The sequence below is a fragment of the Callorhinchus milii genome, unplaced genomic scaffold, assembly GCF_018977255.1.
Source record: "Callorhinchus milii isolate IMCB2004 unplaced genomic scaffold, IMCB_Cmil_1.0 Scaffold3, whole genome shotgun sequence".
Classification (NCBI taxonomy): Eukaryota; Metazoa; Chordata; class Chondrichthyes; order Chimaeriformes; family Callorhinchidae; genus Callorhinchus; species Callorhinchus milii.
In genome coordinates this window covers 89566808-89624012 of record NW_024704744.1, presented here as the reverse complement: position 1 = coordinate 89624012, position 57205 = coordinate 89566808, and the positions used below count along the sequence as shown (strand labels likewise).

The 57205-nt window shown below is 41.9% G+C and overlaps 1 protein-coding gene across 3 annotated transcripts; it reads right to left on the bottom strand.

The window, feature by feature from the left end:
• Nucleotides 1–22478: 22478 nt before the first annotated feature.
• Nucleotides 22479–56989, bottom strand: LOC103187631 (EH domain-containing protein 3). 3 transcript variants are annotated; one of them, XM_007907213.2, is made up of 7 exons: nucleotides 56953–56989; nucleotides 56289–56551; nucleotides 52320–52496; nucleotides 44448–44545; nucleotides 34924–35336; nucleotides 27509–27673; nucleotides 22479–27015 (listed from the first exon to the last, which is right to left on the bottom strand). In XM_007907213.2, exons 2-7 carry the CDS (start codon nucleotides 56513–56515, stop codon nucleotides 26488–26490), a joined length of 1608 nt encoding a protein of 535 aa, XP_007905404.1. In that variant the 5' UTR covers nucleotides 56516–56551; nucleotides 56953–56989; the 3' UTR covers nucleotides 22479–26487. The 3 variants fall into 3 exon arrangements, with proteins under 3 accessions (XP_007905404.1, XP_007905402.1, XP_007905403.1); XM_007907211.2 differs by having other exon boundaries at nucleotides 56754–56958; XM_007907212.2 differs by lacking the exon at nucleotides 56953–56989 and adding an exon at nucleotides 56692–56758.
• Nucleotides 56990–57205: the final 216 nt, after the last annotated feature.

Sequence of the window (57205 nt, the reverse complement as noted above, 5' to 3'; positions counted from 1 at the left end):
TATACGTGGATGACACCCAACTCTACCTCTCTGCCTCCACCCTTGACTCCAGGACCCTGGCAGAATGTCTGTTGGACATCAAGTCCTAGATGAGAGGTAACTTTCTTCAGTTGAACATCAACAAGACCAAGGCTCTCCTGATTGACTCCCGTCAGTGCCTTCTCACCTCAGGCACTGACAGCATCTCCATCCATGGTTAGAAACTCCACCTTGCTAAGCCAGTCCGGAACCTTGGGGCCTTGTTTGACCCTGAACTATCCGTTCTACCCCACATCTGTGCCAGGACCCACTCTGCCTTCCTCCACCACCGCAACATTGCCTGGCTCTGACATCGAGGCTCGACTAAAAAAACTCTCTGTTTATTGGCAGTTCAAGATCCTGGTCCTCAACTTCAAAGCCCTCCGTGGTCTTGCTCCCCCCTACCTCTGTGACCTCCTAACCCCCTACCATCCCATTTGCTCCCTCCGCTCAGCGGCCTATAGCCTGTTTCACGTCCCCCTGCCTCGCTCACCTCACTATTGGTGAGGCCTTTTGCCACTCTGCTCCCACCCTCTGGAACTCCATCCCGCAGTACCTCTGCCTCGCCCCCTCTCTTGCTGCCTTCAAGACCCATCTCAAGACCCTCCTCTTCAACCGTGCTTTCGATCTCCTTGCTTCCCCCCCTACCCTCCACCCTCCCTGAGCCCGAACTCCAGCTCGGGTCTGAAACTCTGTCTTTCCAGCACCTTGGGGCGTCCTCCAGACGTGAAAGGCGGTTTAGAAATATAATGTTATTGTTATTGTGTTATGTAGCAGTGCAGAACAGGGGGTTCTCCAACTGGTCAATCACCAATAGGTGGCAATCTTGTGCGTGATCAAGACAAGAGGAAGGAGGAATAGAACTATGGAGTCATTTAATACAATTGGAAATGAAGCCACAAGCGCAAAGTATTTCATGCGTGTCAAAATATCAATAGAAACTTTATTGTTTAAACTGCGGTAAATATCGCTCCTGTCTCTTATTTTCATATTCATGTGTGTGATGACACCTCACACTGGTTGGAGACCCTTGGTGTAGAAGGACGCTGGCTCTGTATTTAAGCCAGGTACAACAAAGAGGGAGTTCTATTTTGTATCTAACCCCGAGGGACAGTGTAGAAGAAGTGTACAATAACAATGAATCTTTGTGGGAGGACATCGCATAGCATTTATTTTAAAGTGCAGTGACTGTGTACTTTGTAGGTGAATGCAACAGCCAATTTGCCAACAGTAATATCCCATAACCACAGTGTGCAGGGAGTGGGAGTGGAGGAAGAGAGAAATCTTGGGAAAAACAGGGGAACAAGATTTTAGGAGAATTTTATCATCCGATTCGTATTCCAGGTACATGAGTCTTTGTAAAGGCTGATTCAATTCTGTCTGCTCACTCACCTGCAAACCTCTTCTTAAATAGCAATATCTCCTCATGGCTAACTATAATTTACAGAGTGTGAAGGGTGGTGAAGGCATCCAGCTCTGAAATATAGTAATGCATTATTCTGTACTGGCGTAATGGAGAGCTATACGTAATGTGTGTATGAATATATATGTGTGATATGCATGTATATGTGTCTATGTACAATAATAATAATCCTTGCAATTGATATAGCACCTTATCAAGTCTTTGAGACATCTCAAAGCACTTCACAGAATATATTATAAAATGAATTTATTGTGTATTTTGTGGGCGAAATGCGGCAGCCAATTGTGCACAGCAGTGTCCCATAAACAGCCATGACGAAATTACTATTATTTTTTAAAAAATTTTGAAAGAATTATTACCCCCGGAAAAGCAATCTGCCAATCGACTAACAATCAGGTTAACAGAGGAGGTGTGGAGTAAGGAAACTTGCCCAATGTTTCGCCCTGCCTGGGAATCAAACCCAGGTCCTCTCGCTTGTGAGGTGAATGCTCTAACCACTGAGCTACAGGACTGCACTATACAATGAGGTTCAAAAAGCATTCCAATAAGAACACTGCAGACAAACTGTCAGCTCAAGCTGGCAAAAGGGCCTCAGGATGTAACATGCAGTGTCAAACACCTGCAGTAAAAGATGTTATATTAATGTTTACCCAATTACACATGAAACAAAAACAGAAGTAGCTGGGAACAGCCAGCAGGTCAGGCAACATCTATGGAGAAATGAAAGTGAGTCAACGTTTTGGGTCCTCAACCCTTCATCAGACCTTTGACCAAATGAAAATCCAATATAGATTTATCAGAGGTTGGATTCCTTGGCCACAAGTGATCTTAGTGGAGTCCGGTAGCTCAGTGGTTAGAAAATTCACCTCTCAAACAAGAGGACCTGGGTTTGATTCCCGGCAGCGCAAAACATTAGGCAAGTTTCCTTACTCCACATGCCTCTGTTTACCTGGTAGTAAGTAGGAACCTGGTTGCTAGTCGATTGATGGATTGGTTTCTGGGGGTAACACTCCTTTAAAAAAAATAATAATAATTTGGTCACTCAATCCACAACTGTTTGTGGGACACTGCTGTGCACAATTGGCTGCTATATTCCGCCCAAAAAATACACAGTCAATTCACTTTATAGTATATTCTGTGAAGCACTTTGAGACGTCTTGAAGACATGATAAGGTGCTATATCATATGCAAGGATTATTATGTGGATGACACACAAATGTACTTTGCCTCCTCCAGTACCAAGTCTGATGTTCTATCAGCTTGTCTGGCAGACATCAGGGCCTGGATAAGTGCAAACTTCCTGCAACTGAATGTGGACCAGACAGAAGCTCTACTCCTTGGCTCCCTTCAATGTCTTCACTCCTACAGATCTGAACTCCTCAATCTCCCTGGGCATACATTTCTATAGTGCCTCACCACATGTTGAAACACACTTTATAGACATTAATAACGGTTGCTGTTCTTTATTGCATTCAGGAAGATGCCACAAATAAGTTGGAAGGAAATGTCCAGTTTATCTAGAGGATTGGTGGTAAAGACACAAGGACAAACTCTTCTGCTTTCCAGCAGCGACATGGAATATTGAACATCCAGACAGGATGATGAGTTTGATGTCTCATTCCCCAGTGCAGCACTTTATGTTTCAGACGCAAAATATACAGTCAATTCACTTTACATTATATTCTGTGAAGCGCTGTGAGACGCCTCAAAGGCATGTTAAGGTGCTATATCGAAATCGATGTTCGACGGCTTTGGTGCTGCATAGATTTGTTTTCATCACGACTATTCTGCACTGCTCAGTGGTTAGAGCACTCGCCTCGCAAGGGAGAGACCTGGGATTAATTCCCGTCAGGGCGAAATGTTGGGCAAGTTTCCTTACTCCACATGCCTCTGTTTACCTAGCAGTAAGTAACTCGACTACCAGGTTGTTAATCGATTGGCAGATCGCTTTTCTGGGGTAATAAAACAAAAAATTATAATAATAAATTGGTCACTTCAATCCACAATTGTTTGTGGGACACTGCTGTGTGCAATTGACTGCCACGTTTCGCCTACAAAATATACAGTCAATTCACTTTACAGTATATTCTGTGAAGAGCTTTGAGACTCTCAAAGATGTGGTTAGGTGCTATATCAAATGCAAGAATTATTATTAATTCAAATTTCCAGTATAAATTATTTCACATCTCAACCTGGCTCAGTTGGTAATACTCTTGCCTATGAGCAGCAGTGGATTGGCTCCCTGAAAGGGCTTGGGATTCTGATGTAAAATAAGGGCACTGATTGGTGGGGGGCACTCGGGTGCCAAGCATCTGGGTGTTCCAGAAACAATCATGGGGGTGCTAACGGGAGTAAATTTCCCAAATTCCCCTATAGCTAGCCTACTGCTGGTTGGTGTGGGGTTGGGGGTCAAGCTCTATGTCGGGACTTTGCTAGTTTGATAGTCCAACCCAGTGCTGGGGGTGCACTGCATTATTGGAAGTGCCATCCTTCGGATGAAATGTTAAATCAAGATCCTGTCTGCCAGTTCAGGTAGATGTTAGAGACCCAATAGCGCTATTCAAAGAGAGAAGGGAGTTTTTCTCTCCCAGGTCCTGGCCAGCAATCCCAAAATAAAATTAGCCATTAACTTCATGGCTGTTTGTGGACATTTCTGTGTGCATGTCGGCTGCTAAATTATACAGCTACTATGCTTTATATAGGGTGGTCCAACTGGATGTTGCCCACAGGCTGATTCCACGCCCCCCGCACCCCCAACCTCTCCGTCCATTTCATCTGGCCCACCCACTCGCTCCATAACCCAGAAATGTTATGTTATGTTCCTGGATGGAAGGGAAACCGAAAAATATTGGTTTTGTGGCCTGTGGACACTTCTCAAATAGGGCATCCGGCCCTCAGCAGCCAAAAGGTTGGACCCTGCCCTGCTTTACAGTATAGCTTTGAAGCGTTTTAAAACTCCCTCCCTACGTAAAAGGCACTGTATCGAATGGAAAGCTTATTTATTTATTATTTATTATTATTATTATTATTGCATCTACAATATAAAAAGAACATAAAGCACACATGTAAGAGAAGTGTCACATCCATCACAGAACCTGCACTCTGTACAGCTTGATGTGACAGCACCGTCACCTAAACAAACCTTTCCTGTTACACTGTTCCCAGTTTTGTCATTTGAGCAGAAGGGTTTGTTTTACTTTCTGTCGTTCAATAAACAGAGTCTCAGTATTGTAGAATTGAATGCTATTGTTATGTCTGTGAGATGTCTGAGATGAGGCAAATGGAGGGTGATTCATTACGTGTGCATAATGTCCCAAAAACACAATTCTTCTCATAATTTCTATGTGGCTTTTTTTTATTGATGATCCCTGCTTTACTGTCGCAACATATATGATGTCAAGGTTCAACTCTTTGTTTTCATTCAGCTTTGCAGAGAAGAAGGAAAGGTTCCAAACAAGTTCACTTAAGGTCCTGCTTCGTGCCGTTGGGAATGATGTTCTTGCAATGATAGTCATACTCTCTGACATTCTGAGAAACACATGAGAGAGTTAGTGTTTGGTGCAGGCTATTCAGCCCATCGTGCCTGTGCCGGCACTTTGGAAGAGCTGCCCAATCAGTCCCACTCACCGTTCTTTAACCATATCTTTGCAAATTGTTCCTTTTCAAGTACCTATCCCAATTCCCTTTTAAAAGCTATTATCGAATCTGATGCCACCTCCCTTTAGGGCAGTGCAGTCCAGACTCGCTCTGTAAAAAAAATTCTCCTTGCCTCCCCTCTGGTTCTTTTGCCAATTATCTTAAATCTGTGTGGCCTGGTTACCGACCCACCTGCCAGTTTCTCCCTTTCTGCTCTATCAAAACGTCTCATAATTTTGAACACATCTATTAAATCTCCCCTTAACCTTCTCTGCTCCAAGGAGAACAATCCCAGCTTCTCCACATAACTAAAGTCCCTCATCTCTGGTACTATTCTGGTAAATCAAAAAATGTAAATTGACGATATCTCTGATAATGTAGGGTTCATTCATGATGACAATAGATTCTCAAAATTGGGATGTATCGCCAATTTAAGAGTAACCAAAGCAGACTAAGAGATCTACACCTGAAAGTCACCCACATTGCACAATGCAGATATTTATGTTACTTGAGAAGTTTATTCCTGCAAGCACAAACGATGCAGAAATACACTGAACTGTATCTTTCTGACATGCTTGGCAATTTTTTTTGTTACTGGAACACTCCAAGTTACTAAAAGTATGACTCAAGTTCAGCATAGTACCCAAAGGGATGCAGGGTAGTATATTGTATAAAAACAGGAATTTCTTATCAGTTTAAAGAGGAAATTCTATTTCTCATTGGAAGTGTTACATCAGCTTGGTTGCTGTTTCAGGAAATTGTTTGTGTGTGATTTATGCAGTAAGATAGGCGACAGACCTTAACCCAAGGGAAGGGGGAGAGACCAGCAGGAAGAAAACACTCAGCCAAATGCTTACCTTATCTTCAGCTATAATACAATTAATAAGTTTTTAGTTTGGGATATTTTAAAAATTCAGGCCCTTCCTTATTTTGTGCAGATCGTGGCTTTTTCCTCTCGGGCTGTGCCCGCCTATTACTCAGAGAATGCAGCAGATTTCCATCGGAAGTGGCTTTAGCAATAGCTTGTTTGCACGCACAATAACATGAGGTCAGAGAATCATGGAGATTAGAATACAGGAAGATGCCATTTGGCCCATTGACCACAATCCAATCTAATCCCAACATTCCTGCTCCCTGCTCTTTCCCCACCCTTTTAAAAAGAACTGCCTTGGTAGTTATGCAGAAGGAGGAATCCAAGACAATAATGATAATAATAATAATCCTTGCATTTGATATAGCACCTTACCATATCTTAGAGATGTCTCAAAGCGCTTCACGGAATATACTGTAAAGTGAATTAACAGTATATTTTGTGTCCGAAACGCGGCAGCAGTGGGACAGGAGTGTCCCACAACAGTTGTGGATTGAATGACCAAATTATTATTATTATTATTTTATTTTTATTGTTTTGAAGGGATTATTACCCCTGGAAAAGCGTTCTGACAATCGACTAACAACTGGGTTCCTACATACTGCTAGGTAAACAGTGGTGTATGGAGTAAGGAAACATATCCAACATTTCGCCCTGCCCAGGAATTGTACCCAGGTCCTCTCGCTCACGAAGTGCGTGCTCTAACCACTGGTACCTACATGGCACACGTTCTTTCTATGGCTCTAATGCCTTTTCTGTAAAGGATCACCCAGAATTGGACACAGTACTCCAACGGAGTACTGATTATTAATGTCTTGTTTAAATATATAACTTTTTTTATTCAATGGCCATAGGGCATTACATAAAAATAATATAGATATGAGACACAGAAACCATTTCCTTTTTATTTATAACTATTTTTATTTACAACTTTTTTTTTATATTTCCTTAGCTGTACCTGTTGCAGCTTCGCTTGCAACCAAAGGATCCATATGGAATGTGGTGACACACAGACAGATACAGAGACAGACATTTCATCTTTATCTATACTCAGCTGGGAGGACTCCTGTGGGAGGACTCCTTTTGAGAGGACTCAGTGGGAATACAACAACAACAACAACAAGATTCCATTTATAGAGCGCCTTTCATGTCGGGAGGACGTCCCACGGCGCTGTACAGTTGGGTCAGGATCTGAGCAGGGGGGAAATGGTCAGGGTGAGGGGCGGGAAGGGAGGGAGCGAGGAGGAGGTAGAGAGTCGAGAGGGGAGCTGAAGGCACGGTCAAAGAGAAAGGTCTTGAGACCGGCCTTGAAGGAGGAAAGGGAGGAGGCAAGGCAAAGGCACTGGGAGATAGAGTTCCAGATACTCCTTCAATATATTTTCTCTCACAGTCTTTCAACATTTCTCTTTCTCAGTCTCTCTTAATCTCTCTCTCTCTCAGTGTCTCTCTCAGTCTCTCTCTCTCTGCCAGTCCCCAGCAAACCCCACCCCCACCCCCTCACAGTCTCTCTCTCTGTCTCTCTCCCAATCTCCCTTTCTCTTGCTCAGTTTCTTCCTCTTTCTTACTCAATCTCTCTCTCTCTGTTTCTCCCTCTCAGTGACTCTCTTTCAGTCGGTCTGTCTGTCTGTCTCTCTCTCTCACACACAGTCTCTTTCTCTCTCTCAGTCTCTTTCACTATCTCAGTCTCTCTCTCTGAGTTTCTCTCTCTAGCTCCCATGACAACCAGAACAAAGTGCCACACATTTGTTGCAGAATATCTCTCTGAATGGCATGTGCTTTCCTCTGTCACTATGTAGTTGCAGAATACGATGCATACCACATATTTTGGGGCTTAATTAAAGCATTTTTTAATATACCTCATCAATAATAGGAGATTCCCCCCAAAAAATATGACCACGACACTGCCAGATGCAAGACCTTTCTGATGAGGTATCAGTGCCAATTGGTTATTGCGTGAGTATTGGATACACGGATATACACACTTCATCTTTATTAGTATCGATTACATCTGCATTCCCAACCCGGATATCACTGAAGTAATACATTAATTGGAAAAACGTGATGAAATCAGTAGCATTTCATGACAGATTCAATCTGATCTTTTTTAGTCAGCCAACCAACTCTCTGACGCCTACTTAAGAACATCCAAACCAAACTAAGTGTACCATGCATCCCACCTACACATGGAAATTTGCATTATTGAAAGGAATGTGCACTCCCATATTCTGAAAACTTGGTAATCCCCACACATATAATAAAAATAATAATATAATATATACCAATATATACCAATAGTGGAAGCTGTTGCTGGAAATTCTAACATTTGACTAGGAACACAGTGTTCTTAAGAGGAATATCATCCATCCATGTGGGTTCAATGGAGTTAACTAAACTTTCATTCAACTAAATATAAAAGTTAAATTTAGAATGACAAGAAGCGTCTGTGTATCTTACACTGATTGCTAAATATAGTGTGTTTTTTACTGTATTTACAACAGGGTTTCCTGTTGTAAAGTCGCAATAAAAAAAGTGCCATTTGTGATCAATGTAATATTGACCACCCTCCCTCCCCACGGGTTTAGGAGGGAGTCATAAAGGGAGAAATCTGTACCACAGCTTCTGAGGCAAATCAATGAGGGTCTGAATGTCTTTGTAAACCTGGTTTAATTCCTGTTAGCACTGTTACCTTTATCAACAGTAATTTCTCTCAAGCTAAGGAAAATTATTTCAACTAAATTGAAAAGAGCAAGATGTAATGAGAATTGTAATAAAGGTATCTATTTGACTGAGATTGAATTGTATTTCAGAATGCTTACAGTGCCTATTTATTGAGAGGGTAAGAGTGAAGAGTACCAGATGGCTACACACCATGTTCCTGGAAGACCTGGAAACAGCCCACTGTAAACAGAATTCATTTGGAGCACTTAACAACATAGTCTGGATTTAGCACTTCAATCCTGCTACTAAAGTTGCTCTGTTGTTAAGATCCCAATGCATTGGGATGAGATAACAATGAGAGCTCTGTCACAAGTCTGGTAGTTAAGACATTGTATGGGAGATAGAGAGTTTTATGCTGTATCTAACTTACGTTGTATCATCTAACATGATCTGGAAGTGGAAAAGCAAGTGGATCTGGAAAAAAAGTGTTGTTTCCCAGTACTGACTTCACTGACTTCATAAAGAAGTTGCATCATGTAGATTCAGGTTGAATATATTAATAAATAATAATCCTTGCAGTTGATATAGCGCCTTACCACGTCTTCTAGATGTCTCAAAGCCCTTCACCGAATAAACTGTGAAGTGAATTGACTGTATACAACAACAACAACAACAACAACAAGATTCCATTTATAAAGCGCCTTTCACGTCAGGAGGACGTCCCAAGGCGCTGCACAGTTGGGTCATGACCCGAGCAGGGGGGAAATGGTCAGGGTGAGGGGAGGGAAGGGAGGGAGCGAGGAGGGGAAGAGAGTCGAGAGGGGAGCTGAAGGCACGGTCAAAGAGAAAGGTTTTGAGACCGGCCTTGAAGGAGGAGAGGGAGGAAGCGGCGAAGGCACTGGGGGATGGAGTTCCAGAGCCTGGGGGCTGAGAGGCTGAAGGCCCGACCACCGATGGTAGGGCGGTTGGGGCGGGGGACGTGGAGCAGACCGGAGCCAGAGGAACGGAGGGTACGGGCAGGTAGGTAGGGGGATAGTAGGTTGGAGAGGTAGGAGGGAGCAAGGCCGTGAATGGCCTTGTAGGTGAGGATGAGGATCTTGAAATCAATCCTCTGGGGGATGGGGAGCCAGTGGAGGCGAGCGAGGGTGGGAGTGATGTGGTCCCGAAGCCTGGTGCGGGACAGTACACGAGCTGCAGAGTTCTGAATGACCTGCAGCTTGTGGAGGGAGGTGGCGGGAAGGCCGGCGAGGAGAGAGTTCCCATAGTCCAGCCTTGAGGTGACAAAGGCGTGAACCAGGGTTTCAGCAGCGTGAGGGGTGAGGTAGTGCCGTAGTCTGGCGATGTTCCGGAGGTGATGGAAGGCGGTGCCAGTTGTGGTGCGGATGTGAGGGAGAAAGGACAGCTCAGGGTCGAACAAAACGCCGAGGTTCCTGACTGGCTTTGAGAGGTGGAGAGTGCAGCCTTGGATGCTGATGGTGTCAGCGCCTGAGGTGCGGAGGCGCTGACGTGAGCCAATCAGGAGGGCCTCGGTTTTTCGCACGTTGAGCTGAAGAAAGTTGTCTCTCGTCCAGGACTCGATGTCGGACAGGCAGCTGTCAGGTGGTCGTGGAGTTGAGAGTAGAGGAGGAAAGGTAGAGTTGGGTGTCATCCGCATACATGTGGAAGTTAACTCCATGTCTGCGGATGATGTCACCAAGGGGGAGCATATAGAGGGTGAAGAGGAGGGGACCGAGGACAGAGCCCTGAGGGACACCACATGAGACAGTACGGGGGGTGGAGGAGAAGCCATTCGTCGAGACAAAGTGAAGACGGTGAGAAAGGTACGACCTAAACCATTCAAGGACAGTGCCTTGAAGGTTGAGGTGGGAGGACAAGCGGTGGAGTAGGATAGCGTGGTCGACCGTATCGAATGCTGCCGATAGGTCGAGGAGGACGAGGAGACAGAGGGAGCCCTGGTCACAGATGGTCAGGATATCATTGGTGACCTTGACCAGGGCAGTTTCTGTGCTATGGGCAGCACGGAAACCTGACTGAAGGGGTTCGAAAAGAGAATGGGTGGAAAGGAAAGAGCGCAGTTGGGAGGCGACAACTCTTTCCAAGACCTTGGAGAGAAAGGGGAGGTTGGAGATGGGCCGGTAGCTTGATAGCTGCGACGCATCAAGGGAGGGTTTTTTCAGGGTGGGCGTGATGATGGCAGTTTTTAATGGAATGGGGACAGAGCCAGAGGAGAGGGACAGGTTTATGATGTCAGTGATATGTGGGGCAAGAAAGTGGAGCTGGGAGATAAGGAGTGGAGTGGGGTCAAGGGAGCAGGTGGTTGGTTTTAGGGATAGGATGAGTTCAGTGACAGAGGGTGGGGAAACGGGTACGAAGGTGTGTAGGGGAGGATGGGTAGGAGTCGGAGTGTGGGAGGGAAGGGGTGGGTGGTGGGTGGAAGTTGGAGGGGAAGTGACCGCGGAGCGGATTCCCTTGATCTTGGATTCAAGGAAATCCAGCATCTCCTCGCAGTGAAGGTTGGAGGAGATGACCTGCGCGGGGTGGCGGGGGGGACGGAGGAGTCGGGATGTGGTGGAAAACAGTAGCCTGGGGTTGTTCTTCGCCTCCAGGATTATATATTCTGTGGGCGAAACGTAGCAGCCAATTTCACACAACAGTCATGCATTGAATTGTTTTTTTGAAAGGAAAACCCCTGAAAAAGCAATCCGCCATTTGATAGTGATCGCTATATAATATTCCTGCCAAACATCAAATGTAGTGACTGTTTTTTTTCTAGGCAATTGTGGCAGCCATTTTCTGCTCAGCAAGGTTCCCACAACTACAACAACAAGATTACATTTGTATAGCGCCTTTCACATCGGGAGAATGTCCCAAGGCCCTGGACAGTGTACAGCATTTCAGACCCGAGCTGGGATCAGGGGAGGGGGGTGACCGATGGCATGGTCGAAGAGGAGGATTTTAAGGCGGGACTTGAAGGAGGATAAGGAGGGGGCGAGGCAGAGTGACTGGGGGATTGAATTCCAGAGGTGGGGGGCAGAGTAGCTGAAGGCTCTCCCGCCAATGTTGGGGCGGATAGGTTGGGGGGACATGGAGCAGGCCAGAGCCGACTGAGCTGAGGGAGCAGGCGGGTTGGTAGGGGTTTAGGAGGTCGCAGAGGTAGGGGGGTGAGACTGTGGAGGGCTTTGTAGGTGAGGACCAGGATCTTGAATTGGATCCTCTGAAAGATAGGGAGCCAATGGAGTCGGGCGAGAATGGAGGAGATGGGGTCATGGAGTTTGGTGCGGGAGAGGACACGGGCTGCAGAGTTCTGGATTATCTGCAGCCTGTGGAGGGAGGAGTTGGGATGGCCGACAAGCAGGGCGTTTTCGTAGTTGAACCTGGAGATGATAAAGGCATGAGGTGATAAAAACAAGAGTTTCAGCGGCCTAAGGGGTGAGGTAGTGGCGGAGTTGGGCGATGTTACGGAGGTGAGGGAAGGCAGAGCGGGTCATGACTTGGATGTGGGGAAGAAAAGACAGTTGAGGGTCGAACAAGACACCGAGGTTCCTGACTGACTTGGTGAGTTGTAGTGTGCAACATGGAGGTTGATGCTGCCAGAGCCTGAGGTGCAGAGGCGCTGGCGTGAGCCAATAACTATGAGGATTCTTGGTTAGCTTTCCATAAGTTGTAAAACCACAGTTATGCAAAAGGTAGAATCCAAGACACCAGGTCTAAGTTTAAAATACCAAGACAAGTTTTCTACACAGAGTTTCCCACTGCATTGGTCTTTAAAAAGCATCAACTGTTAAAGAGTATTTTGGGGTGATGGAGATGTCTTCTCCAGTTTTTGTGCAGTGAAAAGTCTGCTTTAATTGGCAGATGAATTCTGCGATGTGCAAGGTGGAAAACCAATGCGTGAGCCAGCTTCACCACTGTAGGCATTGGGGTTGGGGGGGTATGGGTGGATGGCGGGGTGTGTATGTGTGTCCTGTCTCCGTCACATCAGGGAAAATTATATTTGATATTTAAGGAATGTCTAAATTTAGACCCCAAATTAGACCCATGGTTATAATGGGCAGGTTTGGAAAAAAGACATAAAATTGTCCAGCTGTCAACCATCGAAAGATTTCCTTCCCAGAAAAACTTCCTCTCCCTCCCCCACTGGCACCATATCCTTCCTTCTGAATCAAATCTGGATGTGGGAATGCAAAACAGCTGCAAAAGGAAAAGTACTTGTCTTATGCCCTTGTGGGAATATTGTTCTGGAGTTCCTCCCTGTCATTTGACATATTATCATGATTTGTTCCCTGAGAGCTTCCATACATAGATATTCACAGAAGATACAGCTCAGAAACTGGCCATTCGGTGCATTCAGTCTAGCTGTTGTTTATACTCCATACAAGTGTCTATCCTAGATCCTATCCCTATTTCAATATGCCAACTATCCCGCCATTGCCCTCAACTTTATTCTGTCAACTATATGTCCAGTTGTTTTGTGAATGTGTACCTGGTTGCCGCCCCAACAATAGCCTGTGACAGGGAATGACACAGTCCCACCACTCTCTGAGTGAAAAAGCTTTTACTAATCTCCATTTTGAACTTCCTAGGTCTGATTCTAAAACTATGCCCTTGAGTTCTAGATTCCCTCACCACTGGAAATAATCTTTCCCTGTCCACTCTAACAAAGTCATTATGTTTCCTTTTTAATTTAAAAACACTCAAATTAAGTTCAGTGAGAATTGTTTAAAGGGGCATGAAAAGTACTATTGCATCGTATTGTGTCAAAATGTCTCAAAGTGTTTTGCAGTAATTAATGTCAAACGGTGATTGTTTTTCTGGGCAAATTGGACAGATATTTTGTGCACAACAGTATCCCACAAACACCCATGAAGTGAATGAATGAGTTATCTGGAGGATGGTTGACTTACCAATATTAGAACAAAAACAAAATTACATTCATAGAGTGCCCCTCACATCGGGAGGACGTCCCAAAGCGCGGAACAGTCAGATATTGGGGCCCGAGCATGGGGGAGGGGTGGTGTAGGGGTGAGGGAAGGTAGAGGTGGGAGGGAGACCAAAGGCACGGTCAAAGAGAAGGGTCTTGAGACCGGCCTTGAAGGATGCAAGAAACTCCTTTCACCTTCAACACAGCAATATACAGTTTTAGCTGGTTAACCCCAACACACACTCTGGGGTCCCCAAGCCTTGACTCTTGCCAATCTGCACCTAATACTTTCCAGAATTAGATAAGCAGGATGTGTCCCTCCAGGAAGAGAGTGTATATTCCATTTCAGCGTTCTATCTATGGGATTTCCAGAGATTGAAATGTCCAGAGATGTAGGTGGGATGCATGGAAATCTCAGCTTGATTTGGATACTCTTAAGTATGGTGATGGGTTTCCACATGTGTCAGACACCCACCCGACCAAAAAAANCCTTCAACAAAGTGCCATGGGATCTTTAATGTAAACATGAAAAGCTGAGAGATAGGACTTCGCTTTTTAACGTCTCACTGGAAAGAGATATGCCTATCAATGAAACGGTCACCCCCTCCCACATCACCCGGGAGTGTCAGTATGCAGTGTGAGCTCAAGTCTCAGTTTGGAGATTCAGCCTAAAGGTAGGATTGCTATTGGGTGAGCCCATGTGACACACCAGATTATTAAAATGTGTTGAGATTAAGATTCTGATGCCCCAAACTTCGTTTGGACTTAGATTTAAGACAGTTTTAAATGAAAGACTTTGTAGCATTTTAGAAAATCCTTAATCCTCAGCCATAATATGAGGTTATTTTTCCACAGTTCTATTTGCATAGTGGGATATTTTTAACTGAACATGTGAACAAACGAAAACATACAGAGACTGGTTAAAAAAAACTGTAAGATGTGTCATAACAATATTGACATGAACTGATGAGTGGTTAATGCCCCTCTGCAGGAATTCTGCAGGAATAACCCTACAATGACCCAGACACTAGTTTTGATCAGTACCCGGAGATATTATCATTAGAAAAATTATCCCAACCTCTCTAATTGAATAGAATGCAAGTGTGAAAAGTGTTGGGAATCTGCCAGTGAACTGTGTAACATTTCAGGGAGGGAATAATATTCAACCATCTGGATAAACACATTGCTCTGAGGTTATCATCTGTTCATTTAACCTTTAGGGGCCGGCTGCCATGGTTTTTAGGAGAAAATACAATCAGTGTCAAAGGGTGAGATGTCCTCATCCAAAATCCACACAATTTTCAGCAGTAGATAATAATTCAGACCAGGTTATTTTCCTCCCGGGTGAGATCAGTTTACTCAGCGCAGATGAGGAATGTAACCAAAGACATTTGTAGGCTGTATGGTTTTGTGCTGTGCTGTGTCATGACTCACTTTGTCACCAAGAAAATATAACATTTACAGATTTGAGTATTTCTTATCATTGTTCAGTTCTTATTCTTGGAGTCCTGTAGCTCAGTGGTTAGAGCACTCGCTTTGCAAGCGAGAGACCTGAGTTCAATTCCAGGCAGGACAAAACCTTGGGCAAGTTTCCTTACTCCACATGACTAATAATAATCCCCCCAAAACCAAAACCAATAATAAATTGGTCATTTTCAATCTACGACTGTTTGTGGGACATTGCTGTGCGCAATTGGCTGCCGTGTTCACCTACAGTCAATTCACTTTACAGTGTCTTCTGTGAAGCGCTTTGGGACGTCCTCCCGACGTGAAAAGCGCTATATCAAATGCAAGGATTATTATTATTATTATTAAGTTGTGGCCTCCCTATCGTTTAGGACTTGAGACAATTGTCTCCCACAATTCACTCTGGTAGAGGGATGATGTAATGTCCCACGTTCCCTGGTGAAATAGCCTACCAATATTCACGATCTTAGCCTTTGCAGATAAAGCAAGGAGACGTAATCTTAAAAGCTAGGCTCTGAAAATAGAAAACACTTCTTCACATTACGCGTTGTGAGAATTTGGAATGCATTGACCCAGAAGACAGATGGAATTTGAGATGGTTTAAAGGGAGATAGATACTTCAGAAATAAAGATTATTAAAGCGTAATAATAATAATTCTTGCATTTGATATAGTGCCTTGTCACATCGTTTGAGACATCTCAGAGTGCTTCAAGCAAATTAAATTGAAGGAAAAGGCATATTTTAATAAAATGGCAGAACAGACTCAATTGGCTCCTCTTGTTCTTAGGGATGATATTTGACAGTTTCACAGCAAACAATTCAAACAATTAACAGTCATTTTTAAAATCAAAGTCTGAGAAATTAGAGGAATCATTGACGTCAGACTGAAACAAAACCTTTTGCATTTTCTGAATGGAAGGAAGTGATTAGTATTTCTAAACAGAAGTAAGTACAGACTCATATTGTCATTTGCATTCCTTTTTAGATAAGGAGGTATTGTAACAACCAAATGAACATTCATGGAAAATTAGTGTTTTGTTGAACAGGATAGGAAGGCACTTAATTCTTGAGCATCTGTTAAAATAAACAATTAACTGTTTAAGTAATATTTTTGCTACATTTGTTTTGTTAAACTCAATACTGTGCAGAAATTGACTAGGCAGTGCCAGTTGCCCTTAACCTCTGAAACAACATTCATTCCTCGTCCTCACCTTCAAGGCCCTCCAGAGTCTTGACCCCTCCTATCTCTCTGAACCTCTTATCAACCTGTCCACACCTTCCGGCCTGCTCCATGTCCCCCGCCCAGCCCACCCCCATCATTGGCGGTTGGGCCTCAGCCTCTCTGCACCTGCCCTCTGGAACTTCATCCTACATTCCCTTCATCTCTCACCCTCCCTGATCGCAATTCCACACCCTCCCCTGACCCTGCTCAAGTCCTAATCCTTGACTGTTCAGTGCCTTGGGACGTCCTCTCAACATGAAAGGCACTTTACAAATGTGTAGCCTGTGAAGACTCCTCACTGATGCACGTTTCCAACAGAAATTGTAATATCATTCTGAAGTGCTAAAATACTGATATGGAAATTGGAAAGGTTGCAATAGGAGGCAATGCAGGAAGGGACTGCACTCTGTTAGGGCACGCAGCATTATCTTTTATTTAATCGTGCTAATGGTTTACTTGAGTGAGTACACCACAGTCCTTCCTAAAGACTGTGGAAAATGGCATCTGGAATGGCCATTTGTATATTTCCAATATCTTAATGAAAATTACTTTTTTTCTATAAATATTGTTTTATTATAATAATAATAATCCTTGAATTTGATATAGCGCTTTTCACGTCTTCTAGCTGTCCTAAAACGCTTCACAGAATATACTGTAAAGTGAATTGACTATATTTATGGGCGAACGCGGCAGCCAATTGCGCACAGCAGTATCACACAAACAGTCATAGATTGAAAATGACCAATTTATTATTTATTTTTGGAGGGATTATTATCAGGGTGTGGAGTAAGGAAACTTGCACAAGGTTTCACCCTCTGCCTGGAATTGAACTCAGGTCTCTCACTTGCAAAGCGAGTGCTCTAACCACTGAGCTACAGGACTATTGTTGAATGCTATACCAAAGACAAGGATTATTATTATGATGCAAGAAAATGGAAAATTAATTTCCTTCTTCATTAACATCACTAAACTTGAGCAGTGCAAATTAACTATAAATGTATAAGAATCCTTGCATCTGTCTTCACAAAAAAAGAGGATGCAACCAATGCCACAGAATCGGGGGAGGGTAGAGGAATTGGATAAGATAAGAATAAACAGAGAGGTTCTAAAAAGGTTGTTGGTAATAATAATAAAATAATAAGTCACCCGGTCCAGATGGGATGCATCCTATGTTACTGAGGGAAGTAAAGGTGGAAATAACAGAGGCTCTGGCCACAATCTTTAAATCCACCTTGGACTCCGGGGTGGTGCCAGAGGACTGGAGGCAATTGTTACTCCCCTGTACAAAAAGGGGCAGAAGGATAAACCCAGGAACTACAGGCCAGTCAGGCTAACGTCAGTATGGGGAAGCTTCTAGAGACTATAATCTGGGACAAAATAAATTTTCACTTAGAAAAATATGGGTTCGTAAACGACAGCCAACATGGAATTGTTAAAGGCAAATCGTGTCTAACAAACCTGATAGAGTTTTTTGATGAAGTAAAAGAGAGGGTGGATGAAGGTGGTGCAGTTGATGTAGATTTTCAAAAGGGATTTGCCATATAAGAGACTTGCAAGCAAAATAGAAACCCACGGTATTAAAAGGACAGTGGCAGCATGGATACAGAACTGGCTGGGAGACAGAAAACAGAGCGGTGGCGAATGGATGTTTTTCTGACTGGAGGGAAGTGTGCAGTGGTGTCCCCCAGGGATCAGTTTTGGGATCACTGCTGTTTTTGATCTATATAAATGACCTGGACTTGGGTATAATGAGTATAATTTCCAAGTTTGCAGATGATACTAAGCTAGGAAAAGTAGTAAACAGTGAGGAGAATAGTAGCAGAGTGCAAAAGAACATAGACAGACTGGTAACATGGGCAGACATGTGGCAGATGAAGTTTAATGTGGAGACTTGCAAAATGATGCATTTTGAGAGGAAGAATGAGGAGAGCAATATAAGCCAGATAGAAGAATCTTGAAGGAGGTGAAGGAACAGAGAGACCTGGATCTTTGAAGGTGACAGGATGGGTAGGTAAAGCTGTTAAAAAAGCATATGGGATAATAGGCTTTATAAACAGGGCGCTAGAATACAAAAGTCAGGAAGTACACACCTTCGAACCCGTTTCCCCACGCTCTGTCACCAACCTCATCCTGTCCTTGAAACCCCACCTGCTCCCTTGACCCCATTCCCACTCCACTCCTTATCTCTCAGCTCCACCTCCTTGCTCCACTTCTCCAGACATCATCAACCTGTCCCTCTCCTCTGGCTCTGTTCCCATTCCCCTAAAAACTGCCACCATCACTCCCACTTTGAAAAAACCCTCCCTTGATGCATCGCAGCTACCAAGCTACCGGCCCATCTCCAACCCCCCCTTCCTGTCCAAGGTCCTTGAAAGAGTCGTCGCCTCCCAGCTGCGCTCTTTCCTCTCCATCCATTCATTATTCGAACCCTTCCAGCCGGGTTTCCGTGCTGCCCATAGCACAGAAACTGCCCCGGTCAAGGTCACTAATGACATCTTGACCATCTGCGACCAGGGCTCCCTCTGCCTCCTCGACCTATCGGCCACATTCGATACGGTCGATCACGCTATCCTCCTCTTCCGCTTGTCCTCCCACCTCAACCTTCAAGGCCCTGTCCTTGAGTGGTTTAGGTTGTACCTCTCCCACCGTCTTCATTTTGTTTCCACAAACGGCGTTTCCTCCAGCCCCCGCACTGTCTCGTGCGGTGTCCCTCAGGGCTTTGTCCTCGGTCCCCTCCTCTTCACCCTCTATATGCTCCCCCTCGGTGACATCATCCGCACACTTGGGGTTAACTTCCACATGTATGCAGATGACACCCAAGTCTACCTTTCATCCTCTACCTCAACTCCACGACCCCCGATGTCCTGACAGCTGCCTGTCTGACATCGAGTCCTGGATGAAAGACAACTTTCTTCAGCTCAACGTGTGCAAAACTGAGGCCCTCCTGATTGGCTCACGTCAGCGCCTCCGCACAGCATCAGCATCCATCAGCATCCAAGGCTGCACTCTCCACCTCTCAAAGCCAGTCACGAACCTCGGGGTTCTGTTCGACCCTGAGCTGTCCTTTCTTCCTCATATCCGCGCCACAACTGGCACCGTCTTCCACCACCTCCGGAACATCGCCAGACTACGGCACTACCTCACCCCTCACGCAGCTGAAACTCTGGTCTACGCCTTTATCACCTCAAGGCTGGACTATGGGAACTCTCTCCTCGTCGGCCTTCTCGGCCCTCCCTCCACACTGCAGGTCATTCAGAACTCTGCAGCTCGTGTACTGTCCCGCACCAGGCTTCGGGACTACATCACTCCCACCCTCGCTCCCCTCCACTGGCTCCCCATCCCCCAGAGGATCGAATTCAAGATACTCATCCTCACCTACGAGGCCATTCACGGCCTTGCTCCTTCCTACCTCTCCAACCCCCATGTACCTGCCTGTACCCTCCGTTCCTCTGGTCTGCTCCACATCCCCCGCCCCAACCGCCCTACCATCGGTGGCTGGGCCTTCAGCCTCTCAGCCCCTAGGCTCTGGAACTCCATCCCCCAGTGCCTTCGTCGCCTCCTCCCTTTCCGCCTTCAAGGCCGGTCTCAAGAACCTTTCTCTTCAACCGTGCCTTCAGCTCCCCTCTCGACTCTCTACCCCCTCCTCACTCCCTCCCTTCCCTCCCCTCACCCTGACCATTTCCCCCCTGCTCGGGTTCCGACTCAATTGTCCAGTCCTCCCGACGTGAAAGGCACTCTATAAGTGAAATCTTGTTGTTGTAGTTCAGATCTGGAATGCATTGCCTGAAAGGGTGGTGGAAGACGATTCAATAACTTAACAGCAACAACAAAATTATATTCGTATAGCCCCTTTCACGTTGGGAGGACATCCATTTAAGAGAGAAGTAGATAATTAGTTGGGGAGGACAAGTTTGCAGGGCTATGGGGAGAGAGCGAGGGAGTGGGATTGAATTGGATAGTTCTTTTCAAAGAGCCGGCACGGACACGATGGGCCAAATGACCTCCTTCTGTGCTGTATAATTCTATGATTCTAAGATTCACTGGGCCTCATTTTGGTATGTGTTTTGTGACAATTTTCAACAAGTTTGTTCCACCAAGCTGTTACAGACATGTGCATTACAGCAGCAGGTGAGTTATTCATTAGCAGTTTAAATAGATTTTTCAGGAACATAGGCTTAACATTTTAAAAATATTCATTTAAATGTCTTAAATATCTTTAAGGTAATGGGAAAACTTAAGTTTCAATACTTGATGTCATTTTCCAAGTATGCTGCCTATATGGAATGGAAGAAATAGAGTTCAAAGTTCAATTAGTTAATGACCATTGATCATTTTCCTGATATCTTAAGAGTTTATTTAATGAGCTGAGCCATACTGTGTTCTGAGACGCTACCATGCGTGGAGGGCACTATATAAGTGCAAGTTGTTGTTGGTGGTGCTGTCCACAAATGCTGCAGGTTCAATCCCTGATCTGTCAGGACTGTGTGAGGGAAAATGAAATTTGTAAGGCTTCCGGATCTGATCATTATCCTTTGGTCCTTTGAAGCACTGAGTGTCTTTTAGGTATGAACAAGATCAGGCTTTTATACATTTTATAGTTTTTCCCATTTAATTGACTCACTGTTTGAATCGAAACAAAACACTTTAAAATATTTTACATCAATCTGCTGTTGTCTCCAGTTTAAATGTAGCAGCGAACAAATTGTTGTGTGGTGACCATTTGCAAACAACACATTTTATGTGGTTGGGAATGTCAGCAGGACACATCAGGAATGCACTGGAGGATGAATGGGAAATGTTACAGTAGAATGGAACTCTATACAACAAATTGACACTTATATATATCACCTTTCACATAAAGATGACATGACAATATTTTGGTTAGTGTGACATCTCCATTATGTATATGTTGCTGTGGTGAATGGCACTGGATAAAACTAAAAATCTACACTATTGTTTATACATTGCTAGTGAGTCTAGCCAGGATCAGTTTTCTTCTTCAAAACTGATGGAACATCTTGCCATAGGACTTAGCTACAAAACCAAAAACTGAGTCGGTGGCAGCACTCATTCATGCAAGCCTTTAAATGGTTTGGTTGAGAAGCTACTGCTCTAATGGGCATGACTAACTCACTCCCCTTAAGGAGTTTGCTTTGAACAATTTAACAGCAAGGAATGTACAAGATGTCCTTTCTGAAACCCCCCAAATAGATGTACATTTGCAATGTTGGTTTTGATAATGTTTTATGAACACAGGGTCCAGTTTCTTTTGAGAAGGGACATTGGTCAACAGCACACACTGCTTTTTCAGCAAATTAAGAATGGGGACAGAAGAGGAGCATTTCAACAGCTGCATATACATCTCTGTGTGTGTATACATATCCATGTATATACACACACACACACACTTAAAACGTCAATAAACAGTTCTGGGGAATGGAACATTTTTTCTCTTTGGATTTACAACTTATTGTTCCTTTCAGACTCTGATTAGTAAAATTATCATTTCCCGTAGATATTCTACCCACTAAGATCATGCATGTTTGAATTAGGAACAATTTTGTGCTGTGAACTTATATCCAAAGGGTACAAGACTGAAAATGTATACTCCCTTAGTATGTTTTATACAAATCACATTTGCTGTTGATCCAGATTGAAACTCAGATTCAAGAGGCAATATTCTACCCCTCAGCATACTAAATGGTTGGTGCAAAATGGGACAATTTCACCCTGATATATTTACTATATCCTTTTCAACAAAATGAAGGGACCCACAAACACCCCCATATCAAGCTCTGCTTCCGCCACTACCTCACAGCAAGCTGCTGAGAGCCTGATCCACATTGCTGGCTTGAGTACGACAACTGCCTGCTCACTGGACTTCCCAACTCTTCCCTCCACGAGCTGCAGATCGTTCAGAACTTTGCAGCTCATGTCCTCTCTCACACCAGATTCGGGGAACCTATCAATCCTGTTCTTGCCCGGCTTCAATCCCCATTCCGCAGAGAATAGAGTACAAAACCCTCGTTCTTACCTACAAAGCTCTTCACGATCTTGCTCCCACCCTACCTCTCCGACCTCATAAACCCATATCAGCCTGTCCGCTCCCTCCACCCAGTGGACACCGGCCTACTTCAGGTCCCCAACACAATATAATAATAGTATATAAATTGAATTTGCACTTATAATCACTGCTGTGTGTTCTACGATTGGCCTTATTAGTGGGAAGTATGAATTAGTGAATTAAAAAACACTCAAAAATGGCATAATATTTTTTATTGGAGTTCACAGAAACTACAAAGCTTTCTATACACATCTGTTAATAAAATCTAACACTAATGTGTAATAGTGCTATAACTGGTAAGTGATGAAAATGCAAGGATTATTATTAAAATTAGTTTGCTAATACATGAAACCATAATTATCATTTGATAACTCAAATTTCAAAATTACAGTATTAATATAATTTAAAGTACTTTGGTCAAACAGTGACATTACTACTGAAACAAAACCATTTTCCAACCATCAAATGCAACCATAATGGCTTAATACTATATTAAAGGCATTTTCAAAATTTACATATCCAAATGCAAAACAACCATTGAGCTACTGGGATTAGTTTTTTTTAAAGATTTTTCCAAACTTTACACTGCAGCATCCTATTATGATTTGGTACATTCAGGGAGCACATTGCTCATTACCATTTTGCAAAACATTACAATAATGGAGTAAATGTTTAATAGTGCAAATACAGTGAAATCAAGAATTCAACCCTACTTTAATCCTAAAAAGTGACTGAGGAAATGTACGTTCAACAGAGTGATTTGAGATACTAACACTCAGTTACTAGCTCAGATATTTGATCTGGATTGCATTATTCTATATAAAGAATTAAGATGCAAATTCACAAATACTTGCCATATCTGTCACACTTGTGGCAACTGATCAGGCCCATTAATGATTTAAAGACAGACAGATAAATCATGAAAATCGCTCATTTGCACTATATTGTATTAAGACTCAAATCTTCTACAAGGCGAGTTTTAAAGTTACAATTAGCTCATTAAAATAAGCATGCGCTGATTACTATTGGATGGAATAACAACCTTCACAAAACTCGGATACATGACTTTATGAGATGTATATAGAATTATAAATGTGGAATGTTTAAAAAAAAATTGCACACATCAAAGGACAAAGAACCCAGCACACAGTGAACAAGATATTTCCAATTCAAAGCCACAGAAAATTCCATATTGGTTTTCCTGAAGTTTAGCAGAAAATAGTTCAGTAGATTTTACTGTTCAATGATGACATGGCACCAAAGTTTAATAAAATGTAATGACTTGAAATAGTGAATTATAAAAAAAAGTCATATGGACTACAGTAGCAGACATGTCGCATCAAAAGGTGGTGCACTCAGTTAGACTAATACTTTATTACTTATTTGAAGTAATTTGAAGCCCAGTGAGGCAGAGATATTTATTGAATTGAAGCAACTAGGACAGCCTCATTTCCACTGGGATCTTGTGCAAGAATGCTGGGTGGGGGGATTGGGAGAAGCTTGGCTGGAAAGCCAGGGGTGCCCTTTACTCCATAATAAGCGAATCATTAGTGTTCTGTTTTCATTGGAATTGATAATACTCTTAACCCTCAACCTTCAGAGTTAAACGCACTATCAGTATACAAATTTGAATTGCATTAGACATGTGTTTGAGAAAGAAATTTTTTTTTCAGGGATTTCCATTACTACTAAACTTCAAAGAACAGCAAAAGAAGTTTATAAATATTAATTTAGCTAAAAGTGCTGGTATATAAAATCCCAAATTGTACCAGGAAAAATGCAAGTGTACTCCCCTGAAAGGTAGATCCTTTCATTGAACAGTCACAGTGAACATCAACCCTTAAAGAGCTCGTCATGGCATTTCTTTCTCGCTAACCTAATCTTGTGTTTAATTCGTACACTGCAACAACTGCTGCACAAGCACTTGACATTTAATAATACATGAACACATGGAATGGAAATAAAATAATTTACCTCACCTAGTTCTCCCAATAATGAATTCAATCCCACTCATCTAAACCACTGCAACAATCCTCTTTCTCTAAATTCTCATATGTATCTGCTTAGAAAGTTAGAATTCTATTTACATAAATTTCAGGAACATTTCTTCCTTCCCACGTGACCTCCCCTCCACAGACAATACTGCAGTACTGAGAATAAAATCAAGTTCAATTGCTAGTAATCTGATCTTGAATTTGAGATTAATTTAAATTTGCAAAAAAAACAATTCTGACGAATCAACAATTTTCTGAAATATTTTATGAACTGAGACTTCCAAATTTGTCTATGTAACTGATTTAGGCCAATTTAGTCTCATTGTCAAAACACAAGGTCTCATTACTTTAAGTAGGAGTTACTTCACTTGAAACTTTTTGTGGAAAATAAAACATGATAAAATTTGAGGAAATTCAAAAACTACCTGAGTAATTGGCAATATCCCCAAACATTAATATCAGGCATATGCAACATTTGTCCTACTAGTATCTAGTTGAAGTGTGCAATCCAGAAGTAGTTATATTGTAAGGATATGGGAAAATGTATATAGGTAATTGATATTACTGTATGTTGAAAAATTCTAATATTTGGGGAAGAAAATTCAGATGTTACCCAATGTTTCCTATAGTTTTTCAGGGACCAAGCTTCCTGATCCTGAAAAGATAATGGACAAATCAAGTATTGGATGAATTGTACCTCCAGCCTAAATGGGTAAATGTATGGTCTATTAATACCAAGCACTACTGCTGCTGAAAATAGGTTTTGTAGAAAATAATGAGAATTTCAGTCTATTTGGCCTGGGTCAAGATGCAAGGAGCTAGACAGTGGATTTATACTATTGCTGAAATTCGTATGGAAGAGGACTTGTGGAAGCTTCTCACTGTTCATCAACAAACAATTTGCAACAGTTTTGATATCCATAAGGATCGATTCTGCAGATCCTTTCAGCATCTCATTTGAATACTCCTTTGGGCTGCTTTCGGCTACAAAACTTATGAAAGCTCATTAGGAAATTTAGTTACAAGGAATTCACATTACAGATACAAAATATTCATCCCACAAATATGCAGTATGCTTTTTGCACAACCAGTGAGGGGAAAAGTGCACTAAATGTTTTTTTAAGGGCTATTTACAATATTTTCCTTACTCGTGGAAGGACGACAGACGAGACATGCACAAAAGTGAAATGTGGGAAATAGTCAAGTGTTTTACAGGATAGAATCTAGAAGACAAGCCAGTGTACCAAACCAGAGAATATTTACTAATCACCTTACCTCAGGAATGCATGAAATTACAATGTACAAGTGTTTTTCGCACTGAATAGGCACCATGTTCAATACATACAATACACCATCTGTCATTGAATGCTTCATAGCATAGGGAATTTGGTTCAGCTTTTTTTGTAATATCAAATTTACACATACTCACACATACACAATTATCTCTTGCAGATTAGTAACGACATGGAAAGGTCTATACACTGTTTGGAAGTTTTACATTTGCTGCATTCCTCCATCATTCCAAACTTTCACACTGTTGATATTCTCACCACTATTTAATCACCTCAACCTTCTGTAAGCCCATGATCCCTTGAACAGAAGACACTGAAACCATGTTCAAAGTCATTGTTCAGAAGCTGCAGAACACAAAAGTCTAGCAATGAATGGCATTAGCAGATTATATATTTGGTACATAATGGAACAAGGTTAAACATTTTTCCTGGCTATATCAAACAAGGTCGAGTATAATCCATCTGAATGATGCTGAAAGAAAGCAAAACAATTCAAGTTTCAAGGAATGACCCATTTCAACACTATTTTGTCCAACACTGTTAAAATAGCAATGTTTGACAAACAACAGAAAATAAATTTAGTGATATGTAAAACCCACTAGATTGATTTTGGGTAAAGTGTAGCTGAATAGACAATATTCCCTCCACCGCTCAAAAGGGTGAGATTCTGCCTTCCTGCTTGAACATTCAATTTATTGCTACCAGATAATGTTGGTAATACTGTATTCATTATTGGCAATGACTTTTTTTAAAACTTTGAAAGAATGAATACACTTAAAAACCTAGAACTTGTATTTTATCTGCCTAGATTAATACTTTAAATACTTTGTTCCACTTCTATTCTCCCAGTCTTCCCACCCAAATATTTTCAACCCAATGCTCTACTGTATGTTCAGACAGTGAAATTTCACCATTTGATTTTATTGAACCTGCTTCCTCTTTGATGGTGGAATCAGGTGGTGTGGAAGATCACTTGGCAGTTCATGGCCTTCCAGCTTGACCTTAATTAGGTGATTAGCTAATGCAAACTCTTCATCATCCAACATCCCATCCTTGTCAATGTCTGCCAGCTTCCAAATCTTTCCAAGAACAGTGTTTGGCAGCTTTGACTTCACCATCTCCCTCTTCGCATTTGCACCAGTGACTTTGCCATTGACAGGTGAAAGGGTGTAAAAAATCTCATCGTAACTTGGTTTATCGCGGATTACAACCCACTCTACATCATCAATGCCCTCACCAGCTCCTTCGCCATAACCATGTCCAAATGGGCCATTCATTGTGCCTTCAAAGGCTCCTCCCTTCACAATCTGATTTGGCCTTGAAACTTCCTCCTGACGTACGAGGACCATAAGATGAGCAATGTCATTAGTTAACATGTCGTCTACAGACTCCAGAAGTTTACCCTTTAGTGGCTGAAACTTGGCAAAATCTTGAGCTTGCAATTGATCCTGTAACAATATAAAGTACACCTCATTAATAATAATTTGATAAAGTACCTTAGCACGAGACATCTCAAAGCGCTTCACAGAATAGTGTAAAATGAATTGACTGTATATTTTGTGGGCAAAACATGGCAGCACAATAGTGTCCCACAAACAGTTGTGGATTGAGTGACCAAATTATTTTAAAAAAGGGATTATTACCCCCAGAAAAGCGATCCTCCAATTGACTAACAACCAGATTCCTACTTACTGTTAGGCAAACAGAGCCATGTGGAGAAAGGAAACTTGCCTAACGTTTCACCCTGCCCAGGCATCAAACCTAACTCCTCTTGCTTGTGAGCCTAGTGTTCTAAACACTAAGCTCCACAGATATTTCAGGGCTGGTTTAACAAGTAGGAAACAAGGGCAGAGAAATACATTTGGATACCACAGCATCAGCAATAATACTATTAAACAACTTACAAATTCAAGAACATGAAAACAGTTCATGTAAACTTGCCTGCATTTTTTTAATGTTAGGAAAGTCTCCTGGGGAGATTTGATGCTCCCGTTCAATCCTGACATAAATCTCCCCAAGACTGTTGATCAATTCTTTCTTTTTATTGTCTTTACCAAATACAGCTGGCATCTCTTTTCTTAATGCACTGATAATATAGGCATGGACCTGGAGAAAGAAAATAATGTTAATAGCAACTGAAACAAGAATCCAAATTGTTCATGAATAACTTTATATTCTTCAGTTTGATGACAAAACTTTTCCCACTTTCGCATTTTGTTGCTGGAGTTTTGGGTACATTACCATAGTAAAATAGAAACTTTATATTGAAGCCATATTGTACCAAAACTGGGACCATCTGGTGATATCACTGGGTGAAAAGCAATAAGGTTTCTCAAAAGAAGTGGATGCACCAAATGCCGCAGTATTGGAGGAGAGGGTAGAGGAAATGGATAGGATAAGTATAAACAGAGAGGAAGTACTGAAAAGGTTGACTGGGCTGAAGGTAGATAAGTCGCCCAGTCCGGAGGGTACTATGGGAGGCACAGGTACAAATAGCGGAGGCTTTGACTACAATTTTTCAATCTTCGTTGGACATAGGAGTGGTGCCAGAGGACTGGAGAGTGGCCAATGTGACTCCCCTGTACAAAAAGGCACAGAAGGACAAACCTGGGAACTACAGGCCAGTCAGCCTAACATCAGTAGTGGGAAACTCCTGGAGACTATAATCCGGGACAGAATAAATCTTCACTTAGAAAGAATATGGGTTAATTAGGGACAATCCAACATGGATTTGTTAAAGGCAAATCTTGTCTAACAAATCTAATAGAAATTTTCGATGAGGTAACGGAGGGTGGATAAAGGTAGTGTAGTTGATGTAGTTTATATGGACTTTCAAAAGGCATTTGACAAAGTGCCACATAAAAGACTCGTAAGAAAGATAGAAGCCCATGGTATAAAAGGGACAGTGGCAGTATGGATCCAGAACTGGCTGGGAGACAGAAAGCAGAGAGTTGTGGTGAACGGCTGCTTTTCTGACTGCAGGGAAATGTACAGTGGTGCCCCCCAGGGATCGGTATTAGGACCACTGCTCTTCTTAATATACATAAATGATCTGGACTTGGGTATAGCAAGTACCATTTCCAAGTTTGCGGACGACACAAAGTTAGGTCGGGTAGTAAACAGTGAGAAGGATAGCAGCCAACTGCAGGAAGACATAGAGAGAATGGTAAAATGGACGACACATGGCAGATGAGTTTCAATGTGGAGAAATGCGAGTTAATGCATTTTGGAAGAAAGAATGAGGGGAGGCAATATAGGCCGGTAATACAATCTTATGGGGGGCAAAAGAACAGAGAGACCTGGGGGTGCAGGTAAATGAATTCTTGAAGGTGGCAGGACAGGTAGATAAGGCTGTAAAAAGGGCATATGGGATACTAGGCTTTATAAACAGGGGCATAGAGTACAAGAGTCAGGAGGTTATGATTAACCTATATAAAACACTGGTTAGGCCTCAGTTAGAATACTGCGCCCAGTTCTGGGCACCACACTATAGGAAGGATGTTAAGGCACTGGAAAGGGTGCAGAGGATGGTACCAGGAATGAGGGACCTTGATTATGAGGAAAGGCTAGAGAGGCGAGGATTATTCTCATTGGAGCAGAAAAGGTTACGAGGAGACCTAATAGAGGTCTTCAAAATCATGTGGAGTCCTGTAGCTCAGTGGTTAGAGCACTCGCTTTGCAAGCAAGAGACCCGAGTTCAATTCCAGGCACAGGGCGAAACCATGGGCAAGTTTCCTTACTCCACACACCTAATAATAATCCCTCCAAAACCAAAAACAATAATAAATTGGTCATTTTCAATCTACGACTGTTTGTGGGACATTGTGTGCGCAATTGGCTGCCGCGTTCGCCCACAAATATACAGTCAATTCACTTTACAGTGTGTTCTGTGAAGCGCTTTCGGACGTCCTCCCGACGTGAAAAGCACTATATCAAATGCAAGGATGATTATTATTATTATTATGAGGGGATTTAATAGGTTAGAAAGGGAAAAACTGTTTCCACTGGTGGGTGTGTCGGTGACTCGAGGTCACAGATTTAAAATAGTCTCTAAAAGAAGCAGAGGGGAGGTGAGAAGAAATTTCTTCACGCAGCGAATTGTTTGAATCTGGAATGCATTGCCTGAAAGGGTGGTCGAGACCGATTCGATAACTACTTTTAAAAACGCGGTGGACGGGTATTTGAGGAGGACGGGTTTGCAGGTTATGGGGAAAGGGCTGGGGAGTGGGATTCACATTACATTGCTCTTTTCAAAGAGGCGGCACAGACTCAATGGGCCGAATGGGCTCTTTTTTGTGCTGTACGATTCTATGAATTTCTCTTGTGTAACTGGCCTTCCCAAAATTTTAATAAAAATACTTTGCAACATAAGTGAGTTTATAGAGAGTGAGACAATGACAGGAAGAAGTCTCAAATTGGTTGAAATAATATGCCGTAAAGGGTAACGACCATTGTGTAAAACTACTTAAAAGAAAAACTAAATGGAATAATTTTAATATTTTGAAGATCCCAAACCATTTGTTATAGTCAATTCACTTTACAGTATATTCTGTGAAGCGCTTTGGGACATAAAGAAGACATGAAAAGCGCTATATCAAATGCAAGCATCATTATTATTATTATAGTCCCAACTCATTTTACATCTGTTATTCTGGAGACTTGGGAGTAAATTTTAAGAAAACAATTCAGTTTTTCATAAAGTGGTGCTTTTATTGATTTAAAAAGCATAATTTGCATTTTGTTCTTTAAACAAATGAAACCTAAAAACATTAGAAAGTGGGGTACCTGATACAAGATTAAAAATTGTCACATGTACTTCATGGATAGAATAGGAATTCTGACAAATTCAGTGATTTAGATGTTTGTTGACTTGTGTCACTGCGTGACATGACAATAAATTATAGCAACAATGAATGGGTGCTGCACCACATTCCCAAATCAGTTGAATTCAGATTCCAGTAAGTGATGCTTGGACTGATCTGGTCAGGCCAGATCAATCATATTGTGTACAGTTCTAGTGTAGATTGAAGGAGCTGCCCAGGCCTGAGAGTCAAATAGAGCACCCAAGCTGACCCACACTACTAGAGGGATGAGCTAGGATGAGAAACTAACAGTCGCTGATACAACAATCTATTGTGTGGAAAGGTCAGGTACATGAATAAAATTCCTCATCGTTGCCTTGAGGGAATTGGAAACAGCAGCCATCTGCTGAAAAACAGGTTTTTAATATTCCCATTGTTCCATTTTACTAAAATTCAAAGAAAACAAGTTTCTGCAACCTGCCACTTGAAAGCTTCAAAAGATTATTCCAAGAGCAATTTAACAGCAAGCCACTGCATGCACTGGCAACAGAACTGAAACTCCTGGAAATGGCTCAATGCCCAATGATTCACTAGAAATTCCTGTAAACATTTTAAGCAGGCCATCTTCAAATAAGTCTTGGAACCTCAGGGTGAAATTTCTCATGTAGCTAAGTGTGGTGATTGACAATATTCATCATGAGACTTCCAAATTATGTGCTTATACGTAGTCAAAAGCATTACACTTAGCAGCAAGAGGAATTTTTCCACTCAAGACATCAACATTCATTTTGGCAACATGGGCAGAACAGGGAAGGTAATGCACAATGCATTAACACTTTGCATCTTTGTTAGAATATCGAGAGGTTCAGATGCTGAAGACCATTTGATTTTATCCTTTCAGTAATGATCTTAATATCTTCCCATAATGTTCTTTGTAAAGAGCACTACCTGACATCTATCCTACACAAGAAATTGTTCCCTTTATCGCACTGCTTTGTTTGAATATATTTATATATATAACAAAAATTACATTTGTAAAGCGCCTTTTTAGTCTCTTTTAGAGACTATTTTAAATCTGTGACCTCGAGTCACCGACACACCCACCAGTGGAAACAGTTTCCCTTTCTAACCTATCAAATCCCCTCATAATAATAATAATCCTTGCATTTGATATAGTGCTTTTCACATCGGGAGGACATCCCACGACACTGAACAGTCAGGGATCAGGACTCAAGCGTGGGGGGCAGGGTTGGGATGAGGCAGGGAAGAGAGATAGGAGGGCGGCCGAAGGCATGGTCGAATAGGAGGGATTAAGGCAAAGGGATTGTGGGATAGAGTTCCAAAGGGTGGGGGCAGAGAGACTGAAAGACCGGCCGCTGATGGTAGGGCAGGTCAGAGGTAAGAGGGGGCAAGGCTGCGGAGGGGCTTGAAAGTGAGGAGGATTTTGAACTCTATCCTCTGAGGAATAGGGAGCCAGTGGAGCCAGACGAGGGTGGGGGTGATGGGGTCACAGAGCCTAGTGAGGGAGAGGACACAAGCTGCAGAGTTCTGGATGATCTTGTGGAGGGAAGAGTTGGGGAAGCCAATAAGGAGAGAATTTCCATAGTCGAGCCTTGAGGTGACGAATGTGTGGATGAGGATTTTGGCGGCCTGAGGGGTGAGGCAGTGGCGGAGTCGGGCAATGTTGCGGAGATGGGGGAAGGCAGAGCAGGTCATGGCACGGAAATGGGGGAAGAAAGGACAGTTGAGGGTCGAACAAGACACCCAGATTCCTGACTGGCTTGGTGAGGTGGAGTGTGCGTCTGTGGATGCCGATGCTGCCAGTGCCTGAGGTGCGGAGGCGCTGGAGCGAGTCAATCGGGAGGCCTCAGTCTTGCTGACATTCAGCTGTAGAAAGTTGGCTCCCATCCAGCACTTGATGTCTGACAGGCAGTCTGTCAGGGCACCAGTCGTCTTGGCATTGAGGGTGGAGGCAGAGAGTTAGATGTCATCAGCGTACATGTGGAAGTTACCCCATGTCTATGGATAATGTCACCAAGAGATTGAAGAGAAGAGGACAAAGAGCCCCAAGGAACACCGCACAAGGCTGTGCGGGGGCCTGGAAGAGAAACTGTTAGCGGAGATAAATTGGTGACAATGTGACAGATTCAAGACAGAACCTTGAAGGTTGAGGTGAGAGGAGAGACGGTGGAGGAAGATGGAGTGGTCAATAGTATCGAACGCAGCATAGACGTTGAGGAGGCAGAGGGAGCCCTGGTCACAGATGGACAGGATGTCATTTGTCACCTTGACCAGAGCAGTTTCCATGCTGTGTGGAGCACAGAAACCTGATTCGAGGGGCTTGTGAAGGGAGTGATAGGAAGGAGCAAAGCAACGACCCTGATAATTAAAGTTCCTACCTCAAATGTCTTTTGAGGCTGAAGACCCTATCTAGTCAACCTTCACAGCTCACATCTCTTAACTCCAAGGATTAGCTTAGTCTCTTCTTCACTGAATGGTCACTGTTATCTCGGTAGCTGCTTAGGTTACAGCGACTAGAACAGTAATCCTTACAATTGACAGTGCCCTTTAATGTTGGAACATTACACTTAGCAGCAAGAGGAACGGATTCCCTTATGCCATGCTTCATACCCCTTGCCGACTCCACCATGCATAGGTGAGATTTCAGCCTCAGCCACTTCCACGCTCAGGAACTCTTCCCAAATTGTTCAGTCTCACCATGAGAAATTTTAGGCCTCCGGCATTTAATTGGGCTTATGCCTGTTCACAAGATAACTAATAGTTGAGAAAAGTAACACGTGCTTTCTCAAATCATTTGAGGTGGCAGCTAATCATTGTAGTCATATGATGGCAAATTCACAAACCTATATATAAAAACACAAGTTACAATCGAGATTAGCATGCGTCCTTCTGGGCATAGGGGGTGGTATAACTGGTGCAGGCACTATGTCACAGGGAGAGGTGGGGCAGGAGGCCATAGCTCAGACCTCCGGTAGACCAGAAGCCTCTGTGAAGGATATGAGCAACCTCTGCTGAGAACCCACACAGTCACAGGAAGGGTGGGAGGCCTTTGTGACAGGACGAGCTATCCAGTAAGTACTTGCAAGAATTTCTAGAATCCAACAAGTTACGTCTTAAGCAGAGTCCCTTAATATTTTGCAGGCAAGTGGCCGGGTTATTGACAGCACGGTGACTTGAGTGATGATGACAAGTTAAACCAGGGTTGAGTTATCAAGAATTTACTGCAAGTCTAAAAATAGGTTGCCACTTTATGTGGTTTTCAGTGGAAAACACTTAACTTCTTTTAAACAGAACATAATTTAGCACCAAATCATTTTGCGATTTTTTGGATTTTTACCAAATTTGACAAAAATCCCCCAAATTGCACAACTGTTACTAAATTGTTTTCTTTTTTAAAAAAAAGTGGCGTGTTCATGTTGAAATGTCTCCAAGTACTAAAAGGCAAGTTAATTTAAAATTATGACGGTTACTGTTAACAATGATTACGATATTACTTCCGTTGTTGTAACAAGATTATAAATAGTTGTAAATTCACAATGTACCAGGAACAGTATTTATTTCAAAGGAAATTACATCTTTGGACATGTGGGAACAATTACATTGGATACGGAATTTCATAAACTAAATTAGTAAACCAGCTGTGTAATATTAAAGGGATTGAGAGACCCATGTATGATTGAAGATTTAGGCACTAAACTATTAAACAGAAGTTGAAATGTGACCTCAAATATTAGTCACAACTGTACTGAGGTGTCAACTTCACACAAGTGCACTCAATTCAAGAAAAAAGGAGCACCATTAACTACTTTTTCAATACAAGGAAGTACAATTTGTGAATAAGTGCTCAATAATTAAGAGAATCATTGCGGGGGAGAGGGTGGTCATAAGACTATTTGCAGGGCAGGAGAGGCTGGTTACGCAACTTTACATCATCTCTGTTTACACAAGTTTAGTTAGCTGTTAACAAGGTTGCCAAGGTGTTGGGCTCTGGCATTTACATGAAAATTTAAGCAATTTAAATTCTTGAAGATGGCTTTACCCCACTTCTGCAAACTCTTCCAGCCCTATTCTCCAGTCCATACCCTCTGCTCTTCTAAATCTAATTGGTCATTGGCTGATTTTACTTTCCCCTTTGTCATTACATATCTGCTCTATGGAACTCTTCAATATTGCTACTTTTCTATCTTCACCATCAAAACTATTTTCAACCTTGCTTTAGGTATTCTCCCTTCTCAGTACTCCGTATCATATTTGTTAAGTGCTTTGAGATGTTCATGCTATGTGGAAAAGCACGGTGTAACTACAACTTGTTGTATCCAATGACCATCCCCATCTGCCTATATCTGGTAGAACGAGATTAATCTTTATGCTCACCTCTGACTTTCCCACTCTAGCTATTGATAGTCTAGACATTAATAATGGTAGAATAATCAGTTGGGGTAATACCAGAGGGTTACCAGCAAATGTGGGAAAATAACCCAGCAAAAATGAGAAACTCCAGCCAAGGCAGTAAGTATATTATTCAAAACAAACCTTTGCAAGTCGTGCCCTCTTGATTAGGTCATTGAGCTTCCGTAAAGCAGCATTTCGAGGGAGGCTCTGGATATCTTTAAATAAATCTTGTTCTTCTGCCTCAAATAGCTTGCGATTGTCTGGAATCAACAGAGGGTGAGACCAGAACGATCCAATGTACACCCGAATCACTTCAGGTGTGTTGACAATTTTGCCTAAAGACCACATCAGTGCACCATAAACTCGCATCAGTTGCTGGGTCTCAATCTGGTCAGCTTTGTTCAGCACCACACGGATCTTATCTTCATGATTCTTCAATGCCTTGATAACATCAGAAAATTCATCTGAAATGTCCAGCTTATGAGCATCGAACAACAGAATGATACGGTCAACTCTCTCTGCAAACCACTCCAATACTGCTGCAAAGTCATAACCTGAAAATGAAAAATACCTTTAACTTTTTTTTTAAAAAGAGAAACAACCCATAGAACCACTTTCCTTGGAGATGGTAACAGTAGATGTCAAAATCAAAGAAAAATCCGAGTTAAATGCAATATAAATTCTCCACCTTAATCCATTTTGAATTCAGGAATTTGAATTAAGCTGAATTGCATTTTACATGGAGGAAAATAGCCCAATGGAATTCAAATTTACTTCAATTATATTAAATGCACACAAAACTCTTTAGATTTTGCTAATTTTAAAGTCTCAATCTATTAAAATAAACTTATCATAAAAACAGAAGATTTGACCTAAACACATTGGATTAATTGAAAACAATTTTACAGATTACAATAAGTCAATATAAATACAAACAATAGCTAAAACATCCATGGCATACAAGATTCAGTAATACTGATCTTCCTACTCGACCTCCAAACTTGGGTTATGGAATTTTTTCATTAAAAATAAACAGAAAAAATACCATTTCTAGAAATCCTATAATAGATCCCAATCCCCCACATAAATCATAAAAATCTGGAAAAATTGCATATGATCATTTTGATTGAGCCAACAATCAAAACAACTGGTAGGTGGGATACAATAGCCAGGCCTATTCTCAGCACAAATGCAGTGTGTGTGTGTGTATATATATATATATATATATATGTATGTGTGTATATATAAATAAATCACACATTACTCATCCAGAATCGATCGATCAATAATCTATTTGTGTTCATCCACTAGTTCAATTCCATGCAACAGAACATTGAGGTCAGTGAGATTTAGGATTTGCAATTATGTGCATGTTTTCAACTTTCTCACTCTGCACTTTATTAAAACCATATCCTTGCTCCCACAAACAGGATATGGGTAGGCATCTACTTTTCCATCCTCAGGATATCCAGGAACATTTTGCAACATGATAAACAGAATCAGCTAGAGTTTGACCCATTGGGATGTCTCAGCAAACAGAATGGATTACGTTCTCCCTGCGCCCCATACGTGGCGTGGAAAAAGTAATCCCTTAATGGAATTTACAATACAGCTCATTCAAACAAACTGCTTTCAAAAGGGATTCCAATGATGAAGTCTTTTTGTCCATTTGAGCACATGCTTTCACAACACCACTCAATCATCGTCCCATTGCAGCATCATCATCCGAGGACACTAAATTCATTGCAAAACAGTTGCAATTTAGGTGTGGCAATGGAATCAACAAAGTCAATCAGAAGGCGTCAATATAAATGAAGGCACTCAGGTACAAAAGCACAATGGACGGTGTATAATTGCCACTAGGGACAGGTGACTGATTTCTGGGCATTTGCCAATTTGACTTCTTACCTTTGCATTTACACTGACAGGTGTCATACTCTCTCCTTGTGGAAAATCAACTTGTCTCCACTTGGTTTCTCTCCTCACAAACTTCAGCGACCAAGAATTTGCAATTGGAGGAGCAAGCAGGCATTAAGCTACATGCTGCCAATGCAAACACACGGTGTTCCACCAATTTCTTTAAACTATTTCAAAATATGGCAACCTATTACCCGACCCAAATGTTTTTGTATCCTGCAAGTGGCCAGTTCTTCTGCCTGCCCTACCAGAGCAATGGTCAATGCTTACCTACTTCCTCAGCCAGGGCAGTACTCACCTCTGCACTGGTGGTAAACTACACATGTACCATAATTTAAAATTCATTGCACCAGTAAACGTTAATACTTGGCCCAGAGGTATGTTGAGGTATAACTATACAATAATCCTTGCATCATGCTGTTGAAACATCTCAAAGCACTTTACAGTATTTACTGTTTTTGATTTTGTGGGTGAACTCCAATTTGAACAAAGCAATGTCCCACAAACAGCCATGGAGTGAATGACCAATTTTATTGGGGGATTTGTTGGCCAGGGCACAAGGAGAAACTCGCTTCTCTTTTCGAATAGTGCTGTGGGATCTCTAACGTCCAACTTAACAGGCAGACGGGATTCCAAGTCCAGATGTGGGGCTTGAACCCACAACCTTGAAAATGCTACCACTGCGCTGGGCTGAGACACAAAAAGCATCAAATCAAGCAAGAGTGAAACTAAGTAAGAATGTTCAGTCTTGAACCTTAATCTATACTGAGTAGCAGTCAAATTTAGAATTTTTTTAAATTGTGAAGCAGTTGACAGCTCGAGTTTAGCTTTGTGCAGTGGTAAACAGCACTAGTGGTATTATAACCTTTTAGGTGCAGCACAAGCCAATTAGCAGCAGCTCCAAGTTAAATCTAAAGCAGCAAGATTCTTCAGCTGTGCTGCTTTTCTTTGAAATACCTCCAAATGGACATCTTTGCAACCAGCTGTACCTTTCCTCTTGTTCTAGTTGAGGGAAGATGTACAAGGAAAAGGGAAAAAAGAGGCAGACAACAGACTTGAGGTTTTTTTTTGCCGAGTCCAGTGTTTTGACATTAAAAATGGGCATGTTAGCAATTTATATCCTGGAAAATATTCAGTAAAATTCAATGGCAATGTCAATATTCTGTAATTTATAGCACAACATATTCTGGTTCACTATTAGAGATGACAAGTCTTCCAACAAAATGACTTTTCAGCATTCTAAAAATTTCATTCAAAAAAAATTAGGACTAGAATTTTGCCAACCTCAAAAGATCTGGTACAATGAAATCATAAAACTTGCATTACTAGTTTAATAATTACTGTTTATGATTTAAGTCAGTTTTAAGACTTAATAATCCCATTTTTATTGAGCTATGAAGCCACTTTAAATAAGTGAATTACAATATACGGTTAATTCATTGGTAATAGTAGAACAAATACAAAAAAGTATGAACTAGAGTATGAACATCTTGACTTACCTCTATACATTTTGCAGTATACCTTTAGTGTATTTCTGTCATTTGTTTAAATTTAGATTTTCAATTTTCATTCTCATTCACCTCTCATTCACGACAGACTAGAACTTTAAGAACCCTTAAAATCAAGGCAAGATAAAAGGTAATGGACCGGGATAGAAGTTTTTTATATTCAATCCGGAGTGACATCATAAAAATTTGAGCTGCTGCTCAGAAACAGATTACTTGCTGGTTTTTATTTATTTATGTTCACGGGATGAGGTAACAATGTGAAACCTCTCCCCTTTACAGTATCAGGATTATGTACTCTGGTCAAGTACAACACTGAGAATAAAGATCTCAATGTCCTGCAATATGATTTTTTAATCCTGATCCCCTCAAAAGAGTATTCTCCATTCCACTAGTACAAGGTGACCAAAAAGTTGTGATACCATTACAATATCTAATAAGTCTTAAATAAATGATTGTTTTAAGAAAATAGGGTAGACATCACGGGTTTTTGGTCACCCTGTATAATGAAAACCGTTAACCACGACTCTAAAAACAGTGATTTAATACTAACCTGTGTGAACATATGTGCTGTAGATCCACAACTACTAGAAACAGTTCAAATTACCAAAATTAATTTCACATAATTCCTTTGAAGCCAATGAGAGCTGAACCACTTCCAATGTATATGATTCTCAGATGAGTCAAAAAGTAGCTGGGTTACCATTTTAAATATTAGAATACTCAAGGGAAATAAACCCTAGCAACAGTGTTCTAACAATATTGTAATTCACATCAGTGTAATCTATAAAAACAAGTTGCAATACTATATCTACCTGCTGCTACAAGGTTAAGAAAACACCATTGGGAGATCAGGCCAACTAAATCCTATAGAATCTGATTTTAGAGAACACTGAAACCACAGGAAAGAAGCACAATTAATTTTTTTGTAAATTGAATTGTAAGCAACTCAAATTAGTTTTCCTTAAAGACCTAGTGCCAGATGACATTGAACAAAATAGTTCATTCACTGTCAGTGTGAATTTACATGTGCACTCTAAAAGCAAAATTCTTTGGCATAAAATTCCATGGTTTGATTTCTCTAGATTTAATTAACATGAACATTGAGAAATGATCCAAGTTTACTACAATGCAAGACCAATGGATAAACTTGTGGTACATTAAGATACAATATTTTATATGAGGAATATTTTAATGGAATTTTGCCACAGGGCAATTTTAAAAGTCAGGAAATAGCAAATATTGCATTTTACACGTTAATAACCATTTCAGGCTACAATAGAAGATTTAAAGAATGCAAGTGATTTGAATGGTAATCTAGTTTTATATAGTTCATAAACTCAATTTTTTCAAATTATCTTTGTACATGTGCTTTACATAGGCTTTAATTGAATAAACTATTCTTTTTAAAAATTAGCCAAGGGGTCAATCGTTACCAGTACTTAAGAGTACTTGTGCCAGTGATTACAGTTAAAATACTTGTGGAGGAAAAAAATGGCAAGGCTTCAAGTGCATCGAGTAACTTTCAAAATCTGAACACGGATTATACCTCAACATATTTCCTTAGAAAATTTCTATTCTGGACTTGTGGCACTAAAAATCTGTGCCAAGACATCACACTGAGGTGTCAAAAATCATATGTAGTTAAGAATGCCAAAAATGCTCCCTGAAGTATGGTAACAATTCTAAATACTTCACTACCTTCCTCAAACTCCATTTTGCCTATTTTAATCCTTTTGCACCTGCTCGCAAGCAAGATTAATTTGTGATGACCCAGAGGTTAGCAGGACTACGCCATTAACCAGTCAGCTGTTTTGTTGTACATTAACACAACAGCTTCAGATTCCTTGCTAACCAAGCCATGTGACAGCCTAATTTTTGAGTAGTCAACCAGTAGTCTTCAATCAAATGAAGGCAGGAGAAAGGAACTTGATAAGATATTATTCCATACATTAGATTTTTTTTATTAATTGGGAACAGAGACTGCTCAGGCTTCACCGTGTTCTGCAGATTAAGCTTTTTAAAAATTTATTAAGGAGAGGCATTAGATTTTAGTTATTCTTTTATAAGATAATTCCTTTTGAGGCTCTGGCCTTCTGCATGTCCCTCATGCCCTCTGTTCCACCATTGGTGGCTGTGCTTTCAGCCACTAGTTTCAGCCCCGAAACTCTGCACTCTTCCTCTATCCCCCTCCTTGCCCATCTTCAGGTCGCACCTGAAGACCTTCTTCTTCGACTGTGCCTAAGGTCACCTCCCCAGCGTCATGCTCCGCCACTGTCAAGCACTCTGGGATGCTACCGTGCATGAGGGGCGCTATATAAATGCAAGTTGTTGTTGAGCATGGAAGTTAAACTGGTGTTTGCAATTTAACCATGTTCTTTTGGCTTTTTTTAAAGCAGTAGTGAGGTGGATTTGTGGTAAACACAGGAAGCAAGTGCAGGAAAGGCAGGCTCTGACTAACAGTGACCTGTCACTGAGCCCTCTGGAGGCATAGTCGGCTTCACAGCAGGTACATCTATTTGCCAAAGCCTTAAGCAGCTGGTGCTGAGTAAGCTTGGTACGCGACACTGGATTTAGATATCAAGAACATAAAGGTCACAAAACCAGATGTCCATCAGACAGCTGATGAGGAAACTCTTGAGACTTGAGGAGACATACAGCTGATGGAAGGCATTACCTGGAATCCGAGTTCGTGAACACCCATTTGTATGTCTAGCACTTGGAATCTACTTCAATTAGTTTGCAGCTACTGCTCAAGTTCCACATCTCCAACTGATGGAGATTATCAATTAATGGGAAAGTATGCATGTCCAAGTTATGGGTAGAAGATGGTGGCAATGGTCTCACGGATTTCACGTTGAGCTGTATTGTCCATCAGGAAGTTCCTGGTACCAACCGTTCGCGTATTGAGGACTGAAACCCACATTTGTCAGAGGTGAGATGACCAATCAGTAACTATCCTCCAGGGGATAATGCAGGGTTTCCTTGGAGCTGAACCGGCTCCAAGGTAATGTGTTTGGAACAAAATGTCAGATTCAAGCTAAACCTCTGTGGCGGTCTTGGTAATTCGGTTACTGAGCCAGGTGGGTTTGCAGCGCTCCAGGGCACTGCTGATAACAATACAGCTAGCCTGGCTCATCAGCAGGACTTGCAGCCTGTGAAGGGAGGAGTTGGGGAGGCCGACAAGCAATGAGTTTGCATATTCGAGCCTCGATGTAATGAAAGCATGTATGAGGGCTTCGTTGGCCTGTAATGTGAGACATGGCAGAGCCAGGCAATGTTGTGGAGGTGGGAAGGCAGAGCGGGTCATGGCACAGATGTGGGGTAGAAAGGATAGTTGAGGGTCAAACAAGACCCCAAGTTTCCAGACTGGCTTAGCAAGGTGGAGTGTGCAACCATGGATAGTGATGCCAATCAGGAGAGCCTCAGTTTTGTTTAACTGAAGAAAATTAGCTCTCATCCAGGACTTAATGTCTGACAGACATTCTGTCAGGACAGCAGTGGTCCTGGACTCAAAGGTGGAGGCAGAGAGGTAGTCATCTGCATACATGTGGAAGTTGACCCCATGTCTGCGGATGATGTCACCAAGAGGGAGCATATAGATGTTGAAGAGGGGACGAAGGACAGAGCCCCGAGGAACTCCGCACAAGATAGTCCAGGGGCTAGAGGAGATGAAGTGCAGATGGTGTGAAGGGTACGATCTGAACCAGTCAAGGACAGTGCCGTGGAGGTTGAGGTGAGACGGTAAAGCTTGCTTTCAATGTCAAGCTATGTGGTTTTAGCTGGTTGGACTTCAGCAGTTACCCCAACAGAATTTGGGGTACACAAGTGTTAACTCTTGCCAACCTGAACTAAATACTCTTTGGAATTAGGTAAGCAGGACATGCTCCTCCAGGGAGAGAGTGCACATTCCAATCCAATAAATATCTCTTGCATTTCCATGTGTAGGTGGGATGCATGGAATTCTGGTTTAGATATTCTCAAGCATGGTGATGGGTTTCTTCATATGTCAGATATCCAGCTGACCAAACAAACCTGCTGTTGGTCTACAAGTTACAAGTATAAGTTATTATAGGAAATCTATCAAATATTTTAGAAATGTAATCAGAATACTTGGAAAGTACCACTTAAAAAAAAGTCAGAACTGATTCAGGAAATAAGTCATGTTGAATGTTTAATTCTTAAATTTAACTCTTGGATGTTTAGACCCCTGGAAATCAGATTCTTGAAAATGAGAAAGCCATTTCAACATACAGTAAGCATATGCATAAAGCAATCAGCTACACTATCAGGCAATCCACAGGAGTTTGAAAATCTAATGTGGTGTTACAGGACTCATTGACCCTTTTGTTTCAGGATTTATAGTCACATTTCATTACTTGCATCGGAACAGTTAACATTGGTGCAGTGTCAGTTTCAGATCAGACATTGAACTAGCTGAATGAGCCCAGAAAGAGATTTCATAAAAGGCTCTCTTGATGCTTGGATGGATGGGGGGTGCCGGAGGAGGGAAGAGAATGAGAGCAGACCATTTCTTGTTCCAAGTCAAATGCAGCAGGTTTCATATGGTCTTATGACTGGTCAATATTCCAGTACAGAAACATGCATTTAAAATGCAAAACAACTTATACTGAAATACCCTAGACTAAACTATGTGAAATGATTTCTGCAATAAATTCAGGTTTGGAATTTATTTTGTATATAATATATACAGTATTCTGTTGACAAAACATGCTGGGGCAAAAGAGGAAAAATCTTTACGTTATGCGAGTCAAGATTCTACGATGTGCCTTTTAGGAAACTCCATGTATTCATTTAAATTCAACAGTGCCCACATCTATTGGGAACAGACATTAGCACTGTACTTCAGCATGGTAATGAAAGTCCCCTCAATACACTGATCATTTTACATACTACTTCATATATCAGAGATTGTCATTTAGAAGCAATGAGTCAACATATATAGGAGTTCAGCTGTAATCAATATACTGCAATCAGAAAGAAACTAAAATCTAAGTTGCTATACAAATATAATCTTGTTGTATTGATGAAATCTAAAAAAACACACGTGTACTCAAATGCAATAAGGGTCCATTACAGATGCATATAAAAATGGAGCGAGCCCTTGAAGCTCTATTGTATTGGCACCGATTAAAGATTAATCATAAAATTAATTTATTTTCACCTGTACTCAATACGCAATGTAGAATGGGGCACTTAATAGTTTCTCTGGCCCAGTAGATAAAGGATATTTGGTTTGAAAGAAACAGATTGTTATTTTGGACAAGAGGCTACCATATTTAGGAGAGCTTAATATGCAACATTTCCAGGGAGAATTCTAGTTATGAGAATGTTACAACTATTGCAACATATACACACACGCACACACAAATAGAGTGACTACACTTGACAATAATTGCTTTGAAGTTCATAACAATTTGCTGTGATAGGATGCAATATAGAAATGCAAATCTCCAAAACCTACAGGAAGACATGATGACCATTTCAAACCTATCTATTCACCTTTTCACAAAATGGATTTGATGCACGGCATATTACGTAAAGAAGCACAAGTACAATGACATTGCCATCCTGCAATACATAGATACAAAACTTTGCCCACTTCTGAAGGGAAGCTGATATGTTTATCACAAATTGTATCAATGCAAATGTAAAGCATTGATTTGAACAAGAAACAAACAACAACAAATTACATTTGTAAGTCACCTTTCACAACAAGCAAGGTGCTGGACAGTCGGGGATTTGGACCTGAGCTGGGGGTTGGAGGGTGGGGAGGGTAGGGATAGGAGGGTGGCCGAAGACGCGGTTGAAGAGGAAGGACTCGAGATGTGCCTTGAAGGAGGCAAGGGAGGGAGCGAGACGATGGGACTGTGGGATGGAGTTCCAAATGGTGATAGCAGAGAGGCTGAAGATATTTTAATGATGCTTAAAAATATCTCTGTATGTGCAGATAATGTGCAGTTCTACACGGGATGGCCTGCAGAAACAGTGCTTTATTTTGCTATTACTTGCACATATACTAAAAAAAACAAAAAATTAAAAGTTGCCATTTCATGATCATAGTGACTATATTGCTCCACAAGAATAATTGTATATATTCATTAGTAAGAATGTATGAAACCCCTAATATGGTTTTGCTGGCCTTTGTTGCAAATTTATAGTACTATAAATACTGTAACTAATTTCAAAGATATTATTTTATAGGGCAATGTAAAACCTTACCTCGACTGATGCGTTGTTTCTCTCCAGACAAGATGCCAGGCGTGTCGATGACACTGATGCTTTCCAGCACTGGGTTTGGCACCTGCGCACACATAAACCTAAGAGAAAATGGCAGTTTTATAGTATATAGGATTCTCTCAAACACTCGTACTTTGAAAACAATTCAGAATAATTTTTTTGAGAATTCGAACTGTTGTGAACTGCAGCATATATATATATATATATATATATGTGAAGGCAGTAACTGAATTGTGCTTTTTAACAATAATATTCATTATTTTGCCAGTCAACAACAACTTGCACTTATATAGCGACTTCCATGCAGGGTAGTGTCTCAAAGTGCTCAACAGTGGTGGAGCCTGACTCCGAGCCAGGTGGATGTTGCCGTAAGCACAGTCGAAGAGGAAAGTTTTCAGGCAGGACTAAAAGGGGGGAGAGAGGGGGCAAGGCGGAGGGATTGAGAGAGTGTTCCAGAGTTTTGGGGCGTAGTGGCTGAAAGCACAACCTCCAATGGTGGGGCAAAGGGTGTGAGGTACGAGCAGGAAGCCGGTGCCAGTCGAGCGAAGGTGCCAGGTGGTTGATTGGGGAGTGAGAAGGTCGGACAGGTAGGGAGGTTCCACGGAGTGAATGGATTTCAAAACAAAATATTCCAGGCAACAAAAAACACAATTTACCAAAGATTTTTTTTTAAAACCAATTTGCTTACTTATTTGTATTTCCTTTTGCCCTAGAAATCTAACACTTAAGACTCCTTCCAATGGATAGCTATCCAATCATTTGGACTCTTGATAGCTTTGTATAAAAATCAGTTCATTACCTGAACACCAGAGTCTTTTGGGCAAGTGATATAATATGTGCCCATTTGGTAGACTTCAGTTAGTATCTTAGTCTCAAACAATGACAGCTTGGGACTGTCCTACCCTTGAAGATCCTACCCTACTCAACTGTATAGGAAGTGGACCGCTCAGATTTGGAGCAAAGGCTCTACCACAGTTTCAGAACAGGTTTTCGGGTAATTTGTTCCTCTGCTGTTCTGTGTAGTTTGGATAGGGATAGACAATTTCCAAGTTGATGGATGAATGAATGATCAATTCAACAGCCCCCACTAATCAGTCACTAATAAACTCAATTGCTCTAGGTCTCTCTCTCTCTCTCTCTCTCTCTCAGTACTTTGAATTAGAAGTATGAGAAGTTGTATTTTGATTTTGGAAAAGTGAAGTTCAGCTTTTGGACTCAGTGATCGCTTTCTGCAAGCAGAGAGCAAGTCACAACATGGTCTAGATCATGTGGTGCAATGTTTTGGCATCTTAATATAACACAGGCAGCAGATTAAAATTCATTGAAGCTGAACAGCGCAAAACCAGTTCAGCAGTAACTATACTAAGGTATCACCGTAAACTAATTGGATGAACCTTCACGGGGACAATATAAATAATACTTACATTTGATATAGCGCTTTATCACATCTTCGAGACGTCTCAAAGCGCTTCACAGAGTATACTACCGCCAATTATGCACAGCGGTGTCCTACAAACAGTCGTGGATTGAAGGAACTAATTTATTATTTTTTTGAAGGAATTATTACCCCCAGAAAAGCGATCCGCCAATCAACTAACAACTAGGTTCCTACTTTCTGCTAGGTAAACAGAGGTGTGTGGAGTAAGGAAACTTGCCCAACATTTCGCCCTGCCGGGAATCGAACCCAGATCTCTTGCTTGCGAGATGAGTGCTCTAACCACTGAGCTAAATAGGACCAATCCTTGAATAGATTGGTGGAGCAGGAAATAAATGTACAATATTTACACTTAATTTCACTTCTGGTTCAGTGTATTTTAAAAAAGGAAAAATTTGCTCTGGTGGGAGAATCCAGAAAAAGCAGGCATAATCTTAAAATTAGAGCTAGGCCATTTGGAGTGAAATCAGGTGGCATTTTCCCACCCAACGGGTAATGGATATCTGGAACTCTGGCCAAAAGACTGTGGATGCTGGATCCGTTCAAATTTTCAAGACTGAAATGGATAGATATTTGTTAGGTCAGGGTATCAAGGGATATGGGGCAAGGGCGGGTAATTGGAGTTGAGGTACATGTCAGCCATGATCTAATAGAATGGCAGAACAAGCTTGAGGTGCTGAATTGCCTCTCCTGTTCCTATTATAGCCTGCCTTTTACTCAACGCCATGTTGCTCAGACCATTCTATGGTATTTATCAAAAACAATAAGGATCTAAATAAACAATGGTTGAAATTTACAGAAATTGCAAGTAAACAAGAGTTTTGTTTTTAAATGTTTAGATCTGAATCTCGGCCTCAATAAAGAATCAGTGATATACGGCTCAATTTCACATGACTGATGCATCACCAAACCAGATTTGATTCTTGGATTCTTTCCCAGAAACACTTTGAGCAACTGCATGCAAATGCAATCAATTACAGGAACAGAATATGCCAGGAACTTTTCTGGAATTCTACTCCCCTAGTTTATTAAATCATCAATTGACAGAGATCTGCAAGCTGAAACCTTCACTACATCAGAAAGGTGGGGTGGGGAGATGGGAAAGGGGAGAGAGAATGTGATGATCAGTTTGACATTGGGATAAATTTAACCTCATGAAATGTACAAGAAGCCTGTCTGATGAATACCTCAGTATCATTTTTGTTTCAGTTCTGTCTAGGCTCAAGGGCAGTAGCTACCTCATGTTACTCATTAATAATTTGATTATAGAGAACAGCCTTGAACAAAAAGGATGGGATTTCCCTAGTTTAAATACCAGAATGTTCTGCATTACAACATCAATCAACCAGTCTGTCAGTGGCTTTGAAATGGTTTGAACATCAGGATGACACTGTGGTAAACATGATCCAAACAAATCCTTTAAGGTACAAAAACTACTAGCCAACAATTCGAGTCACAGATTAGTGTTTAACTACAAAAAAAACAAATTTCCTTTGTACATATTTAGCAATTGCTGTGAATTACCAAAAAAAAGTTTTTGGAGGAAGGACAATGGAGCCGATTAATTTTTTTGTGGTAAAGTGACAACCATTCGTGCAGGATAACATTGATATTGCAACACGTCCACAAGAGCATCAGATGGGAAAACTGAATTGCGGTTAATTTTTCCACAGATGTCTCAAAGACGTGATAAGGCACTATATCAAATGCAAGGATTATTATTAGAACAGGAAGGAGAAGAAGAATAAATCACCCGGATTAGATTCACAGTAACTAGTTCAAATTACTCTGCTACATTTTCAGTTTGAGAATGTTATGGTATCAGGAGAGAAAGTACATCAGTAGCTAAGCATTTTAAGCACAGCCATTGTCAGTTCCGGAAGCTGGTTAGTTTTCCACCAATTAGTGTGGGCCCTAGAAAACAAAGCAGCTCTAAGGGGGAGGGTCTCCTGTGCAAAGCCTTTCTGATTTTAAAGCCATAAGGTGGGGGGGAAACAGAAGCCTTATTGAACTGCAAATACACATTTTTCTTCTGTGGACTAACACTACATTGAAGAAAAAAACGATTCTAAATATTTTAGCAATGACCACCTGCTTCCCAAAACTGTGCATGCGCACAGTTCAAAAAGTTCTCACAAACCCATGAAAATTAAATACAATTTTTGATAAATTAAACTATTTTTAACCTTTGTGTTTGTTGTATACAGTGTGCCAAGTTGTTTTTGCAACATGAATCAACTATGCGACTCCTTGGGTGCACTGACCACCTAAAGTGGATGCATTTCTTACACTGTAGTACTTTAAAAATAGCATCAGCATAGAAACTCCTGGGAATTCAACCCAAACACAACCCAAGCACAGCACACAAGCTTGCAATGAATAAATAGCAGGTGAAAAGCTGATTTTTTTTTAAAAGGTTTTTAAAGCTTATGAGTTAACAACAAGATTCCATTTATAGAGCGCCTTTCACGTCGGGAGGACGTCCCAAGGCGCTGTACAGTTGGGTCAGGACCCGAGCAGGGGGTAATGGTCAGGGTGAGGGGAGAGAAGGGAGTGAGGAGGGGGGAGAGAGTCGAGAAGGGAGCTGAAGGCACGGTCAAAGAGAAAGGTCTTGAGACCGGCCTTGAAGGAGGAAAGGAAGGAGGCGGCGAAGGCACTGGGGGATAGAGTTCCAGAGCCTCGGGGCTGAGAGGCTGAAGGTCCGGCCACCGATGGTAGGGCGGTTGGGGCGGGGGCTGTGGAGCAAACCGGAGCCGGAGGAACGGAGGGTACGGGCAGGTAGGTAGGGGGATAGTAGGTCAGAGAGGTAGGCGGGAGCAATAATAATAATAATAATTCTTGCATTTGATATAGCGCTTTTTATGTCGGGAGGCCGTCCCAAAGCGCTTCACAGAATATACTGTAAAGTGAATTGACTGTATATTTGTGGGCGAACGCGGCAGCCAATTGCGCACAGCAATGTCCCACAAACAGTCGTAGATTGAAAATGACCAATTTATTATTGTTTTTGGTTTTGGAGGGATTATTATTAGGCTCTGTGTGGAGTAAGGAAACTTGCCCAAGGTTTCGCCCTCTGCCTGGAATTGAACTCAGGTCTCTCACTTGCAAAGCGAGTGCTCTAACCACTGAGCTACAGGACTCCACAAGGCCATGAATGGCCTTGTAGGTGAGGATGAGGATCTTGAATTCGATCCTCTGGGGGATGGGGAGCCAGTGGAGGCGAGCGAGGGTGGGAGTGATGTGGTCCCGAAGCCTGGTGCGGGACAGTACACGAGCTGCAGAGTTCTGAATGACCTGCAGTTTGGAGGGAGGAGCCGGGAAGGCCGACGAGGAGAGAGTTCCCATAGTCCAGCCTTGAGGTGATAAAGGCGTGGACCAGAGTTTCAGCCGCGTGAGGGGTGAGGTAGTGCCATAGTCTGGCGACATTCCAGAGGTAGTGGAAGGCGGTGCCAGTTGTGACGCGGATGTGGGTAAGAAAGAACAGCTCAGGGTCGAACAGAACACCGAGGTTCCTGACGGCTTTGAGAGGTGGAGAGTGCAGCCTTGGATGCTGATGCTGTCAGCGCCTGAGGTGCGGAGGCGCTGACGTGAGCCAATCAGGAGGGCCTCAGTTTTGCGCACGTTGAGCTGGAGAAAGTTGTCTCTCGTCCAGGACTCGATGTCGGACAGGCAGCTGTCAGGACATCGGTGGTCGGGGAGTTGAGGGTAGAGGAGGAAAGGTAGAGTTGGGTGTCATCCGCATACATGTGGGAGTGAACCCCATGTCTGCAGATGATGTCACCGAGGGGGAGCATATAGAGGGTGAAGAGGAGGGGACCGAGGACAGAGCCCTGAGGGACACCGCACGTGACAGTGCGGGGGCTGGAGGAAAAGCCGTTCGTGGAAACAAAGTGAAGACGGTGGGAGAGGTACGACCTCAACCACTCAAGGACAGGGCCTTGAAGGTTGAGGTGGGAGGACAAGCGGTGGAGGAGGATAGCGTGGTCGACCGTATTGAATGCTGCCGATAGGTCGAGGAGGACGAGGAGGCAGAGGGAGCCCTGGTCACAGATGGTCAGGATGTCATTGGTGACCTTGACCAGGGCAGTTTCTGTGCTATGGGTTAAGCATTCACCTGACAAGGATAATTCAAAGTTTACAATGAACATACAAAACACAGGTTACATATGCTCTAGGTTATCGTGAATTTAGAAGAGTCCAAAACTAGGCTGGAAATTTGGGAATTGGCTAAATAAAACACCTTTAGTTTAGACACCGCCTGCAATGTACTTTTTGCTCATCATTTGGAATGAGTAAATGAAAGCAATTGGGAGTTTACAAAACAAATTTATTTCACAATTTTAAGACAATTAGGCAAAATACCTCCACATTTAGTTTGACTGCCAATAATTGTTAAAATTATTAAATTTACAAATTACAATTTGAATCGGATCCACACCTGAGCAAGCAAAAAAAATGCAAGTCATTCCAGGTATTTCAGTTGGTTAAGCAGAATTATAACCAGAATTTGGGACCTTTTGCCATCTAAAGTGTCTCCCTTGGAGGGGTCTCTTTACCCTGAAAAGTCCTCCGTTATCTAGTCACTCCTCAAACACCAGGGATCATCTTTCCTCTGCATTGCCTCTGGAGGCACCCTGACCCAGCAGACCACTTTATAGCTAGAGTACAACGCTTGGGAATTTGAACTGGATTGATTTGGCAAAACCAGATCCTTTTTGCCGAGCTTATCCTGCCTCACACTGTTTAGATGCGATGAACAAGTTAACTAAAATCTAACTCTTCTTCAACTTCTCCTTTGATACTTATTCATGGACATTTTTTTCTTGTAGCTTGACACATGCAGAAAAAACATCACCATGCTTAAGAGCATCAAAAACAGAACTCTGCACATGTAAGCCATCTAAACATGGAAACTGCCCCATGTATCCCTGGAGAGATCTATCCTTCTTACCTAATCCTAAAGAACAGGAGGCACAGGTGTTAAGAGCCAAGGGTTAGGGACTCCAAAATCTGCACTGAGGTGCTGCTATAGATTAACTAACTAAAAAAAAATCACATTGTGCCATTGAATCCATGAAGTACATTTGCTTTTTCTGTCCTATATACAGTACCTGCATTTATAAATACAAGACACTGGATATAGGTTTTTTTTATTCATTGAACTTCATTTGTAGGTAATCAGACCAGATACATACCTTGTTCAATGGTCAGTCCAGGCAAATATACCATTGAGTTCACTTTATTGGATGAAAAACTGGCTGCCTCATTGGACACCACAGTTGGCTCTAGCTAAACTACCTCAGACTGAATCTGCAAATCTACGTACAATATTATATACAAGGAAAAGGTGGTAACCCAGCACAGACAATCAATCGCTCAATTTAAATGGCAATCATTTTTTTCACCATTACTGAGCCGGTTATCAAGTGGGTGCAAATTTAAGATGATCACAAAGTCTGTCCAAACTACTTTTGTATTATACGTGCATTAATAATAAATTGACTAAATGCATAATAGTACAATCAATCTAAAGCCAACAAACAATTTAAACATTTCCTATTTCTAGGCAAGTTTTTCTGTCACGTTTATTTAAACTAGTCTGTAATTTCAATTGACAAACTTGAGTCCACTTTGAATTTTTGTACATTGCCGCAAAATCTGACAGACCCCAAGATTCACATCAGCTAACTGGTGAAAATGAACTTTTTGTTCGAAAAGGCCATTTACTAGATGTTTAAAGGTTTTTGCTGTGCATCAGTGCATCAGCTGACAAGATAGTTGGCTCTTAAATATAATTTATGAAGATCACTGGCATTAGAATGCCAGTTAAATAAACACTGTGCATTCACAGAATGTGCAGATCTCTATTTGGCCCAAATTTTATGACACCAGCAGCATGATTCAGTGCTGCTTGCTTCCTCTAATCTAAATCAGATGCTGTTATCAAAACAGCACCTGCAATTGAACTGAGGCATTTAACAATAATAGATTTGCATAAATTTAGTCAGCAAAGGTGGACATCCTTGAACCTTTATTAAAACTGCTGTACCAAATCAGTCCACTGACATCACAACCATCACTTATTCTTACTACAATATGATGTTACATCTAATCTGTTGCTTTCAGGGATTAAATGAGTCAGTGTCAAAACTGACTTGATCAGGTTTTTTTTAAATTAGACTAAAAATGAAAATGCATCATTTATATTGCTACCTCCAAACTGGTTGAAGAGATTCAGACTTAATTTATTCATTTGATCAAATAAATCATTTCAAAGCAGAAAAAAAAACGTAACCTCAAAAACATGAATCCAAAAATTTCTTTCCACCACCTGCACTTAACTGTGGACTCTTAGTAGCTAATCCTTAATTAACTAAACACTTGTCTTGCTTTCACAGTGATAAAAGAGATGTACGAACCTGTTCAGAAATGCATTACCAAAGGCATTAAGCTTCCTGAAAGGCTTTTTTGGATCCACCACGAGAGCATTGCCTGGAATCACACCCTCCGTATCTCCATGCATTACAGCAATAAAGCAATCAGTTGTTGGTTCAGGTCCAATTCTCATTCCTGGAAATTCTTGCTCCAAAAGGTACCTGAATCAAAATCAAGTTAAATCAGCAGAAAATAAAAGTAGGTGTTAGAGCAGCAGCAATACCTCCAACAAAATTAGGATAATCAGTTTGATTTTCTGCTATACAAAACTGAATGCAATATGTAGAATTTTCAGTATAGTTTACATTTTATTGGCTGGGCGGGGAGGGGGAAGAGAAATCCTACTGAGTTGAGAATCACCTACCTTTTCCAGCCAGAAAAACAAGATGACTGGGCAGAATTAGTGATGCCTTTAAGCATCTTAAAAGAAAATAATCTGCATTGTGAAATACGAAGCAAAACAAATGTTGTGGCATGTTGTGACCTCAAGCATTACAATTGCCAACTACAGTAGCTCCTGTATACGTGAATATGACCATCAGGGCAAGACAGTTTTAAAAATTAGTACAGAAAATTGGTGGAAGCATTACAAATAACTCATCTCCAAGCTGTAGAGGGGAAAGGTGATCAGTCATGGTTATCATTTGACCCCTGCTAAAAACAAAAAGGTGAAAATTAAATGGAACTGAAAAGGATTTTTTTAAAAAAAACACAAGGGTGCCAAATGGCCTTCTTCTGCGCTGAAATTTCTATGGTTCAATGAGCTTGAACTCGCCTGTGATTTGCCTTTCAGTCAAATACCCCAACACTTGCATACTATTATAGACAACTATAAACCTCAAATTGGGACTGGAGGGCTGCTAGAACCAGTGTTACCCAGTACCTTTAGGAATCAATGGAAGAGATATGGGAGGGCGATTCTATCATATGGAGTCAACTTGGATTCAACTGATAAAATGGTAATCGTAAGGTTTTGGAAGGTTTTGGAAGGCAATTTTTTTCACTCACAATTGTTAGGATGTGGAATACCCTGCCAAGTAATGTGATAGAAGCAAATTCATTGTGGGCTTCAAGAGGGAAGTGCTAGTTATCATAGAATCGTACAGCACAAAAAGAGGACATTCGGGTCATCGAGTTTGTGCCGGCTCTTTGAATAGAGCTATTAATGTCAATCCCACTCCCCAGCCCTTTCCCCATAACCTGCAAACCCGTCCTCCTCAAATACCCGTCCACCGCGTTTTTAAAAGTAGTTATCGAATCGGCCTCGACCACCCTTTCAGGCAATGCGTTCGAGATTCAAACAACTCGCTGCGTGAAAAAATTTCTTCTCACCTCCTCTCTGCTTCTTTTAGAGACTATTTTAAATCTGTGACCTCGAGTCACCGACACACCCACCAGTGGAAACAGTTTTTCCCTTTCTAACCTATTAAATCCCCTCATGATTTTGAAGACCTCTATTAGGTCTCCTCGTTTTAAATAGGTTAATCATAACCTCCTGACTCTTGTACTCTATGCCCCTGTTTATAAAGCCTAATATCCCATATGCCCTTTTTACAGCTTTTATCTACCTGTCCTGCCACGTTCAAGCATTCATTTACCTGCACCCCCAGGTCTCTCTGTTCTTTTGCCCCCCATAAGATTGTATTACCGGCCTATATTGCCTCCCCTCATTCTTTCTACCAAAATGCATTAACTCGCATTTCTCCACATTGAAACTCATCTGCCATGTGTCGCCCATTTTACCATTCTCTCTATGTCTTCCTGCAGTTGGCTGCTATCCTTCTCACTGTTTACTACCCTACCTAACTTTGTGTCGTCCGCAAACTTGGAAATGGTACTTGCTATACCCAAGTCCAGATCATTTATGTATATTAAGAAGAGCAGTGGTCCTAATACCGATCCCTGGGGGGCACCACTGTACATTTCCCTGCAGTCAGAAAAGCAGCAGTTCACCACAACTCTCTGCTTTCTGTCTCCCAGCCAGTTCTGGATCCATACTGCCACTGTCCCTTTTATACCATGGGCTTCTATCTTTCTTAGAACTTTTTCATGTGGCACTTTGTCAAATGCCTTTTGAAAGTCTATATAAACTACATCAACTGCATTACCTTTATCCACCCTCTCCGTTACCTCATCGAAAAATTCTATTAGATTTGTTGGACAAGATTTGCCTTTAACAAATCCATGTTGGCTGTCCCTAATTAACCCATATTCTTCAAAGTGAAGATTTATTCTGTCCCGGATTATAGTCTCCAGGAGTTTCCCCACTACTGATGTTAGGCTGACTGGCCTGTAGTTCCCAGGTTTGTCCTTCTGTGCCTTTTTGTACAGGGGAGTCACATTGGCCACTCTCCAGTCCTCTGGCACCACCCCTGTGTCAAATGAAAATTGAAAAATTGTAGCCAAAGCCTCCGCTATTTGTACCCGTGCCTCCCATAGTAATCTTGGTTGCATCCCGTCCAGACCAGCCGACTTATCTACCTTCAGCCCAGTCAAACTTTTCAGTACTTCCTCTCTGTGGAGTCCTGTAGCTCAGTGGTTAGAGCACTCGCTTTGCAAGCGAGAGACCTGAGTTCAATTCCAGGCAGAGGGCGAAACCTTGGGCAAGTTTCCTTATTCCACACAGAGCCTAATAACAATCCCTCCAAAACCAAAAACAATAATAAATTGGTCATTTTCAATCTACGACTGTTTGTGGGACATTGCTGGGCACAATTGGCTGCTGCGTTCGCCCACAAATATACAGTCAATTCACTTTACAGTGTGTTCTGTGAAGCGCTTTGGGACGTCCTCCCGACGTGAAAAGCACTATATCAAATGCAAGGATTATTATTATTATACTTATCCTATCCTCTACCCTCTCCTCCGATACTGCAGCATTTGGTGCATCCACTTCTTTTGTGAAGACAGATGCAAAGTACTCATTCAGCACATCAGCCTCCACAATAAAATTTACCCCTTGGTCCTTAATTGGCCCCACCCTACCTTTGACTAACCTTTTTTTCTTGATATGCTTGTAAAATTTTAGAATTCTCTTTAATGTTACCTGTTAACCTTTTTTCATATAATCTTTTTGCCCCTCATATTTCCTTTTTCAAACCTCTTCTGCACTTCCTATATTCTATTTGGTTGTCTTCTGTATCATACAGATTTCTGCTTCATTCTAGGTCGTCCTTCGTCATCCGGGGAGGTTTTCTCCCCGAGCTATCTCATCCTTGAAGCGTTATATGAAGGGCAGAAGCCTGAAGGGGTATGGGGACAAGACAGGGCAGTGGGAATGAATGAACATCTTGCTCTGAGAACGGTGCAGACATACTGGGCTAAATCACCTCCTTATATGCTGTACATTTTTAATGGTTCTAATGTAGCAGGGAGAATCAGACAAGTCAACCATGGAGGGCCGCAATCATGTCCTCTCTCAAAAACTCAGAGGTTGTTAGATAACATTCTGAAACATGAGCTCCTAGCTGAACTTCCCCCCCCCCCCTTTTTATCTGCACAGCCACTGGTAAACTCACCAATAACACTTAAAGAGCATTCTTTACCACCAGTTACCTCAGCACGAGTGATCTTAACCTGATCTATACAAGTTTACACTGTATAGTTACATACACCAGAATATCAAGTAACAATTTTGTTGGATGCCACATACTTGTATTAGCACCAGACATGCAGGAAGTCCAACAATACTTGTATATATTTTTCCCCATGCATATTTTACAAAGGCAACTCTCGCTGCGAGGGCTTGGACTTGGCTGCACATTTCAGAGCAAATACCTAAAATGGACACGATGATAGTTCCTCGGGGGCAGCTTATGTCATCCTTGGCAGTGCAGGAGTAACGACAACAAATTACATTTGTATAGCGCCTTTCACTGTACAGTCAGGGATTCGGAATCAAGAGGGGTTAGAGGACATCTCCTTTGAAATACTGCAAATAAATGAAGAAATACCTGATGAAAGTGGTCTTGCCGGTGGAGTACTGGCCGACCAGCAGCAACATTGGCTTGTTATCGAAATCCGCGTCCTCCAAGGCCGGCGAGTGAAACTCGTGAAACCTGTAATATTCTTCCAGGGGGAGCAGTTTGGTTTTGTAGAGTTTCTTCAGTCCCTCGGACACGGTCTGAAACACCTCGGGATCCTTCTTGCCCCGATCATCTTTCCCCAGCCAGCTGAACATCTCGGCGGGTAGAACCTCACAGCTGATTGCACTTCACTAAAGATTTTTTTGCGGGGGAAGGGGGGGAGGGTGAAAAAAACCAAAGCGAAATTAACCGGCAGCAATAACCGTAGTCTTTTCCAATATTTGCTACGCTCCCGCCCCAAAATACAGTATATGGCGCATGCGACACATACAGGGTTGGTTTCTCCTCCTTCGCCACAGCCTTCCCTCCCCTCACCCCCTCCTCTCTTCAAACCTGCTGTAATTGTCGAGCTGCTCCTCAGGTGAAGGAAGGAATAAACAAGACGACAGTAGTGTAGTAGTTATGGCTATATCATACCAACCCCCCCACCCCTGCCGGCTAACTAATGAAGTGGTCTCAGCTACTCAAAGCACCGCCTCAGCCGCTTCTAATATCGCCGCCTCCTCCCCCTTAGCGGGAACACCGCACGTACAAGCACGCATGCGCACTCCACTTCCGTCCAAAGCTGCCAACCAACCGTCGTTCAACTGCCGACCCGCGCGCACCCACCCACTAGCCTTCCCGCCCGCCCGCCCGCCCGCCCTGACCAGATGGGGCGGATTCACGCCCAATTGGGCGGGCTTCTACAGACGAGACAATCTTTCATGATTTTTTTCAAACCAGAATGATAAAAATAATTTGAAAGTAGGAATCTAATGAGAAATAATCAGATAATGTCTTTAATT

Excerpts from the sequence above, each read along its gene's own strand:
- LOC103187631 (XM_007907213.2), bottom strand. The coding sequence starts at position 56,515 with ATGTTCAGCTGGCTGGGGAAAGATGATCGGGGCAAGAAGGATCCCGAG. Across the intron at positions 44,546-52,319 it reads GGTAATGCATTTCTGAACAG|GTTTATGTGTGCGCAGGTGC; the intron begins GTTCGTACATCT and ends ATTTTCTCTTAG. Across the intron at positions 27,674-34,923 it reads AGAGGGCACGACTTGCAAAG|GTCCATGCCTATATTATCAG; the intron begins GTTTGTTTTGAA and ends TTCTTTCTCCAG.